The sequence below is a fragment of the Sparus aurata genome, chromosome 23, assembly GCF_900880675.1.
Source record: "Sparus aurata chromosome 23, fSpaAur1.1, whole genome shotgun sequence".
NCBI classification, from domain to species: Eukaryota; Metazoa; Chordata; class Actinopteri; order Spariformes; family Sparidae; genus Sparus; species Sparus aurata.
The window spans coordinates 29,974,902-30,044,520 of NC_044209.1; the positions used below are offsets into that span (position 1 = coordinate 29,974,902).

At 44.3% G+C, this 69,619-nt stretch overlaps 7 protein-coding genes across 12 annotated transcripts in view; 5 read left to right on the forward strand and 2 right to left on the reverse strand.

The window, feature by feature from the left end:
- Positions 1–15,862: 15,862 nt before the first annotated feature.
- Positions 15,863–19,025, forward strand: LOC115576167 (GTPase IMAP family member 9-like). Its single transcript, XM_030408643.1, has 2 exons — positions 15,863–15,984; positions 17,897–19,025. Exons 1-2 carry the CDS (start codon positions 15,912–15,914, stop codon positions 18,688–18,690), a joined length of 867 nt encoding a protein of 288 aa, XP_030264503.1. The 5' UTR covers positions 15,863–15,911; the 3' UTR covers positions 18,691–19,025.
- A 1,277-nt stretch (positions 19,026–20,302) lies between these two features.
- On the forward strand, positions 20,303–28,539 carry LOC115576091 (GTPase IMAP family member 4-like). 2 transcript variants are annotated; one of them, XR_003982769.1, is made up of 2 exons: positions 20,303–20,361; positions 28,336–28,539. XR_003982769.1 is itself a non-coding variant. In XM_030408596.1 (2 exons), exons 1-2 carry the CDS (start codon positions 20,334–20,336, stop codon positions 22,084–22,086), a joined length of 378 nt encoding a protein of 125 aa, XP_030264456.1. In that variant the 5' UTR covers positions 20,305–20,333; the 3' UTR covers positions 22,087–22,758. The 2 variants fall into 2 exon arrangements, 1 of the variants encoding a protein (XP_030264456.1); XM_030408596.1 differs by lacking the exon at positions 28,336–28,539 and adding an exon at positions 21,737–22,758 and having other exon boundaries at positions 20,305–20,361.
- Positions 28,540–28,594: 55 nt separating this feature from the next.
- LOC115575077 (uncharacterized) lies at positions 28,595–31,851 on the forward strand. Its single transcript, XM_030406877.1, has 2 exons — positions 28,595–28,669; positions 29,491–31,851. Exon 2 carries the CDS (start codon positions 29,493–29,495, stop codon positions 31,029–31,031), a length of 1,539 nt encoding a protein of 512 aa, XP_030262737.1. The 5' UTR covers positions 28,595–28,669; positions 29,491–29,492; the 3' UTR covers positions 31,032–31,851.
- Positions 31,852–35,994: 4,143 nt separating this feature from the next.
- On the reverse strand, positions 35,995–37,480 carry LOC115576019 (uncharacterized). Of its 3 annotated transcripts, XM_030408487.1 has the most exons (3): positions 37,290–37,480; positions 37,082–37,103; positions 35,995–36,920 (listed from the first exon to the last, which is right to left on the reverse strand). In XM_030408487.1, exons 2-3 carry the CDS (start codon positions 37,096–37,098, stop codon positions 36,029–36,031), a joined length of 909 nt encoding a protein of 302 aa, XP_030264347.1. In that variant the 5' UTR covers positions 37,099–37,103; positions 37,290–37,480; the 3' UTR covers positions 35,995–36,028. The 3 variants fall into 3 exon arrangements, with proteins under 3 accessions (XP_030264347.1, XP_030264345.1, XP_030264346.1); XM_030408485.1 differs by lacking the exon at positions 37,082–37,103; XM_030408486.1 differs by having other exon boundaries at positions 37,082–37,480.
- A 3,835-nt stretch (positions 37,481–41,315) lies between these two features.
- On the reverse strand, positions 41,316–59,724 carry LOC115576297 (serine/threonine-protein kinase WNK4-like). 3 transcript variants are annotated; one of them, XM_030408822.1, is made up of 25 exons: positions 59,466–59,724; positions 57,972–58,531; positions 54,004–54,176; positions 53,424–53,644; positions 53,121–53,278; positions 52,957–53,045; positions 52,437–52,656; positions 52,145–52,351; positions 50,905–51,103; positions 50,523–50,722; positions 49,655–49,728; positions 49,408–49,543; positions 49,202–49,318; positions 48,829–48,984; positions 48,535–48,589; positions 48,111–48,221; positions 46,627–47,180; positions 46,472–46,520; positions 46,381–46,397; positions 46,264–46,344; positions 45,975–46,023; positions 45,153–45,618; positions 42,557–42,762; positions 42,371–42,465; positions 41,316–42,217 (listed from the first exon to the last, which is right to left on the reverse strand). In XM_030408822.1, exons 2-25 carry the CDS (start codon positions 58,359–58,361, stop codon positions 42,185–42,187), a joined length of 4,056 nt encoding a protein of 1,351 aa, XP_030264682.1. In that variant the 5' UTR covers positions 58,362–58,531; positions 59,466–59,724; the 3' UTR covers positions 41,316–42,184. The 3 variants fall into 3 exon arrangements, with proteins under 3 accessions (XP_030264682.1, XP_030264681.1, XP_030264680.1); XM_030408821.1 differs by having other exon boundaries at positions 41,316–42,156; positions 46,264–46,397; XM_030408820.1 differs by having other exon boundaries at positions 46,264–46,397.
- Positions 59,725–61,549: 1,825 nt separating this feature from the next.
- On the forward strand, positions 61,550–64,214 carry LOC115574996 (leucine-rich repeat-containing protein 3-like). Its single transcript, XM_030406732.1, has 5 exons — positions 61,550–62,350; positions 62,804–62,929; positions 63,031–63,195; positions 63,277–63,355; positions 63,567–64,214. Exons 1-5 carry the CDS (start codon positions 62,099–62,101, stop codon positions 63,770–63,772), a joined length of 828 nt encoding a protein of 275 aa, XP_030262592.1. The 5' UTR covers positions 61,550–62,098; the 3' UTR covers positions 63,773–64,214.
- A 4,220-nt stretch (positions 64,215–68,434) lies between these two features.
- psmd3 (proteasome 26S subunit, non-ATPase 3) overlaps positions 68,435–69,619 on the forward strand; it is a 7,006-nt gene continuing 5,821 nt past the window's right edge. The window contains exons 1-2 of the mRNA XM_030408791.1: positions 68,435–68,555; positions 68,640–68,816. Of these exons, the coding sequence (XP_030264651.1) occupies positions 68,645–68,816 (172 nt within the window). The 5' untranslated portion in view covers positions 68,435–68,555; positions 68,640–68,644. The remainder of the gene's footprint in view (positions 68,556–68,639; positions 68,817–69,619) is intronic.

Consider the following 69,619-nt stretch of genomic DNA (forward strand, 5'->3'; position numbering starts at 1 on the left):
TTATATATAATGTGATACTGTTTATTTTTATATTTAGCATTGGACATGCAGAAATAGTGTCATATACTGTAGAAGCAGCTACTGGTTGGAAGTTGCACAGTAATGATTAGTTACTGGTATTTTTGAAGCATTCAAAATTTCTATAATTACTGCTAAACTTAGTCTCTCTGTGAAACTTTCTCACCATAAGGATATTAAGATGAGGTGCCCTGACAAAATTAGTTAATTAGCCCCATATACTCTGTTTAGATTTGGTCTCCTGGGTTTAGCTGTGATGTGTTTGTGAACTTTTTCATCATCAACCATGATTATTGACCTGATAATGGCAGAATGCCTACTTAACTCATAACATAACACATAAGACTCATAAAACGCTTTCACTACAAATAAACAGAAAGGTTGGCTGCCCTGTTTTTACACAAAGAACAACAAATAACCATCCACTTGTGCAGATTACAACAATGAAAATAATGCTTTCACTCAGTGGGAAGTTCACCAATTTTAGCAGTTAGAACTGATTCAGGTGATCTGCGTTTGGCCTCATTAGAAAGCATATACAAAAGGAGTAGTTTCTGATTCTTTTTCCTGGGCAACTATGGATCACAGAGCAGCAGGTGAAGTTGGTAGAGAGAGAAGAACAGCCAGGAGAGGAAGGAGAGGAAGACCAAGAGCTGTGGTATCTGATGAAAACGCAAAAGATCCTATATAAAATACTGATTTACCTGACAAAGTAATTCTAACTTGAAATATAAAATGTATTTGATGTAATGTTCTTTGTTGTTAGTATTTTGTCGTTCCGTTTATTAAGAGTGATTGTGTGTGTTTCCAAAGTGAGACAATGTGCTGGTGTTTTGTTGAATGAGCTTCTTTTGAGACAAGTATGAAGTGTTTTATTGGTGAGACACACTTTTGGGCATGAGATTAACTGTTGAGCTGAGCTGCATGATGGAAATGCAGACTGTGTTAAGAGTTTTGATCATGTCGCTAATAGACAGACCTGAAGCTGGACACTGAAGAGGTTCAGCAGGATCTTTGGTCAGCAGGATGGTTGGTCAGCAGCTGGTTGGTCAGCAGGATGGTTGGTCAGCAGCTGGTTGGTCAGCAGGATGGTTGGTCAGCAGCTGGTTGGTCAGCAGGATGGTTGGTCGGCAGCTGGTTGGTCAGCAGGATGGTTGGTCAGCAGGATGGTTGGTCAGCAGCTGGTTGGTCAGCAGGATGGTTGGTCAGCAGCTGGTTGGTCAGCAGGATGGTTGGTCAGCAGCTGGATGCTGGATGTGATCTCGGTCTGAAGACAGTCTGCAGGTTGTTGGAGTATCGGAGGACGCCTCTGAACTCTGAGCTCAACAGGACAGAACCTGTAGATTTATAGAAGCTGACTGGCCACACCTTCTCTCCAGGTAGTATTCTCATCCAGTCCTGGGCAGCTGGAGACAAAGAGGTTTGTCACGTATGAAGAAACGATAGAGAGACGAAGCTGATAACGTTATCCAGGTTATTAATGGAAACGACACGTGTTCATTTCACCTGTGAAGGTAATGAATAACTTCAGTCAACTGTGTGTGTGTGTGTGTGTGTGTGTGTGTGTGTGTCAGCTCTCTATGAACTGAATAAAGTTTCATCATCCAGTTGTCGTGTTTTGTTGTGAAGGCTTTGTGTTTGATAAATGACACTTTGTTCCAGTTTCTTTGTTTTGTTTGTGTTATTGATATTGTATCAGGAGATGGGTTGATGGTTTGAGTCCTGCAGACCAGACTGAGTGGATGTGATGGGTAGGATCGTATATTTATTCTTCTGGATTTCAACACTGTCTTTAGCAAAAGACTCAAGACTCATTTGTTCAGACTTCACCTCGACCCCGCAGAGCACGACTCCCTCCCAAGAAACAAAGTATGCACTTGTATGTTCGTATCATCAGCACTTCAATCACAGCACTTAAAGTTGATCTTTGACAAACAGCAGTTATGATCCTCAGATGACGGCTTGACAATTGTTTCTATATTTCTTTTTGCTTCAACGACGATGATGTCGTGTTTCTCTCTTGTGACAAATGTACTTATTGTAAGTTGCTTTCGACAAAAGCTAAAAGTCCTAAATGTGAATGTTAATGAACTGTATTTCTCACCAGGTGGGATCAATAAAGTCGAGGTCAGCTGTTGATTGATTGGCTGTTATGGTAACATGCACAGGGTCTATAGATATATCTCAGATATGAGTCAGCAGCTTCTTACTGACGACACACTGAAGTCTCCATCAGCTGTGTATCCAACAACTCAAACAGTTGGCTTATTGATCAAAGCAAAATGTTGGATGTGAACAGAGTTGGGGAGGGTTAGTCAGGTTTTCTTCTTGGTCCGTCACAGTTTCAGCTCCGACCTTCACTCATTAATGAGGTGACATGATGTCATGCATCTGTCCGGTGCTGTAGGGTTACTGCTCCTCTGTGTGAGTGATGGACACTGTGAGCCGTTAGAACAGAACAAAAAGATTTCAGAAACAAGAACTCTGTATTTGAATAACAGTCAGCTGCCTGTGCAGATAAATGGTGTTCTGTTTGCTTAAACACACACAGAGACTCTCCGGCCGCCTTCACATGTAAATCACAGGCTGTAATGTTGTTAATCTTTATGAGGTGAACAGATGAATCTGCAGCAGCTTCACAGGAACAAGAACATCTTTTGTTTTAAAGTCTTTATAGCTCAAATGAACTGAAATGACACGTAGACGCTGCTTCACTTGACTTCACCTCCAACATGTGGAGCTCTGCCTGCTGCACGACGACTTACTGCCCTGCTGTCATCAACTCATCCACAATCACACACCAGGAGACGGTCCAGCCTGAAGGCAAGTTTACAGTCTGTTCCTCTTCTACCAGACCCTCCGTCATCAGACCCTCAGTCTTCAGTCCTCAGACCTCAGTCCTCAGTCCTAAGTCCTCAGTCCTCAGACCCTCAGTCCTCAGACCTCAGTCCTCAGTCCTCAGACCTCAGTCCTCAGTCCTAAGTCCTCAGTCCTCAGACCCTCAGTCCTCAGTCCTCAGACCCTCAGTCCTCAGACCTCAGACCCTCAGTTCTCAGACCCTCAGACCCTCAGTACTCAGACCCACAGTCCTCCGATCTCAGTTGCTCAGTCCTCAGTCCTCAGACCCTCAGTCCTCAGTCCTCAGACCCTCTGTCCTCAGACCCTTAGTCCTCAGTCCTCAGACCTCAGACCCTCAGTCTTCAGACCCTCAGTCTTCAGACCCTCAGTCCTCAGTCCTCGGACCCCTCTGATCCACAGTCCTCAGTCCTCAGACCTCAGACCCTCAGTCCTCAGTCCTCAGACCCTCAGTCTTCAGACCCTCAGTCCTCAGTCCTCAGACCTCAGTCCTCAGACCTCAGTCCTCAGACCTCAGTCCTCAGACCCTCAGTCCTCCAATCTCAGTTGCTCAGTTCTCAGTCCTCAGACCCTCAGTCCTCATTACTCAGATCCCCAGTCCTCAGACCTCAGACCCTCAGTCCTCCAATCTCAGTTGTTCAGTCCTCAGTCCTCAGTCCTCAGACCTCAGTCCTCAGACCTCAGTCCTCAGACCCTCAGTCCTCCAATCTCAGTTGCTCAGTTCTCAGTCCTCAGACCCTCAGTCCTCAGTCCTCAGACCCTCAGTCCTCAGTCCTCAGACCTCAGACCCTCAGTTCTCAGACCCTCAGACCCTCAGTTCTCAGACCCTTAGACCCTCAGTCCTCAGACCCTCAGTCCTCCGATCTCAGTTGCTCAGTCCTCAGTCCTCAGACCCTCAGTCCTCAGTCCTCAGACCCTCTGATCCACAGTCCTCAGTCCTCAGACCCTCAGTCCTCAGACCCTCAGTCTTCAGACCCTCAGTCCTCAGTCCTCAGACCCTCAGTCCTCAGTCCTCAGACCCTCAGTCCTCCAATCTCAGTTGTTCAGTCCTCAGTCCTCAGTCCTCAGACCTCAGTCCTCAGACCTCAGTCCTCAGACCCTCAGTCCTCCAATCTCAGTTGCTCAGTTCTCAGTCCTCAGACCCTCAGTCCTCATTACTCAGATCCCCAGTCCTCAGACCTCAGACCCTCAGTCCTCCAATCTCAGTTGTTCAGTCCTCAGTCCTCAGTCCTCAGACCTCAGTCCTCAGACCTCAGTCCTCAGACCCTCAGTCCTCCAATCTCAGTTGCTCAGTTCTCAGTCCTCAGACCCTCAGTCCTCAGTCCTCAGACCCTCAGTCCTCAGTCCTCAGACCTCAGACCCTCAGTTCTCAGACCCTCAGACCCTCAGTTCTCAGACCCTTAGACCCTCAGTCCTCAGACCCTCAGTCCTCCGATCTCAGTTGCTCAGTCCTCAGTCCTCAGACCCTCAGTCCTCAGTCCTCAGACCCTCTGTCCTCAGACCCTCAGTCCTCCGATCTCAGTTGCTCAGTCCTCAGTCCTCAGACCCTCAGTCCTCAGTCCTCAGACCCTCAGTCCTCAGTCCTCAGACCCTCAGTCCTCCAATCTCAGTTGTTCAGTCCTCAGTCCTCAGTCCTCAGACCTCAGTCCTCAGTCCTCAGACCCTCAGTCCTCCAATCTCAGTTGCTCAGTTCTCAGTCCTCAGACCCTCAGTCCTCAGTCCTCAGACCCTCAGTCCTCAGTCCTCAGACCTCAGACCCTCAGTTCTCAGACCCTCAGACCCTCAGTTCTCAGACCCTCAGACCCTCAGTCCTCAGACCCTCAGTCCTCCGATCTCAGTTGCTCAGTCCTCAGTCCTCAGACCCTCAGTCCTCAGTCCTCAGACCCTCAGTCCTCAGTCCTCAGACCCTCAGTCTTCAGACCCTCAGTCCTCAGACCTCAGACCTCAGACCCTCAGTCTTCAGACCCTCAGTCTTCAGACCCTCAGTCCTCAGTCCTCAGACCCCTCTGATCCACAGTCCTCAGTCCTCAGACCTCACACCCTCAGTTCTCAGTCCTCAGACCCTCAGTCTTCAGACCCTCAGTCCTCAGTCCTCAGACCTCAGTCCTCAGACCCTCAGTCCACCAATCTCAGTTGCTCAGTTCTCAGTCCTCAGACCCTCAGTCCTCAGTCCTCAGACCCTCAGTCCTCAGTCCTCAGACCTCAGACCCTCAGTCTTCAGACCCTCAGTCTTCAGACCCTCAGTCTTCAGACCCTCAGTCCTCAGTCCTCAGACCCCTCTGATCCACAGTCCTCAGTCCTCAGACCCTCAGTCCTCAGACCCTCAGTCTTCAGACCCTCAGTCCTCAGTCCTCAGACCTCAGTCCTCAGACCCTCAGTCCTCCAATCTCAGTTGCTCAGTTCTCAGTCCTCAGACCCTCAGTCCTCAGTCCTCAGACCTCAGACCCTCAGCTCTCAGACCCTCAGACCCTCAGACCCTCAGTCCTCAGACCCTCAGTCCTCCGATCTTAGTTGCTCAGTCCTCAGTCCTCAGACCCTCAGTCCTCTGATCTCAGTTGCTCAGTCCTCAGTCCTCAGACCCTCAGTCCTCAGTCCTCAGACCCTCAGTCCTCAGTCCTCAGACCCTCAGTCTTCAGACCCTCAGTCCTCAGTCCTCAGACCTCAGACCCTCAGTCCTCAGACCCTCAGTCCTCAGTCCTCAGACCCTCAGTCCTCAGACCCTCAGTCCTCAGTCCTCAGACCCTCAGTCTTCAGACCCTCAGTCCTCAGTCCTCAGACCCTCAGTCTTCAGACCCTCAGTCCTCAGTCCTCAGACCTCAGACCCTCAGTCTTCAGACCCTCAGTCTTCAGACCCTCAGTCCACATTCCTCAGTCCTCAGTCCTCAGACCCTTTTCAGGATGGACAGACAGGAAGTAGCTGAACAGAGCAAAAAGATCCCAAACACCACAAACCTTCTTCCACCCACCTCATCTGATGACGTCAAATAAACACACTTAAACACTGTTCCAATGTATATATTCTATATATCTCTTATGTCTTTCAGTGCCTCTGCTGAATGCGAACTTTGCACATGCAAACATGCCTGTCACCTTTTATATCGTCTTTTAAGTATATTGTGTATATTTTATATTTTTTGTGTTTTTATATTTTGTGTGTCGGGAAACTTGCAAAGAGTTTTGCACCACATAACATGTCAGTTAATGAACACTTCTTCTGATCAGGCACTCTGATGACATGGAGGCCTAAGAGGTGGAAACATGAGAATCCTTCCATCTCTACGATCCATCGCTGACTTCAGCTCTGCAGGAGCTCTGATGTCGACTGGGAGACACAACCAACCTCTGACGGTAACACAGTGTTGGACTAACAGCCGGCAGATAAATGAGCCTGTTAGCTTAAACACACACAGACTGCATTCATGTTCAGAACATGCTGTCATGATTTCATCTCTTTATGAGCTGCAGGAGAATTAATCTACAGCTGCAGCTTCACCTGATGGAGGAGAACGTCTGATGTCACCTGATGGAGGTTCAGGTTCATTTACATCCACTGAGAGATCAGGAGCTCATTTACTACATTTACTACATTTACTACTACTACTACTTTAAATACTACAATTACCTTACAAGTACCATGTGACCTGTGTGTTGTCATCATCGCCTGCTGCCCTCCAATCCCATCAGCCTGGACAAGGTTTAAACCAATAAGCTGCTTCCTGTTTCTGTCTTGGTTGTGCTGAAATGAATACAGCTTGTGTTGAGTGTGTTTGTACATCAGACCCACATGGATCCGATGACGTTTACATCAAACATGAACTTTACAAAGTGATCAATGGACGGATTGATGGAGAAAAGAATGATTTGCATCAGTCCTGAACACAACAGTTCAGATGAGTCCAGCTCAGCGGCTCCAACAGAACCAACAGAACCGTCCTGCTGTTACATCACAGCATCACAGAGACATCTTCAACTGCAGTCACATTAAACTACACACTGCTACTGAAGTGAAGTAGCTGATGTTGACAGAGTGGATGTTGGAGGTAACAGTGAGCAGGTGAGTCCAGGTGAGTCTCTGCTGCTGCAATGACGTCATCAGTCCAGCAGAGGGCGCTCCAACATCACACATGACTCCAGCTCAGATTCTGCTGCAGGATGTTTCCTGAGGCTGACGGGAGTGAGCTCAGCCCGGCTGCCCTCTGTGGGATTACTGAGGGTGTAATAAAGGTCATGATGATGTTTTGCCCAGTTAGATAATCTTGACAGATGTGTGAATCTTTGTGAAGTGTGAATTAAATCTTTGGGAGCTCTGAAGCCATATGAGGAAAGTTATGACGATTGTCTGGATCCATGACTGACAGGGTTAATATTCAATGATTACCCCTCATAATTAATATGATACTTGATTCAAACTATATAATCGAAGAAAGTCTCTTTGCCTTTAATTGTTAATGGCAAAAAAGTAAAAATCCACAAGGACCACCCCCCTGTCTCTGATGACATGGTACAGTCCAGCCTGAGTGGTTGAAGTGAAAGAAAAGAAATGAAGAAATGAAAAGAAAAGAGAGGAGAGAAAAAAAAGGTGGTTTAGTCTGTGGTTGAAATTAACCTGTTGATGTCACCGACCCTCCCACAAGTGCCCCGCCCACCTGATAGGTTGACCCCGCCCCCTACCAATTGTCCCCGGCCATTTTACCAGTTGACTCCGCCCGTTATACAGTTATCTCCGACCTTCTTACCTGTTGTTCCCGTCCCCTGTGGCAGTTGTCTCCGCCCCTCCCCGCCCATCAACCCAGTGAACCGTCTCGACCAGGTGAGCAAGGTGAGTGTTGAAGTTAGCATCATTGTGGCTCCTGTGGAAGATTATATCTCTAAATCTTTTGCAGTCAAGCACTAATTATTTCCCACATATTGATCTGAATATTGATCATACTGATGATGACATGAAACAAAGCAGTCTGCAGTCTGTACCGGATGCTGACAGCGTCAAGCGTTGAGTGACTTGATCTGTATTGAAGTTACAGCTGACACTAAAGTAAAAACCTTCAGATGCTTTGATGCAGACTGAAGGTTAATGACATCTACAGAAATCGACTTTATTAACACAGTGAAATGCAAACTAATACACCAAATGAATTCAAATCTATCAGTAATCTTAATAAATAAACTTGATCAACACAATAAATATCAGATGTATTGGTGGCGGTACAGAACTGCAGCAATGTTCTGCAGTGTTGTTTATTTATATCAATAATTTTACATTACAAATGATTTTCAGATTACTAAAGATGGCCTGTAAAACAGTTCTTAAAAAGCGTATGAGTCTGGCATCAAATAGTGGATCCACTGTCTGCAGACAGTTGCAGGTGAGTCTGCACAGTGTTGTATGTGCACAGCAGTAAACATCGTGCTGTCAGTGTCGGACTACAAGAGACAAGACAGCAAATGTGGAGTCATGTAAAGCTCTGAATGGGTCGGTTGGGTACAGGAAGTGCTAACATGCTAACTGACTCACAGGCTTTAGGACTACAGGCTTCACCACTCTGCTGTACGAATGTAGGAGGAACTTAGTGACTACTACCAACAACAACTTGACATCAAATGCAGATTCCACAGATTTACCACAATAAACAAGCTTATTAAAGCAATAAGCTTTAATAAAAGCTGGTAATCAGTCCAAATAACCAGAATCCAAAAGAAAACAGGCGAACAGACTCGTAAGATGGCAAATGAACAGAATCCAGACAAACTATAAATACAAGGGGAAGACGAGGACGGAGGGTAAAGACACTCTGTGAAAGACAAGCCAAAACCCAGAAAAGACAGAAAACACACACAATGAAGCCAAGGTGACAGGACCATGACTAATCGTCTCTTTTACACTGTAAGGACGATGACGGTTCACTGTGTCATGCATGTTTTAGCACGAATGTTTTCAGCTGTAACGATGCCTACGCCTCCCAGAACGCCTCCGACTGCTCCGCCCGCTGCAACTCCTGCTGGAACTCCGACCGAACTCCCGACAAGATTTAAAAAGAGAATCGCTGTTACAACAGGCAGCTCTGCGCTGGCTGGAGCAGCTGTTGGAGGAATGGTGTCACACTTTGTTGGGGATTTTGTTTGGATTTGTATTAAGTGCTGAAGCTGGAGGAGTAGTTGGAGCTACAGTAGGAGGTGCAGGGATACTTGTAGTGGAACACGCTAAGCATCGATGTATAGTACAGGGAATTTACATAATTCACGTCATGTATCAAACAAGCAGATAACAAGTTAGTACCGAGCTGATATTCAGGATGATCAAATGAACAGTAGCATGTCAGAAAAATGGAAATGCATTGAAATTGCTGTAATCAAAACACTAAAGCCACTTTTAAGTTTCCTTAACAGAAGCCAGGATTGGTTGAACAGTAACTGCTGACACGCCTGCTGTCATGAGGCTGTTACAGAGAGCGCGGATCAGCGGACGGCCTTCTCTCAACGTAAGAGAGAAGGCCGAGTAACAAAAGACGCAACACAATTCCTGGTCCAAGCTCTGCTCGTCTTCTCCCATCTGGACTGCAGCTCCCTCTTGGCTGGACTCTCAGCTTCTGAGACTAAACCACTGCAGTGTATCCAGAACGCTGCATGCTTGTTTACAATCTACCCAAATTCTCCCACGTGACCTGCCTCCTCCGTCACCTCCACTGGCTTCCTGTTGCAGAACGAACTCCCGACCAACGTCAGGACAGCAGTCACTCTCTGTCTTCAGCAAAAGACAAGCATTAAAGCTCCTCCTCTGCTAAATGTCCTAAATGTATAAGGTGACTTCTTAAATTCCTTGTTCACAGTATAATGTATACAAAATCATACATCGTGTCTTCAAAAGTGATCCAAAGTCAACATCTAAAATTTACATTAAAAATGTATCAAATGCAAAATGGTGAGATAGAGTGAAGGAGGAACACGAGCGAGTTTCACACTGAACTAAATCAGGTTTCAGTGCTGAAACTGACAGTCGGCTGAAGTCGTCAGTGACTCACATCCACGTCGTGTTCACAATATATTTACAAAAGATTCATTTCTATGTATCTTCACATCAAAATACACTCAGTGGCAGTATAGAATAGAATAGAATTACTTTAATGATCCCAGACTGGGAAATTATTTAAACTCAGACAGTTTAAAATAGCATGGAAATATCTGATTATGCTAAGCTAAGTGATGTTATTTAGCTACTCATCTAGTCAAATGTAATGTTAGCTTAAAACTTTATAGTTTGAGCTTTTTTGTTTCTTTGAGTAAATGAAGTTTAAAATCTTCCAGATTGAATCATTATTACTCAGAACTAATCTCAGATATGTTGACTGACAGATAGTAGCATGCTAATGTTAGCATAGCTAAGGATTGCTTTAGGATTGCCCTCGCGCCACTAGGGGGCCCCCTCAAGTTGCAAGGTCAGCTGCAATACCTGAGGAATGACCCGAAGGAAAAGTTGTGAAATTGCGCCGAGCCGTAAGTTCAGGTCATTCACGGCATGGCGTCCAAACTAGCGTATTCATCTGGCGCAGAAAAAAGAAGAAAGAAGATGAAGAAAAACGCTCGCTGGATAAAGGTAAGGGTAAGGGTTTTATTTTTCGTTATGTGGGTTGGAGGGGCTACCTTAAATGCCGAATTATTTAGCTAGCTTAAGTGTTTGCTTTAGGAGAGGGCTAAAATAAAATGTATCTCACATGTGAATGTCATAACACTGATTGACTGAAGTAACATCCGTTTTGGTGAATCACAGCAGGTCCAGTTCGTTTGCATTCTATTTGTGTGTGTGTGTGTGTGTGTGTGTTAGGCTGATATCTGCAATGTCTGCTGGATCCTCATCCAGTGGAGCTGCTGCCCCGTCATAGACCTCCTCTGCTCTTCAATATTTGTCACATAACATTACTTTAGGATTGTTTTTATAATTAATTTATCAATGTTAGTGTTTCCTCAGTTTGTAGGTCTCTAATGTGAAGTGTGCTAAACAACCCTGATGCATATGAGGCCTACTGTGGATTATTATGGACTATTGTGGCAGTAGATTATTGCTCTGAGGGGATTATTGTTAACTCTACTGAGCTAGTTGCATCTTTCTTTTCCACATTATTGTGACAATATAATTTGAACACATTTGCCAACATTCCTACAGTTTAGTTATGTTTTTGATGTATTACTTTGTTTTATTCAAAATAATCATAATAACACAAATTAAAGTCAATTTAAAGTGAACTATACTATATAGGACCGTTAGTTCTGCCCACAGAATATATGTTAAGACCAAATCATCAGTTAAGCAAGTAGTTCACTTTGTAATACTCTGTGAAATATAAATTAAGATATTCCTTCAATATCACATGAAGCTCATCAGTCATTTATCTTTGTCTGATAACTCTTTGAAACTGCTTAAAAGTGACAACTTTGAAATTGGGTGCATGCTTTAAAGGGACACTGTGCTGTACATTACACGGTTTAAAATAAAAACAGATTATGAATTTCTCCATTAGTGTAACATAACTCAATTATATAGTATGCTTAGGATCTGTTTTGCTTGGTAACCTGAGGAGCTTCGTCTTTGCAGGAGCAATTCTGAAGTATTTTGGAGCCGCAGAACAGCACTGCTGCCTTCAGCACCAGAGATTGGCAAGCAGCTCTCATATGCTGGCAAGGAAGCAGAAATTTTAAAGAAGGGGCTTAGGGTAGATCTGCTTAAAACACAAGACTCAGATGATACTGATAATCATCACAAAGTGGTGTGATTGTGTTTTATAGTTCTGTATTGTTCCTTTAAAGTATTGTTTTTATTGTTGGCTTGTTTTCATTGTTGTATTTTTATTGTATGCTGGTTTATTGTGTTGGTCCTGAAGGGCTTGTGTTACATTTGAAAGGTTCCTTACTACCTACTACTAACAGTATTATTCTAGTTAGTTTTTTTGTTTTTATTGTTTGCATATTGATATGGATGCTGGCTCATTGTGATTTTCTTTTCTAAGTAATAGCCTATTTTATTTTCTCTACAACTTTAACTTTAGTTTTGGGTGTATGTATGTTATATGTTTAATGTCAGCTTAAAATAAAATAAAACTGAGGACACTCCATCAGTTTCATTTATTGACCTATCAAGGATCCCTACTGTTTACCTTGTATTATCATTTTCTATCAGTTCAACTTACTAGTGTTGGTCAACTTAAGATGTTTGCTTTTAATTTGAGAGAGGTTTTCATGACTCTAGCCTGTTTTCCTCTTAAAATGTAATAGCTTGTTGCATCTTTATGGATCAACCCAAAAGGGTTAGGAATCTATCCATCGTAGTTTGACAAAATAGGGGCCCCCAAACAGCATCTTGCATATTGCCCCCAAAAAGACAGAAATGGCCCTGATCAGTCTGATCATGAGGAAACATCAACACATCTGACAATCTGTTGCTCCAGACTGTCCTGTAGCTTTATGACCATTTAACCATCTTTAATAAAAGCACACAGCTTATCTGTGAGATAAAGCTGCAGCAACAGCTTCTATTGATTTATGGTTATTGTACAGTGGGAATAATCATCTCTGAGGACTTTATATCTATTAGTTATCAGAGGTTTGTGAACTTTATCTGATCAACTGTTCTGATGAAAGTCTGGGACATGAACTATGTTTTGTACAATAATATTGGAGTCTAGTCTAGTCTAATCACTTCTCTGACTTGATATGCTGATGTTGATGATCCAGATGAAATATTGTGTTGTGTTGTCACAAACACCGGCTGTGTAATGTGTCTTTCATTAAGTCTGATGTCAGAGTCACATCTTTTACCAACATTAAAGATAAATAACAAACCAGAACCGCCTCCAGTCTGTATCTCCCTCCTGACCGGACCTGTAGAACTAATCTACCATTGTTCTGAGACAGCGGTGAAGTTTGGAGCAGAACCATGATTTGTTTTCATTTGTCATAAATATCGTTAGTCGTTAGTTCTGTCACCTATGTGCATCACTGTGTCACAGGTTTGATGTTTCAGCTGTTCTGTTCTGTACTTTATGAAATGACGTTTACTGTTATTCTCAAACATTTAATACATCTTTACCGGCTGTCCTGTTGTGTTGTTGTGTTCGTTGAAGTTATTGGGCCATGAGTATGCTGTAACATAAAAAACATGTTTAGTTAATGATGACACAAAATACACAATATGTTCAGAGCAGGATTTTTATATGAGCTTTTACAAGTCTGGTCTCCAGAACACTGTCACCCCGAACCACAACCGCAGCTGTCGTCTCATCATGTTTTTATTATTTACTCGTTTTCAGGGCGGGACGCGGAAGTTCTGCTCATAAGTCATGAACTCGGTGCAGCAGGTTCTCTTCCTGATGCTCTCAGACACACCTGCTGTCAGTCAATCAGTGTCTGTGACATCACAGTTAGACTTGAGCATGAGCGCCCCCTGGTGTCTGTGTGCGCTCTGTGCAACTGAGAGGCCAGAGGGACAAACACTCAGTTTCATCTGTAAAATACATGTTCGAGCTTCTCGTGTGAATAAATGAGAATGTGAATATTTTGTGTCACTAATCATTCTCTCAGATGGAAGCAACAACTGTCACCTCACAGTTCTTAAACTTCCATCAGTTTCATGACATCAAGATGATTGTAATGTAACTGAGGCATCTTCCAGCACACTGACTCATACTTCCTCTCCGTCTTCATGCTGAATAACTCAAACCCTCCCTCACCTCGTGATCTGATCCATCCTTCTCCTAACTGACTCCTTTCTCAGTCCTGGTGTTGACTTGTTACCGTACACACTCGGTCAGTGTTGAGATAATCACGTCTGCTGCCTGTCGTCAGGACAGAACAATGGCCTCTCAGGCGTTCTCCTTCCACATGACGCTGATTCAGTGAGAAGCTGCTCTCAGAACAACAGGCTTCGTTGTGTTTTCAGTGTGTCAGCAGTTTTTCTAAATGCAGTTTATGTGTCGTCACAGTGGAGAAGATGTTTTCTTCATGTGTTTGCATGTGTTTTCCTCAGCTGCACTGTGTTGAGCTCTCAGGGCCACCGTAGACTCCTGATGTCATAACAAACCTACATTTCTCTTTAGACTAATTGGTGTAAGAAAGATAACACTGGTGTTCAGAAGGAAATAATGAATGCTGACATCCTACTAGATCCTCGGGAGATTTCAAGACAACAACATGTCTTACTGACACTTTTACTGGTTGTCAGACAAAAGATGTGAAACTGTCTGAAAGTTCCTAAAGGCTCAGTGCATAGAACTCAACAACACTCTCCAGAACCTGGATCAGCTGTATCCAAAGCATGACCAGGCAGAGCCAAAGTGAGCTTCATCACAGAGACAGAACTTTATGAATAAACAACACAAGACTCCAATCAGCAGTCGTCCCATCAGAAGAAGCCGTCTTGTAGAGTCTCAGAGGACGAGCAGCCGTTTCTAAACCATTTCTCAGAAGGAAACCAGGACAAACACCTGAGGTGGGCTCAGAAATACCAGAAACAGTGGATGATGATGATGAAGTCTCCCCTGTAGGATGCTTCCAGGAAACCTCAGATGGAAGACGCCCTGGAAGCCTCCTGATCATCTCAGTTGACTCCTTTTGATGTAAAGAGCAGCAGCCACACTAATGCTAATGCTAATGCTAATGCTAACGCTAACACCTAAAGGATTCCCTCAGGAACACGTTGGTCAGCCTTCTCCAAGCCTGAACCACACATGTGGACTGGGTGAAAAACCCTGCAGTGATAAAGAGCTTGTTCCTGTTGTTCCTGTTGTAAACATGGTGTGTGTTATATATATTCTTGGCACAGCAGTCCACTAAATAAACACGACTCTCGTTCAGATCATGTTGGCTGTACCTCCCAATCACTCCCCTCCAGGTTTCCCAATCAATGCGTTCAAGTCTCCCAATCGAACTATCAAGTCTGTAGAAATAATCCTTTTGACGACGCCACCCAGAAACTCTATGAAGGTCCGGCAGTCTCATGTTTGATGCACATGCATGTCCAGCTCAACTCAGCTTCTAAACTCAGTCTGAGAGTCACAATTTCACTGTAAAAGTGTCTCGACACCAACTCCCCAAAAAGCTTTCCAACACAGATGGGGCTGCAGGAAATACCGACAAACCGCTGCATCTTGAGTCGGGATGAGCGAGCACACCATGATATGTGTCAGTTCAAACACTAAATCATCTGGATCCGTACACAAACTCAGAATCGACGAGACTTACACCAGAAACAGGCGGAACTCACCAGAAGGTATTCATTCATTTAGCCTGATAGTTGATATGGGTTGATCTCAAGGATCTAAAAGTATTTACAGAACAGATGAAGACCTGCAGTCACTCTGCCAGCAACCACCAGCTGTCTCCTGGTACCACCAACATAAATCCCTGTGCTGGTTTAAAATGTCAGCAGCCTCTGAAGCTTGAAACAACATTAACTTCCTCACTTTAGCAAACTGGCTATAAAACTGTGAATAAATATGATACTAACCAGAAATTTGAGTCTTTAGTTAGTCTGAGCAGTTAATTAAGAAAATAATAAGCAGGACACGGAGGCGTAAAGTTCGTCCACTCAGCAGCAACTAACTTTGTTCATTTTTTCTCCAACAAGTCACAAACAACTTCTGCAGACTTGCTCCACCTCTGAGCGGCCACACATGCTGTGCTCTAATGCTACGACGGTCAGCGGGTTCCCGTTCTAACCCCGATGTGTTTCTATCCTGTTAACAATATGACTGTTTGTCTGGCTGCAGTCCATGTACAAGTCATCAAACACCACATGTGAATCGTTAACAGCAACATATAAAATACTTAATACCCTGTAAAACAACCCACATATGTAAATGAACAGATGTAAAACAGGTTGTAAACTAGATATGATGCACTTCTGTTCAACCCCTGATTTGCTGCTTGCAGCTTCACTCTGGTTCCTGTGATTGGTCGGCTCTCTGTGCCTTTTTACTCTCAAACTGACTTGGTAGCAGCAGACATGGACTCAAGGGAAGGGAACCCCTGACTTTATAATATATAAAGATGAAATGACAAACTATCCAAGAAAACATCAGACCAGCTGCTTCCACCAGACGAGGATGGACAGCAAACATCTTCCTGGTTAGTAACTGTTTTATTATGATTTGTTATTATGACTGTCACATATCTTTAACATTAATGACAGACGAAAGACACTCACACTCAATTGTCATGTCGAAGTCTCGACTTTTAAATATTTCACTCACCCGTTCAGCCTCCTGCAAGTTTGAACTTGTTTGTCTTCATGTCAAATCTCACATGTTGCAGCATTTTATTATTTTTTTATTCATTATTTTAATATAATGGATTTATATTTGGGTAATGTTGTACGTGATTCATTTTAAACAGATGTAACTGCTACATATTTGTTTGACTCATAAATATATATGATTTGAAAATTATGTATTTTTTTATTGTGATTTAACTTTTCAGACATTGAACAAAATCAGCTTCAGCTTCTGATCAGTCCAAAGACACAAACTGACCCTTTTCATCATTTATCAACTGAACTTATTGATTTTTAAAATGTTCATTTCATACAGTGACAACATGAATGTTAAATTGTTAAAATAGTTCATTAGAAGTTTGCGTTAAACACTTTGGTATGTGAGACCAAAATGTTGCTACATATCTGTTTCTCTGTGATGTTTATGAGATCAGAGGTACTTATTATTGTTATTTTTTATAATGTCATTTTAAAGATGTTAATTGTTGAGTGGAGGTAGTTTGATCAACTTCAATTAAACTCTTACAATCATATAGAAAGCTTAATAATGAGGAGAAGCAGCTTGTGTGATATAACGTCTCATTATTATTATTATGTAATATAATGTTTATTATCAGTTGTAATATCACTTTGTCATACTTCTAACTTCTACTTCAGTCCATTTGTAGTTTACCTCGTCTTACTGTTTTTATATAAGGCTCTGGTTTCTGAAATAACTCCTTCAATACTTTATATTTAATACATTTCACTATTATTTAATACTCTATTGTCTTTATTCTCATGAAAACTGGACCCGGTGTGTGACCCTGACCCGGAACCCACCGTTTTTTGGAACAATCTCTGGTTTAGTCTGTTCTTCAGTGTGAATCGGTACAATCAGCGTTCACTTTGCTGTATTTGCTGCTATTTATATAAAATATCTTTTAATAGATAAATATCTTTGAGCCAATGTGTCAACTTCTCTTGAAAATAGGACCTCTAACCTCGTCTGAACCGGCTAATTCACCAACATGTCTATAAACATGAAAGTTCAGATTCTCCTGACTCTATTCACGCAGATGATCTCAAGATAAAACCACACAAGCAAAGAAACAATCACCTAACAAACAAGCCAAGGAACAAGCTAACAAAGTGTTTCAGCAGAGAATAAAACTCCAACAAAAACTGAAAAAATGTCGACTAGATCAATTTCATAAACTAACACATTTAGTCCAGAACAGAGAATTCATCATTGAATGAAGAGAGAGGAAAAAAAAAGAAGTTTTCTTACTTTTATCTGTAAGAAAAAAACCAAAACAATAAAACTCAGGTCACAGCAGACACTATATCTCTACATCATTTGATTGGCAGCTGATTAAAGCAGATATGAGCTCATAAACCCGCACCAGAGCCTACAACAGCCAATGAGTGATGGTGTAGACCAGTAACCCGCTCTCTCTTCTTCCTCCTCTCTCCTGAGCCAATCACACGCCAGCCTGCCAATGATTGACGCATCATGTAGCCAATGAGATTTCAATTCCAGTTTTTAAAGCCCTAAGCCTTATTATTCAGTGTCAATAAGGAAATAAAGGAATAATGAGATTAATGCTCCCATCACCGTCAGGCAGGAGGGTTCTGAGTCCATCTTCAGAGACCCTGTTATTAAACTAGAACTTGGACCATGTCAGACCATGTTAGTTTCAAGTTTAATACATTACGTATTTTAAATAACTTGGCCACCTTGTGATGTCATAGTTATGATCATGTCTGTTGATTTTAATATTTCAGAGAAGGATCATGTGAGGATTGTGCTCCTTGGAAAGACCGGAGTTGGGAAGAGTTCAGCTGGAAACATCATCCTCTGGCGCAAAGCGTTTCACACTGATGTGTCTCCATCTGTGACAACAAAGTGCCAGAAGGCCATCACAGAGTTTAACGGACAAACTCTTGCAATCGTTGAAACTCCCGGTCTGTTTAACACAGCCAAAGGTCTCAGAGAGGTGAGGACAGAGATTACAGATTGCATCACATGGATCTCTCCTGGTCCTCATGTGTTCCTGCTGGTTCTGAGGCTCGGTACCTTTTCAAGACAAGATAAAAAATGTCTGGAAACCTTCCAGAAAGTCTTCAAAGATGCAAAATGTTACATGATTGTCTTGTTCACCTACGGAGATCAGTGTGAGCAAGGATGTGACGCTTTTATCAAACGGCATAAAGATCTGAAAAGGTTCATGGAGGAGTCCTGTGAGGCACACCATGTCTTTAACAACAGAGCCGAGGATGAGTGTCAGGTTAACGGCCTGCTGCAGAAGATCAACCACACGGTCCAGAACAACGGAGGAAGCTGCTACAGCAACAAGCTGATCAGAGAGATTGAGCCTGTCTTTCAAGAAGTCATGCAGCGTCCTGAGGTGAAATCAGCAAGTGATCCAGAACATGCAGCAACAGAGTACCTGGAGGGCTGGATCTGTAAGGGTCTAGATACTGTGGTGAAAAAAGTTCCAGGTCTGGGAGACTTCCTGAAAAAAGTGGAAGAGGTTGCTTATAAATGCATGCCACCTGAAGCTTTCCAATCACAGTGATCGATCATCTGAACCACACTTCAAAATAAGCGACAGAGAAAATCACAGAGGCAAAAGAGAATAAACACAGACACAAGTCCTTTTGGCAAAGAAACCCACATTATCTCACCAGCAGCAGTTCACCAATACTCCGCCAATACTCCACCAGTTCTCAACCAATACTCCAACAATACTCCAACAATTCTCCACTGATACTCAACTTATTCTCAACCAATACTCCAACAATACTCCAACAATTCTCCACTGATACTCCGCCAATACTCCACCAATTATCCACCAATTCTCAACCAATTCTCCACCAATACTTCACTAATTCTCCATCAATTCCCCACAAATACTCCACTAATTCTCAACCATTTCTCCATCAATACTCCACCAATTCTCCACCAATTCTCCAACAATTCTCCAACAATACTCCACCAATTCTCCACCAATACTCCACCAATTCTCCACTAATTCTCCACAATTCTAAACCAATTCTCCATCAATACTCCACCAATTCTCCAACAATACTCCACCAATTCTCCACCAATACTCCACCAATTCTCCACCAATATTCCACCAATTCTCCACCAATACTCCAACAATACTCCACCAATTCTCCATCAATACGCCACCAATACTCCACCAATTCTCCACTAATAGTCCACCAATTCTCCACCAATACTCCAACAATACTCCACTAATTCTCAGTCAATTCTCCTCCAATTCTTCATCAATACGCCACCAATACTCCACCAATTCTCCACCAATACTCCACCAATTCTCCACTAATAGTCCACCAATTCTCCACCAATACTCCACCAATTCTCCACCAATACTCCACCAATTCTCCACTAATACTCCACCAATACTCCACCAATTCTCCACCAATACTCCACCAATTCTCCACTGATACCCTGGAAAGTGACAACGTTATGATTGACATAATGACATAATCGCCTTTTAAACCTTTTTGTTACATTTTAAAAGCAGAATTTTCGAGTTCTCAGTCTGCTGCTTTTTCCTGTGTATCCAACACTGTTGTGGAAAACAAACTGTTGAGCAAATATATGTTCCCAACAGAACCTGAGCAGTGGATGTGGAATATAGTTGCCAAAGACTCTGTTTGAATGTGTGTGAATTAAAGCTCTCTTTAATGAAATGTAATAAAGACGAAAATTCTGCAGAAACTCAACTCAAAATCTGAACGTGTCTGTTTGTGTGACTGGTTTGTTTGTTTAAGTGTCATTTATGATTTTGTGTTTCAATAAAATCATAAAATCAACACAATGAATGAAAAGTCCTTCACAGAGGGAGAATATACTTCCGAGCCGGACTGTGTTCCTGTTGGTGTGGTACTGAAAGGTCCAGTCACTAACAGTGATGCTGCAGGCTGCAGGTCCACGTGTGACTGATGACTCTCTCCAGCTCAACACTTCTCAACAACTGTGGAACTGTGAACAAGTCTTTGTGCTCAGCCTCCTGATTTGTTGCCTGCAGTCCTTCTTTATCTCTGGTCTGTGAGTGGTCAGAGATTGGTTAGAAACAGATGATGGGTATTTCAGGGGAGGGAACAAGAAGCTATAATATATAAACTGCTGTGTCAGAAGAAGACATCCAGTGACGGGAGATCACAGACCTGCTGCCTCTACAAGAACAAGATGAGCGGTGAAGAGTCGCAACGCTCTTGTAAGTTCCCGAGACATTTTATTGACCATGAAGCAGTTCACTGTTATACCTGTGATGCCTGAAGTTTGTCAGAAAGTATTCAAATCTATTTATATCTATTTGCAATGTGTTCAGTTTATTATACAACTGTTTGATTACTTTGTTCATATTGTGATGTAAGTTAGCTCTAAATAAATGATTAGTATTTGATGACAGTAACTAACAGTGTTTGCAGCCTCGCATGTTTGTGTTGATGATCCACTCTGTGTTCTGACGGCTGACAAAAATACTAAAACATAAAAACGCAGCAAAAACCTTGTTCAGCCAAGTCAGAGTTTATATGTATGTTTAACATGTTTATAACACGACAAACAGATCAATATAAAGCAAAGAATCAAAACATGAAAGAGACAGACAGTAACACTGTGCGATGTGTTCACTGTTCCTGGTCTCTGTTCAGACTCTTCAGACTGTTTTCTTCGATGGCGTAAATGAAAAGTTTGGTTTTGATTTTTCTTTGGATTCTTGCTGTTTTAAAGATGGTAAAACACAACCTATGTTGTAGGAACTGTGTGTCCAAGATTAAAACAAAACCAGCTGTAAAAAAACAAAGTTCAGACTCATTTGATCTTTTCTTTGTTGTTCTCTTGCAGAGAGAATCGATGAGACTCTTGTTGCTTGGTAACAAAGAAAAGGTACATTTGTGTGTCGTCTGCATAATTATGATAGCTGATCAAATTATTTAGTATAATCTGTCCTAATGGAAGCTTGTTAGAGCCCTGCTGACCTCCCCACTTCATGTTGGTGCACTCAGATTTTTTTTTGATTGATTTATTTATTTATGGATCGAAAACACAATAAAACGGTAATCCAAAAGGATGACATGCAAAAGTGTACAACTTATTTCCAGCATGGTCCTTGGTGTTACACATAAAACAACTAAAACAAGAGGCAGACAACACAGAAAACAAAGAAATAAGAAACGCAAAAGAGAGTTGAAAACTATCTAAAATATCTTATTCCATAAAATCTGCTTAACCTGTCTTTTAAAAATTCCGCTAGATGATGCAAGTTGAGTAGCAGTAGGTAAGCCATTCCATACCATGATCCCAGTACCCACAACAAAGCCTAGTGATGGCCAATATCCAGGCACAATGAAACCGTTTGTTCCTTTTGAAGAGTCCCAGTTCGTTCCATATGTTGTCTACAATTGTTTGGTTGATAGATCAACCAAACAAACAAAAAAACAAACAAAGGTACCCACAGTCTGCAAAATCAGTCCTTTGTCACAGAAAGTTCACTGTGATGCTGGTACATTTTTAACTGCAGAACTGAGTATCAGCGAAGGTCCGATTCTTTCCTCCACCACTAACGTCTGTGTGATATTGTCCAACAGACTCCTCACAGCTGAGGATCGTACTCGTCGGGAAGGTTGGAACTGGGAAGACTTCAGTCATGAACACCTTCCTGAGGAGCTGCGAGGAAAATGAGAAACCTGATTCTAGCGGGACAGAACCGTGTCAAGTCCAGATCGCAGGACAATCTGTGGTCCTTGTCAACACTCCTGGTCTGTGCAGCGCAGAACAAACAGATGAGGAGGTGATGAAGGAGATCAAGCGATGTGTCTCCCTCGCTGCTCCTAAAACCTCATGTGTTCCTGTTCGTCCTCAGCTGTCTGGACAGATTCACAGAAGAAGAACAGGACGTGGTGAAGATGATCAAGGCGACATTTGGAGAACATGTTAAAGATTACACTATGGTTTTGTTCACGTGTGGAGACGAACTGAAGAAAAAGGGAAAAGCTATTGAAGACTTCATTAACAACAGCAGTGCTCTCAGAGGCTTTGTTGATGAATGTGAAGGAAGATACCACGTTGTTGATAACAGAGACCAGGATGCATCTCAAGTCACAGAGCTGCTGCAGAAGATCAGCGTCATGGTTCAGAAAAACGGAAGAAAGTGCTACTCTGCTGAAATCAGTCATGAGGCTGAGAAAGAAGGGAAAACATTGGGGGTCAGGAAGAGAATCGCTCTCAGTGTGAATGGCTCAGCTCTGGTGGGAGCAGCTCTCGGAGGAGTTGTGTCGCACTTTGTCGGGAGCTCGGTCGGAGTTCTAGCTGGAGTTGCAGCGGGCGGAGCAGTCGGAGGCGTTCTGGGAGGCGTAGGCATCGTTACAGCTGAAAACATTCGTGCTAAAACATGCATGACACAGTGAACCGTCATCGTCCTTATGATGTAAAAGAGACGTTTAGTCATGGTCCTGTCACCTCGGCTTCATTGTGTGTGTTTTCTGTCTTTTCTGGGTTTTGGCTTGTCTTTCACAGAGTGTCTTTCCCCTCCTTCCTCGTCTTCCCCTTGTATTTATAGTTTGTCTGGATTCTGTTCATTTGCCATCTTACAAGTCTGTTCCGACCCATTCAGAGCTTTACATGTCTCCTGTAGTCCGACACTGACAGCATGATGTTTACTGCTGTGCACATACAACACTGTGCAGACTCACCTGCAACTGTCTGCAGACAGTGGATCCACTATATGATGCCAGACTCATACGCTCTTTAAGAACTGTTTTACAGGCCATCTTTAGTGATCTAAAAATCATTTGTAATGTAAAATTATTGATATAAATAAACAACACTGCAGAACATTGCTGCAGTTCAGTATCGCCACCAATACATCTGATATTTTATTGTGTTGATCAAGTTTATTTGTTAAGATAACTGATAGAATTGGATTCATTTGGTGTATTAGTTTGCATATCACTGTGTTGATAAAGTTGATTTCTGTAGATGTCATTAACCTTCAGTCTGCATCAAAGCATCTGAAGGTTTTTACTTTAGTGTCAGCTGTAACTTTGATACAGACCAAGTCACTCAACGCTTCACGCTGTTAGCATCCGGTACAGACTGCAGACTGCTTTGTTTCATGTCATCATCAGTATGATCAATATTCAGTTCAATATGTGGGAAATAATTAGTGTTTGACTGCAAAAGATATAGAGATATTATCTTCCACAGGAGCCACAGTGTTGCTCACCTGGCTGAGACGGTTCACTGGGTTGATGGGCGGGGACAACGTGTTTAAAGTAGTAGTAGAAGTAAATGTAGTAGATGTAGTAAATGAGCTCCTGATCTCTCAGGGGATGTAAATGAACCTGAACCTCCATCAGGTGACATCAGACGTTCTCCTCCATTAGGTGAAGCTGCAGCTGTAGATTAATTCTCCTGCAGCTCATAAAGAGATGAAGTCATGACAGCATGTACTGAACATGAAGGCAGTCTGTGTGTGTTTAAGCTAACAGGCTCATTTATCTGCTGGCTGTTAGTCCAACAGTGTGTAACCGTCAGAGGTTGGTTGTGTCTCCCAGTCGACATCAGAGCTGCTGCAGAGCTGAAGTCAGCGATGGATCGTAGAGATGGAAGGATTCTCATGTTTCCACCTCTTAGGCCTCCATGTCATCAGAGTGCCTGATCAGAAGAAGTGCTCATTAACTGACATGTTATTTGGTGCAAAACTCTTTATTATAGAAAACACAAGAGCTCAAAGACCATGACTGCAGCACTATCCACCAATGAGAGGACAGAGCTGGTGTCTGAACCTTTAAACAGGTGGCTGCTGTGCTGCTGGCAGGTGCTCAGACTGTAGAGAGTATACTTGCGCCCTGAAGACTCACATACACACACACACACACACACAAGTGTGTTTATTTGACGTTTTCAGATGAGGTAGGTGGAAGAAGGTTTGTGGTGTTTGGGATCTTTTTGTTCTGTTCTGCTACTTCCTGTCTGTCCGTTCCTGAAAAGGGTCTGAGGACTGAGGACTGAGGGTCTGAGGACTGAGGACTGTGGGTCTGAGGTCTGAGGACTGAGGACTGTGGGTCTGAGGTCTAAGGACTGAGGACTGAGGACTGAGGGTCTGAGAACTGAGGGTCTGAGGACTGAGGACTGTGGGTCTGAGGTCTGAGGACTGAGGACTGAGGGTCTGAGGACTGAGGAATCAGGGTCTGAGGACTGAGGACTGAGGGTCTGAGGACTGAGGAATCAGGGTCTGAGGACTGAGGACTGTGGGTCTGAGGACTGAGTGTATGAGGACTGAGGAATCAGGGTCTGAGGACTGAGGACTGTGGGTCTGAGGACTGAGGGTCTGAGGACTGAGGGTCTGAGGACTGAGGGTCTGAGGACTGAGGAATCAGGGTCTGAGGACTGAGGACTGTGGGTCTGAGGACTGAGGGTCTGAGGACTGAGGGTCTGAGGACTGAGGAATCAGGGTCTGAGGACTGAGGACTGTGGGTCTGAGGTCTGAGGACTGAGGACTGTGGGTCTGAGGATTGAGGACTGTGGGTCTCAGGTCTGAGGACTGAGGGTCTGAGGTCTGAGGACTGAGGGTCTGAGGACTGAGGAATCAGGGTCTGAGGACTGAGGACTGAGGACTGAGGAATCAGGGTCTGAGGACTGAGGACTGTGGGTCTGAGGACTGAGGGTCTGAGGACTGAGGGTCTGAGGACTGAGGAATCAGGGTCTGAGGACTGAGGACTGTGGGTCTGAGGTCTGAGGACTGAGGACTGTGGGTCTGAGGATTGAGGACTGTGGGTCTCAGGTCTGAGGACTGAGGGTCTGAGGTCTGAGGACTGAGGGTCTGAGGACTGAGGAATCAGGGTCTGAGGACTGAGGACTGAGGACTGACGGTCTGAGGACTGAGGGTCTGAGGACAGAGGAATCAGGGTCTGAGGTCTGAGGACTGAGGGTCTGAGGACTGAGGACTGTGGGTCTGAGGACTGAGGGTCTGAGGACTGAGGAATCAGGGTCTGAGGACTGAGGACTGTGGGTCTGAAGACTGAGGGTCTGAGGACTGAGGAATCAGGGTCTGAGGACTGAGGACTGTGGATCTGAGGACTGAGGAATCAGGGTCTGGGGACTGAGGACTGTGGGTCTGAGGACTGAGGGTCTGAGGACTGAGGAATCAGGGTCTGAGGACTGAGGACTGTGGGTCTGAGGACTGAGGAATCAGGGTCTGAGGACTGAGGACTGTGGGTCTGAGGACTGAGGGTCTGAGGACTGAGGAATCAGGGTCTGAGGACTGAGGACTGTGGGTCTGAAGACTGAGGGTCTGAGGACTGAGGAATCAGGGTCTGAGGACTGAGGACTGTGGATCTGAGGACTGAGGAATCAGGGTCTGGGGACTGAGGACTGTGGGTCTGAGGACTGAGGGTCTGAGGACTGAGGAATCAGGGTCTGAGGACTGAGGACTGTGGGTCTGAGGTCTGAGGACTGAGGACTGAGGACTGTGGGTCTGAGGTCTGAAGACTGAGGACTGAGGGTCTGAGGATTGAGGACTGTGGGTCTGAGGTCTGAGGACTGAGAATCTGAGGACTGAGGAACCAGGGTCTGAGGACTGAGGACTGAGGGTCTGAAGACTGAGGGTATGAGGACTGAGGAATCAGGGTCTGAGGACTGAGGACTGAGGGTCTGAGGACTGAGGGTCTGAGGTCTGAGGACTGAGGACTGAGGGTCTGAGGACTAAGGAATCAGGGTCTGATTGACTGAGGTCTGGGGACTGAGGACTGAGGGTCTGGGGACTGACGTCTGAGGACTGAGGAATGAGGGTCTGAGGACTGAGGTCTGACGACTGTGGACTGAGGACTGAGGACTGAGGACTGAGGGACTGAGTTCTGAGGACTGAGGGTCTGGGGACTGAGGACTTGGGGTCTGATGACTGGGGGTCTGAGGACTGAGGACTGTGGACTGAGGACTTGGGGTCTGATGACTGGGGGTCTGAGGACTGAGGACTGTGGACTGAGGACTGGGGACTGAGGACTGAGGACGGAGGGACTGAGTTCTGCGGACTGAGGGTCTGGAGACTGAGGACTGGGGGTCTGAGGACTGGGGGTCTGAGGACAGAGGACTGTGGACTGGGGGTCTGAGGACTGAGGACTGTGGACTGAGGACTGAGGGACTGAGGACTGAGGACTGAGGGTCTGAGGTCTGAGGACTGAGGACTGAGGGACTGAGGTCTGAGGACTGAGGACTGAAGGACTGAGGTCTGAGGACTGAGGACTGAGGACTGAAGGACTGAGGTCTGAGGACTGAGGACTGAGGGTCTGAGGACTGAGGGTCTGGGGACTGAGGGTCTGAGGACTGAGGGTCTGGGGACTGAGGGTCTGATGTCTGAGGACTGAGGACTGTGGGTCTGAGGACTGAGTACTGAGAACTGAGGACTGAGTGTCTGGGGACTGAGGACTTGGGGTCTGATGACTGGGGGTCTGAGGACTGAGGACTGTGGACTGAGGACTGGGGACTGAGGACTGAGGACGGAGGGACTGAGTTCTGCGGACTGAGGGTCTGGAGACTGAGGACTGGGGGTCTGGGGACTGGGGGTCTGAGGACAGAGGACTGTGGACTGGGGGTCTGAGGACTGAAGGACTGAGGACTGAGGGTCTGGGGACTGAGGGTCTGAGGACTGAGGGTCTGGGGACTGAAGGTCTGATGTCTGAGGACTGAGGACTGTGGGTCTGAGGACTGAGGACTGAGAACTGAGGACTGAGGGTCTGAGGACAAAATACGACAAAACATGATGAAACACGACGAGACACAACAAAACAACTGAGAGTCTGATGACGGAGGGTCTGGTAGAGGAGGAAAGGACTGTAAACTTGCCATCAGGCTGGACCGTCTCCTGGTGTGATGAGTTGATGATAGCAGGGCAGTAAGTCGTTGTGCAGCAGGCAGAGCTCCACATGTTGGAGATGAAGTCAAGTGAAGCAGCATCTACGTGTTATTTCAGTTTATTTGAGCCTTAAAGACAAAAGATGTTCTTGTTCCTGTGAAGCTGCTGCAGATTCATCTGTTCACCTCATAAAGATAAACAACATTACAGCCTGTGATTTACATGTGAAGGCGGCCGGAGAGTCTCTGTGTGTGTTTAAGCAAACAGAAGGTCATTTATCTGCACAGGCAGCTGACTGTTATTCAAATACAGAGTTCTTGTTTCAAAAATATTTTTGTTCTGTTCTAACGGCTCACAGTGTCCATCACTCACACAGAGGAGCAGTAACCTTACAGATGCATGACATCATGTCACCTCATCAATAAGTGAAGGTCGGAGCTGTTTGAGTTGTTGGACACACAGCTGATGGAAACTTCAGTGTGTCGTCAATAAGAAGGTGCTTACTCATATCTGAGATATATCTATAGACCCTGTGCATGTTACCATAACAACCAATCAACCAATCAACAGCTGACCTCGACTTTATTGATCTCACCTGGTGCAAAATACATTTCATTTACATTCACATTCATCAGGGGCTTTTGTCCAAAGCAACTTACAATAAGTACATTTGTCACAAGTGCATGCTCTGCGGGGTCAAGGTGAAGTCTGAACAGATGAGTCTTGAGTCTTTTGCTGAAGATAATGTTGAAATCCATAAGATAAAACATACAATCCTACACATCACATCCACGCAGTCTGGTCTGCAGGACTCAAACCATCAACCCATCTCCTGATACAATATCAATAACACAAACAAAACAAAAGAAAGTGTCACTTATCAAACACAAAGCCTTCACAACGAAACACAACGACTTGATCATTAAACTTTATCCAGTTCATAGAGAGCTGACAAACCCCCCCCCCACACACACCCCCACACACACACACACACACACACACACACACACACCCACACACACCCACACCCCACACACACACCACCACACACACACACACACACACACACACACACACCCCACACACACCCACACCCACACACACCCACACCCACACACACACACACACACACCCACCCACACCCACACCCACACACACCCACACCCACACCCACCCACACCCACACACACACACACACACACACAGTTGACTGAAGTTATTCATTACCTTCACAGGTGAAATGAACACGTGTCGTTTCCATTAATAACCTGGATAACGTTATCAGCCTCGTCTCTCTATCGTTTCTTCATACGTGACAAACCTCTTTGTCTCCAGCTGCCCAGGACTGGATGAGAATCCCACCTGGAGAGAAGGTGTGGCCAGTCAGCTTCTATAAATCTACAGGTTCTGTCCTGTTAAGCTCAGAGTTCAGAGGCTTCCTCTGATGCTCCAACAACCTGCAGACTGTCTTCAGACCGAGATCACATCCAGCATCCAGCTGCTGACCAACCAGCTGCTGACCAACCATCCTGCTGACCAACCATCCTGCTGACCAACCAGCTGCTGACCAACCATCCTGCTGACCAACCATCCTGCTGACCAACCATCCTGCTGACCAACCAGCTGCTGAGCAACCATCCTGCTGACCCTCTTCAGTGTCCATCTTCAGGTCTGTCTGTTGAGGGTTGTATTCATTCTAAACCTGAGAGGATCAGTGTGCACTAATTATGGTCTCCTTTTCCACTGTGGAACTATTAATGGTTCTTCATACTGTCACTACTACAACTAGTACTGCTTCTACTTCTGTTGGTGGTATTATTATGATTACTAACTCATTTGTCAGCTTTGAAACCTGGTCGTGGCGCGCTGCACAGTAAAACAGGATAAATGTGAACATCAGGTCAGTATTCATGATAAAACTGGCTCCTACCATCCCAACTCACCTCCCACTTCATGTCATGTTTAAACTTCTATATTTAATTCAAATGACATGTTCCATTCATGGGATGTTGCAGAATCCTCCAGCTGTACTGCAAATACCTTTGTAGTTATGAATTCTTGAAGTTTGATCCTCTGAGCTAAATGTGAGCTAAATGTTATCTTGTGAGTTGTTAACTGTTGGTTTGACATCTTGTTTTTCACTGGATTGTGTTGAAATGTGTTGTGAACCTCACAGAGACACTGAGGATCGTTTACAACATGTGTGCTTTTAAATACTGGATGCTGAATGTCTACAGTCGTCACATTAATACGATTATTTCAAATATTAACTTCTCCACTAGATTATTCTGTTATCTTCAGCACATTTCTGACCTGCTCTGTTATGAAGCATCCAGACCTCTCAGCTGGTCTGGGATCAGGTCAACACTGCAGCTTCTTCTACTAGTCTTCATACTTGTATGCTGACAAAATAAATCATCTCTGAATAAATGTGTTGAGCAGAAATAATAAAGGAGTTATTAATGTGTTTGTCATGTTGTGTGTTGGCAGTCATGGCGTCTCCTGGCCTGCTGCTCCTCCTGTTGGTGTCGTCCTCCCTCCTGCTCTCCAACGTCTCCGCGGATATCGAGAACATGATTCGATCTACAGGCCAAGTGGCTCGAAAGACCATTTCTATGTTCAATGACCTTGGTGTGCCTTTGTTGGCACTGATACCAGTTGATGGGAAGCTGATAAATCTTTGTACCAAGTTAGGACTCGGGGTCTTACTGAGATTGACTGGGAAAGATGAGAAATCAGTAGCAGATCTTCTCAAGTCGGAATTTAAAAGTCTTAATTCTAAGATCAATGAATATCATGCAGAGCAGAAATGGCAGATCTGGGCAGCTGGTGGCTTCCACAAACCAGAGCTGGAAATAAAAGTAGCCTGGGAGCAGTTTGAAATACTTATCAGCAGTTTGCCCGGTAAAAATGAGGACGATGTAAAGAACCTTAAAGATGAATTTATTAAGAAATACATCAAATCTGGCATAGATGAATTGCACACATACCTGAAGGCTGAAGAACCATCCCTCATAAACAACCTTGGAAAGGGGCTGGTTGAAGAGTTTAAATGTCATGAAAAAGATATTCTAGGATATATTGTATTGATTAATTCACTTATCTACAAGGGCAATCTGATGAACCATTTCAGCTACCAACACGAGAAAACTCAGACTCAGCAAAAGATTGATCACTCAGCTGAAATTGCATACAAGAGTTCATCAGTATTGTTCGAACTTCACAAGTCCTGCATTTTCAACAGTTATAAGTATATTGAAAAGGAGGTGAAAGACCTCATTAATGACCAAAAACGCAGAAAACTGGCACATGAAGTCAGGTCATTCTTGGCGGAGACATATGACAGGTATGACTGGATGGTTGTTGCATATAAAACCACGAACTCTGACCATACCGAATTAAGATCACTGAACAAACACACCTTGACAGGGTTTCATGAAGCGGTAACATCAGGGGCTGTAAGTGTGTCCTTCGTCAGACAGGTGAAGGGGACTCACACAATGGCAGATAAAGTTGGACGAGCCATTGAAAGATGCATCAGTAAGACGTATGACTGTCATAAGGTAGCAGAGAAACTCAAGGACTGTAAAGAAAAAGTGGACGGAATTGAATTGTCCAAGACTTACACAGCAGTGCACGCCTTCGTGGACAAAGCCCACCATAGTTACGAGGCAGAAATAGTTCCAGAGCATCCAATCAGCCGTGACGACACAACAGTTCCTTATCTTTATAAAGGAGTGTGTAAAAAATATAAACTCAGCATTCCACTGATAAAATATGGTGGCAAATTTGTGGTTTTGATTAAAAGTGATGAAGAGATAAAGATACAAGATCCCTGCAAAGACATGAAATGTAGTGGTGACAATAGAGAAGGCGATAGAGGCAATTGTGTTCCTATACCAGAAACCTTCAGAGCGATGTGTGAGTGTAAGCGTCCATACTACGGCGAACACTGTGAGCTCAGCATAGACGACTACAAGAAGGAGTTACAGAAAGACTTGGAGGACCGGTCAGAAAGTGCTACAGGGTAACAGCAGGATTATAACCGCTGCATCATAGTCGACCTGCAGGAGTCTGCTGGTGTCGACTAATTTCATGAAATGAGTTTCTTGTCTTTAACAGACGCTCCAGCACTTTGTCTGCCTGTTAGACATCTTACTGAAGCTGATGTAACACAGGAAGTTTAATCCACACCAAAATATCAGAGTAAATACTGACAGCTAGTTGTTTCTATCTGCCTCCAGTTGTTGCATGAAGCTAAGCTAACTAGCTGCTGGCACTAGCCTCATAGTAACTTCACTCACATGACAGCAGTGACAATCTTCCAGGATGTGTTTAGCCTAGCTTAGCATAAAGACTGGACACTGGGGGAAACTGCTAGCCTACATCTTTTTGCCAACATGCAGATATAAGTAGCTGCAGCTGATCAAAACAGTCTGAACCAGTAAAACAAAGTCAGCCTGAACTCAACAATTCTCCCGTCTAACAAACAAGAGTTCATTTCATGAAATTGACGACTTTTCTGATAATTGTGATGTCATCGTGAGCTGTAACGCAAACTGCCTTGTAAAGAGAGCCTTTGTCCGCAGACAGACAGACAGACAGACAGTATATTTATAGAGACGCACTGACTGACCTGCTGATTCTAGTCTGTGACTGAGTGAAACAGAAATGTGTCGATCAAACGGGTGAAAACATCAAACTGACAGCGACATTTAATCTGTGTGACCTGTGTGACATCATCATCACCTGCTGCCTGCCAATGAAATCAAACTGGACAAAGTTTGAACCAATGAGAAGCCTCCTGCTTCCTGCTTCTGCTGAACTGAATAAAGCGTGTGTTGAAGCATCTTTGGTCTGAGTCTGATTTAATGGTTTCTATTTATCTTTATTATTTTCTACATTGTGGATCGATACTGAAGATGTCCAAACTATGAAGAAACACAAGATGAATTATGTTGTAAACAAAAAAGTGTTGAACAAACCAGAATATGATTTATATTTATATTCTTTAGTAGCCACCTTTTGATTTGATGAAAGCTCTGAATAATAATCAGCACCACACATGTAAAACCAGCCGTCAGCTTTACTGCGTCTCACAGAGACGACAGGTGGAACCAAAAATCCACAATTTGGACTCGTCAAACCAAAGTTCAGATTTCCACTGGACTAAAGTCCATTCAGTGTGTTTCTGGGCCCGAACACGTCTCTTCTTCTTCTTCCTCAGTCGTGACTTCTTTGCAGCAATTCGGCCATGAAGGTCTGATTATCAGAATCAGAATAAGAATCAGAATACTTTATTCATCTCCGGGGGAAATTGTTTTGTTCCAGATGCTCTGTGCAAAGTAGAAATAGAAATACAGCATGAATGGAAAGAAGAGATAAAGATACAGATATAAAAGAAATAGTAAAGTAGACAATCTCAAGTGTTCAATGACCACTCCATGTATGTACAAATATACAGTGCAATATATATTATGGGATTATGATGATTGACACAGTCTCCTCTGAACAGCTGGTGATGAGATGTGTCTGCTTCTTGAACTGGGTGAAGCGTTAACGTGGGCTCTGATGTGGAGACTGATGAACTCGTCCTCTGCAGAGGTGACTCCTGTCTTAAAGTAATGATGGACTGTCGTTGGTCTTTACTAGCTGAGTGGTTCTGGTCATAATACGGATCAGAACAGTCGTCCAACAGGGCGGTTCACTGTGTACCATCCCTCCTCTGCACAACACAACTGATGGACTCAAACACATTAAGAAGGCAAGAAACTCCACAAATGAACTCTCGACAAGACGCAGCTGCTCACTGAAAACCCTTCCAGTCATGAATCTGACAGAGAGAATGTCAGAAGTGTCGTCAGATCAAAAGGTGTGACTGAAGAATATAAAATATAAAACACATTCTGGTTCAACACTTTTTTGTTTACTGCTTAATTCCACTCGGTCCCTTCAGTTTGGATGTCTGAAGTGAAGCAGCTGATGGTGACAGAGTGGATGTTGGAGGTAACAGTGAGCAGGTGAGTCCAGGTGAGTCTCTGCTGCTGCAGTGACGTCATCAGCCCAGCAGAGGGCGCTCCAACATCACACATGACTCCAGCTCAGATTCTGCTGCAGGATGTTTCCTGAGGCTGACTGGAGTGAGCTCAGCCCGGCTGCAGAAAATAATCTGGAACAAACACGTTTATGATTCTTCCAGGTTTTATAAATGAACATAATGAGAAACTCTCGTCACACACTGACTGCAGCTCTAATCCTGAGACAGCACTTCATCAGAGATCAGAGTGTGTTGGACTCATTAAGAGTGAACAGCTGACACAGTGTGAGCCACACAACTCTGTCAGAGCTGGAGGCTAAAGAGCACTGCGGGAGGAATCGAACCACCAACCTCCTGAACAAGAACCCAGCTGCTGCAGCACCGAGCCACAGCTGACACATGGACTCCTTCATGAGTCTGTCAGCAGCTAGAGACTCTGCTGCAGTACCTGCAGCGCCACCAGAGGGCGCACCACGTTACATGAGGTCATTAATGAGACGTCACAGCTGTGAACCAGAGAGTCTGTGAAGGTTCTGATCCAACAACTCTACAGCTCAGTGTGGGCGTCAAACTCACAACCTGTGAGCAGTGTGTCAGGATGTGTTCATGCACCAACACAACACATGCTGACACTGGACCCACACACTGAACCCACACAGTGAGTCCACAGGAAGTGTGTGTGTGTGTGTGTGTGTGTGTGTGTGTGTGTGTGTGGGTTAGAGATCACAGTGTCTCGTCCTCTTTGTCTCTCTGCTTGTTGCCTGTATTCAGCCTGCAGACGGTCCAGAGGTTTGAGACTCCGTCCAGAGATGTTGGAGACATGGGTTCGATCCCCAGCTGGGGCGTCAACAGGTAGGAGACAGCTGTGTGTGTGATTGTGTGTCTGTGTTCAAAACAAAAACCAAACCGATCATGTCCATCAAACTTCGTCCGTTGCGTTCGTCGCTCGCTCGCTCGTGGAATTTGCGCCGTCGGCTGGTTGATCCAGATCCTGGACCGGGTCCTAACCCTCCTGGAGGAAACACTGAGCAGGTGAGTCTGGTTGAGCTAGCTAGCTTGATGAAAGCTAGCTAGCGAGACTGGTTTCATACTTTGCTTTATTTAGTAAACAAACAGACTTAATTGAGTTGAAAATAATCTTTTAAACTGACAAACATCACAATACAAACAGGATCAATACTTCATCATCTCTCTTCATTCTACCACACAAAGATTTGACCAATAAGGTCCATGAGAGGGACAGGAGGGGGCGGGGCTTCAGCTCTCTTAGGAATGACCTTGACCAGGTAAAAACACCCTCACAGACTGAGGCAATGACAGAACACAGGATACAGACAAACATTATTATACACGAGTTCACTGTACATATCTTTTAAATCTCTGAATGTGTGTGAACATTTAAACTGTCCCAGATGATCCAGTGTAGCATCACTGGAGATATCAGATATGTGACGGTGGCCTGATGGTGTCAGATCAAGTTGTTCTTCATGTGAGAAAGTTTAAATTTTTAAGAAGGACTGGTGATATTAACTGACCTGATGTTTGGTGGCAGAGTTTTATATTGAGGAGGAGATAAAGTTTGGAGCTGTCATTACAGTACAGACGGTTTATTCAGACATAATCTCTGCGTAGAAAGCTAAACTCTGTGAAACAGCCTGTGAGGGAGCGAGCTGGCAGGGAGGAGGAGTCAAAGGTGGAGAAAAAGATTTTATTCAACCAGAAATCAAATTACAACATGTGCATCAAAAGAATGAATAAAAACTGAAGAATATGAGGAACACATGGTACATTAACAAATAACGTTCAGGTAAAACAACGAGACGTTCATTGTGTCAGTTTAAATTAGTTGTTCTGGATCAATGACACTAAAGCTGACTCTGATCTGAAGCTGTGTTGAACACAGCTAGCTGTTAGCTTCTTCAGCTGCTTCAGTATTAGAATTTCCAAACCTCTGCAGACGAGAAACAATCTGTTGATTCTGATTAACATCATATTTTTTTTTACTTTTGTTTTCTCTTCCCACAAGCTGCAAGCTGTGTCACTCTCTCATTCTCTATAGCTTCCTCCTCCTCCTCCTCCTCCTCTTTCTCTTCCTCCTCTCTTTCTTTCAGGCTTTAAAGTTGTTGTTTTTTCTCAACATGTGAAGTGTTTCCTCGCTCTGATCGAGGGTCTGAGGATGTCGTTCACTGTACAGATTTTAAAGCCCATTGAAGCGATGTGACTGTGATTTTGAGCTGTATAAATCAAACTGATTTGATTTGAAAAGGAGACAAAGGAGCAGACAGCTGATGCAGTCTGCATGACGTCCAGTCTGTGGAGTGAAGACAGCCAACACCTCATCTCTCTGATACCAAATGATTCCAACAATCAACTAAAAGTTCCAAAAACTTCATGTGCTACAATATATACCATAAAGAAATAAACTAAATATCTCAACTCACAGTCAGAATGGCCACTTCCTGTATTTAAGAGCTCTGTAGGGACAAGATGTCCCAGCAGCATCAACCTGAGATACCTCCACAGAAATTATGACATTTTAAGATTCAAGTGAGTTTGTAAAAAGAGCTGTGTACAGAAGTTAACAAAATGTTTGTGCTACAAATAGAAACTAATAAAAGCCAAAATTACTGAATAAACATGATATCTGAAACAAAGCTCAGCATTGATCTGTTAGCGGATGTGCATCAACAGTATGTTCGGTTAACTGTCTGGTTGCAGAAATCAAAACAAGCTGGACTTGTTCCCTGAGTGTCTGCTGCTAACACGGGTTAAATACAGAGAATGAACGTGGACGGTATCAGCCCAGAATAGACCTCATTAACTTTGGGTGCTGATCCAGCCAAAGGGATGGATCCAGGGATTTCTTTCCCTCTTTCTTTACGATTTTGAGATCAGGTGATGGGGTCACTTAACTAAAACTGAACTGAAAATCTGGGTTTTGAACATCTCTTCTTTTTATTTTCAGTTTTGACCCTGAAACACAGAAGATCTCTAACCAAACAGAGCTTTAAAGACTCTGTACGGGTACACACTGTCTCTGTTGAGCCACATTCTCTTTGAAGGTGTCATCACTGTTTTGTCTTTAGCACAGGCGTACTGCGCCTTCAGGTCATCCTCAGAAAGTAGTGCTCCTTCACGTCTGCCCAGACAGGCAGCGAGATGGACGGTGGCTTTATAACTGGAGAAATGCAGCACCAGTGACAGAGCCAAGGTGATGACTGAGAACGGGACTCTTAGTGACTGACCGATCGCTCCGGGGAGGCTGAACGTGATGACGATGCGGTTTTTCTCAGGTCGACCATACTTATCATTGAGATACTCAACGCGTTTCCAAACTCCGTCCTCGGGTTTCCTCAGAGTGCTGACGATGATGTTTGGGATCTTCTGCCCTCCAGCCTCCCTCATGGAGTTCCAGCTGTTGGGCAGCTTGTCAGGCTGATGTTTGCTGTCTGGAATGTGACAGCCTTCCTTTCCGCAGGAGAAGACTCTGTCCTCAGGCTGTATTCTTCCTGTAGCAACACCGTACACTACATCAGCAGACATGGTGCAGTTCCAGGGAGAATACAGGAGCACATCTCTGATGGAGGGCAGCGGCAGGAGGCAGCGAGCTGGAAACATCGGCGCTTTGATCTCTCCGTGTGCCACAAAGATGATGTCGATGTCCTTGCAGTCCGTCTTTGTCTTTTCCTTATCGAACTCCTCTTGCAGGAAATGAAACAGGTCAAAGATGGCCTCCGACTCTGAATTCTCTTGCAGCCATTGCTTACCTCCTTCGTCCTGACACTGATTTACTACAAACTGTACTAATTTTTTTTTTTCCTCAGGGCTCCTGTTTCTGCTTTCAATGATGTGCTTAACTTCTAACATCTCCCAAAAAATGTGTCTGCAGGAGGAAAAGGGAAAAAGAGGCATCTAAGTCATTTTGTTAACAAATTCAAAATATTTTTTACCAGGAGCACTTGGGATGCAAAATGCATTTTTGTGTGTGTGTCGTGCAGATTTATTTTTGCCTGGTATTTCACCTCAGGTTTGGAAGAGACTCACCTGTAGCTAAGAGTCATGGGAACTGGAATGAGTAATAAAAAGTATTTATAGGAATTGTTTTGTCCTTGTGAAAACGATGAGGTGTGTTTACGTTTCAGATTCTCATTTATCTCAGAATGTCGAAAATCTCTGGAACGTGTTTGAGTGATTAAAGAGGCTGATGGGATCTTTTAGTCTGTCATTAGTTGATGTGTATTTTCAGACTCACTGTATCATTCCAAGTTCATGCTTCATGTTTTCAAAGGCAGTCAACCACATGGCTTTAGCCATCTCTGTCAGACTCTTAGTGGAGGTGGTCTCACAATTGTTCAGATTTACACAGTTGTAAATCAGCTCAGGAAGTGAAAACACAAGTCCAAGTGCTCCTCCTGCGACCTGAAAATACAAATATCAACACTTATTTTAGTCCCTTTAGCTCCACAATAGCTGTAAAGCAAAGAGCAGTACATTTTTGCAGGCAAGCAAACTGTAAAAGAAGGAAGGGTCATGATGTCCCGTAGTGGTGGTGAATGTGCAAACCACTCCTTCATCTGTCCACTTACAGATTCTCAGGTTCTCAGACTGGGTGAAGGAGGCTCATGCAGCTTTGGTGTGTCGTTATTCAGATGTTTGTTTATTTGATGTGTTTTCAAGGTACATTTAATTTGTTTTCTATGTTAATTCAATTTCTCTTTAGCTGCACGTTGTGTGAATGCTATGCTAGTCCAGGGGTCAGCGACCTTTACTATCAAAAGAGCCTTTTTTGTCCCTCGCTTAAAACAAACTGTCTGGAGCCGTAAAACATATTTGTGTGTTATAATGAAGGTAACACAGCCAAGAAAGCCGATCAGAAAGAACATTCATTTGTATTTTAAATGATGTAACTCTGCAGGGAGCTACTTATGCTTACAGTAAAAGGTACTTCAACTTTGCATTTCCATTTCAATGATGCCATGTTTTGGTGTATTTATGAAACAAAATAACTAACCTACAATAAATAGAAATAGAGCAGCAATACAGAACTATATATGCAGACATACTCAAGTCCTCCCTGTTTGTGAAAATGTTATCGTTGATAATAAATGAACCACATAGCAGCAGCCTAGATTTAAAAACAGTTAAAGTAAATTGAAAAAATAAAGAAATAAAAGGGAGAACAGGACTATATGACAGAGAAGGAGCAGGTTTTTAAGGCAGGCAAGCTCAGATTTTGGACTGTTCAGCTATAGAAAAGAATAGAATAGAATAGAATTATTTTATTGTCATTGTAAGCTCAGCTTACAATGAAATCACATATGTGTCTCAGTCAGTGCAATACAATAAGACATTACATAAAAATGCTATGCTTTGATCCTGCTAAAATATTGTTTAAAAGTCAGAATGCTTTTGAGAAAAAGTAAAGTAAAAAAGAAAGAGTCATATTTCTTACCTGCCTCGAAATGTCACAGATTACTTGTTGAGAAAATATTAAGGTCTGACTGTCAGCTTCACCTTTTACTTTCATCATAAGGAGGTGGGACGAACATACTCCCTCTGTTTTTCTATTGGCTGATTCAGAGTCAGGCGCTACACAAGTTAAAACACTTGAAAACTGAAAGTGAAACACAATCCAAAATATATAGTGGTTTTCCCCGGGAATTACGTTTGGTCACAGTACAGTGACTTCAGTAACAAACATCACCAAACACAATGGGCTAATCTCTGACAGCACATTCACTGACTGACATTAAATATGAGCCTTCAGTGTTTCAAATGCTTCATTTTAAACCTCCAGCTCAGAGGCAACTGTGAGGGAAACATTTCTAAATGTGTCAGGAAGAAGACTGAAGTCTGTCTCACAGATCTGTAGCAGACAATAGGCAACAAATAACTATATTTGGTAAGTATGTATTAATAGATTAAACACTCACTTCTGGATATCATAATTAATCAGTATATATATTAGACCTCAGGACAACACTCTTCAAGTAGCACAAAATGTATTTAATAAGTCTCAGTCTCAAGGTTGATACTATAGTTGAGTTGATAGTTGTTGACTGGCTGACCCTAAAAGCTTATTAGTCAAGCTTGTATAACCAGGTTCTTTATGGATAAAAGGTTTATTCAAAGTGCAATCTGTAAAATCAGAACAGAATTTTAGTTTAAAATATTTAAAACTGAGCTAACATGATGAACAGAGTGAAGAAACAACAGTGTTGTTGTCGCATGTCTCTGTTCTAATGAAGTTAGCATGCTAGCAGCTAGCATGCTAACAGCCCTCTGTATCTCAGAGGTGACAGCCTGACAGCCTGCAGCTTCAGTTCACTACTGAGTCAAAAAATCATTAACATAAACTCATAAATGTGAAGAAAGGAAATATTTTGACTCCTATTTTCATTATAAACAGAAAAATCCAACAATCTACTGTCTGAACTCAAGTTTCTGTCCTGACTAAGAATCAATCAGAGGCTGTTTTGGGAATTAGCTGCCAACCCTAACAAAATAAATGAGAACCCATTAATTGGAAGCTATGATTTTTTCTTTAAGCATATTCAACTATTAAGTATAATTTACCAACATTTGATTGATTTTGCTAACTGTTTAATAAACTAGGCAAGTCTCCAACTTGTCCAGAACGCTGCTGCCCGATTTTTAAACAGGCGACGTCCAGGCGTGAACACATTACCCCTGTGCCGTCGTCACCTCACTGGCTCCCGGTTTGTTTTAGAACTGATTTTAAACTCCTATTGTTAACTCTTAACGGCCTGGCTCCCTCCTACCCGTCAGAGATTCTAACTGTCCGTGATCGTGGCAGGGCCCTCCGTTCTTCCGGCCAGCTCCTGTTAGAGGTCCCAAGGTCAAGATTTAAACAGTGGGGCGATCGTTCTTTTGCTGTCACAGCTCCCAGGCTGTGGAACAGACTGCCCCCCTGACATCCGCACCAATAACGACCTCAGCCTTCTTTTTTAAAAAAACGAAGCTGAAGACACACTTTTTTTTGGATTGGCATTTAACTAACTGCTCTTAGGTGTGCTTATTTTTTCCTGTTTTTTTACTTTATGCACTTTTAGAGGGCCTTTAAGCACCCTGCAGCACTGTAGCACTTTCTTGTGTTTTTATGTATTGTTTTTATGTATTATTTTATTGCTTTGATGTAAAGCACTTTGGGTACAGTCTGGCTATTGTAAAGGGCTATACAAATAAAATTTGATTGATTGATTGATTGATTGATATACCTCATTTTTCTGTATGTGGCCCTCAGTGAAAAAAGTTCTATATCCCTGCTCAACACTGTCAAGAACTCCAAAATCCTTCAATCATTACTAGCTGTTATAGTAAATTTGGTTGTAGTTATTAAGTTAATTATTAATCAGAGTCATAAACAGTTTAGTGCCTTTTCATGAGATCGATTTAGTAGATTTGCTACTAAGGTGATCCAATGTAAATTCATGTTATTTATCATGATTAATAATTATCCCTGATAATCATTAATTATTATTGATAGCCAAATTTAACCTAAATCTCCCTTTTAATGTTACATAAACAGGGTACCCCATGTGAGGCACGATCTAATGGTAATGGTGCCCCATGTGAGGCGCGATCCTGTATTAATGGTGCCCTGTGTGAAGCAAGGCCCAACAAGTTTTTGAGCTACCTTCAATTTCTGGCTCTACAATTACAAACCTCCACTGCTAACTACACACACATATACTAAACAAAACACAGAAACAATAAATGCTGTATGAATAAATACGAACAAACACAATGAGTAGACATATGGACACAATTCATAACTACAAAATGCACAAAGAAATAAACTAGATGCATTCATTGATAAGCATGTGGAAGCAGAATGTAAATTAATGAACCTGCTCAGGATGAGAACTCAGGATATAAACTGAGAAATTGAGAATGAACATCACATTAGTTTCCTTCTCGTGACCCAGAGGTGAGCGACAGTTTGGCAGAAGGCCATCAGTTCTCAGTGTAGGATGGTCGTCATCAGAGTGGATCACACCACAGACAACAGAAACATCTTGTAGGATAAATTCTTGTCATACAATTCATCTGTGAGTTCCTGTAAACCACCTGTGTTATTTCCACTGATCAGGCAAGTCACGTAACACAGAGCTCACCTGGACACTCCTTCTGATGCCATCCAAAGATTATAAAGTTATAAAGTAGGGGGGTTTTTCAGACACCTCTTTGTTGACATGTGTGTTGAAATGTGTATCACTGAATCTGAAACAGAAAGTCACCACTCAGGATTCTCAGAAGCTTTTAAATATCATTTTAATATTTGACAGAGAAGCTGCAGCCGAGTCTCTCGATCAATAATGTTTAAATAAGGCACACTGTGATTCCAGATACATTCAGGTAACACAGATAATAAACAGCTGTATCACAGACCGTCTTGACAACCGACGGGCTGCAGGGCCGACGGGCTGCAGGGCCGACGGGCTGCAGGGCCGACGGGCTGCAGGGCCGACGGGCTGCAGGGCCGACCCACAACAACTGACTGCAGAGTGAAACAGCTGTGAGTTAATGTAACTGAAGCTAAAACACATCCTGAAGACTCAAACACATTTAAAGCTGCTCACAGTGATATTACACTGTTACAAACATTCAATTAATGTTAGAATGACTGTAAATCGGAGGCATTAAAGTGAAACGTACCAGATGAGGTTTAAAAATGCAGTAAAAGACCAAATCAAGCTGCGTTCACATGTTGAATATGAAACACAGCGAACAGATTCCTCGTCTGTAAAAAGCCTCCTGTGTAAAAACTTATCATCTGAAGGACGATCTGACGAGTTAAAGCTGCAGAACGACGAGAGAAAAGCATGAGAACGTTCAAAGGCACGTGTTTTTCAGATGTTTCACATGTATTTTTTCAAAATGGCTGAAATATCAAAATGGTTCAATACTTCTCTGAAGGTCATTAAAATGTTTGAATCTCAGTTCAAAATATAAAACAAAAAAACCACAAAAAACAAACAAGAACAGATCTAAACTCTTCGGTCTGAGTTCACAGATTTTTATGTCTCTGCTGGTTTGATAATAAAGTGCCGTGTGTTCAGGATCTGCCGTCCTCTTCATCAGCAGCTTCTCTCTCACTGGAGGGTCGAAGACAACACAAGTGTTTTAATGTAGAAACACAGAATCAGTCGACTCTCTCTGAGAAACACAAACACAGTAGAGAAAACTGTAAAAAGAGTCTGAATCATAAAATCATCTTCAACACTGAAACACTTGAATGTCATTTAAAATCAGAGTGAGCTGGTTCAAGTCAAACAGCAGGTGTAGAGTCAGGTGACATCGTGAGCTCACCTTGCAGCTGTGTTCGGGGGCGAAGGTCACACCTTTCCCTGCTCGGTCCTGAGACCCACTGCTGCTGCCGCTCACCGAGCACTTCCTCATGATACCTGAAGCACAAACACAGTCACAGGTGACGTCAACTGTTACTATAAACTGTCTGGTTGTGTTCGTCCAACAGGCTGCGGCGCCTCCTCCCACCTGCAGGGGGCAGCACGTCCAGTCTCTGCAGGCTGTTTTTGCGAGATGGAGGGTAGTTTCCGGTCTTGGAGAGGCGGCGTTGGCGTTGGTTCAACATGGCAGCTGGAGAGACGATACCAGGGGGCGGGACTTTACCCATCATCAGGTACAAGTCCTCAATCTCTCGCTTCTGACTGGCCTGCAGGTCGTGCACCTCCGCCAGGTGTCTGCGGTGAGAAAAGAGAGGGTGAAAAATAATTCATGTGAAGTCTCGTGTTCTCAGATCAGGATGTGATCTGTTCTCAGATCAGGATGTGATCTGTTCTCAGATCAGTTTGTGATCTGTCCTCAGATCAGTTTGTGATCTGTCCTCAGATCAGTTTGTGATCTGTCCTCAGATCAGGATGTGATCTGTTCTCAGATCAGTTTGTGATCTGTTCTCAGATCAGGATGTGATCTGTTCTCAGATCAGTTTGTGACCTGTTCTCAGATCAGGATGTGATCTGTTCTCAGATCAGGATGTGATCTGTTCTCAGATCAGGATGTGATCTGTTCTCAGATCAGTTTGTGATCTGTCCTCAGATCAGTTTGTGATCTGTCCTCAGATCAGTTTGTGATCTGTTCTCAGATCAGTTTGTGATCTGTCCTCAGATCAGTTTGTGATCTGTTCTCAGATCAGGATGTGACCTGTTCTCTCCTGCAGACTTGTTATTCTTATTTCAGTGAGTGCTGCTTTAAACACTTAGTTCAAAGGAAATTACATGAAAGTTATTATCAGTTATTAAATAAGTTTCTTATGGACATAATTCAGTTACATGAATTAGTCACATATGAAGGTTGACTCTATTGGCAGCTGTCGGCTGCTCAGCCGTCTTCATGAAGAAGAATCTACTTGTTCAACATTAATATATTTTAATGAGCAGAGTGAATATTGTTGTTCATGAGTTAAATGTTTAATCTGCAGTACTAATATAGATTAGAAACGTTCTTGGTTGTCTGAGTTGAGTGTGACGAGTCGTAGTGCCTCATTATCAGTTGTTCTTGTTAATCCTGTTTAACAAACGAGGAGCTGAACTGCAGGTGGCAGCAGAGAGCGAGGAGTCTCATCACCACGAGGAGGACGGCACACCTCTTCTTTACCTGTCGTCTGAGCTGAGTGTGTTTGTTTCCCTGTGTCCTGTCTAGGGCTGCACGATATATCGTTTGAGCATCGCCATCGCGATGTACGTGTGTGCAATAGTCACATCGCAGAGCCTCCGATGTAGGACGCAAATGAACTCATCTAATTTCAAGGGTACCTGACACACACTGTGCATGCAGACTCTGCAGACTCTGCACGCACAGCGCTCCACCAATCACATTAGTTCTTAATCAGTGTGCCGAAGCAGACCAGCCCCTGCACATGGAGTGAGTCGCTGGTAATGACATTGAAAAATGAGCAACAAACAAGAGAAAATCGCGAAAAGGAAGACTTTGTGCCAAAAAGAAAAGCAACGTCAGTTATCTGGAATTATTTTGGCTACAAGAAGGATGATATTGACCCAACACGTGTTCTGTTTCGACAGTGCCTTGCATCCGTTGCCACAACGAGAGGTAACACAACTAATTTGTTTGACCATTTACGTCGGTACCACACAGCAGAGTCCTGCACAGGTCTTACTTTGAAAACCCGCCCTTACACGCCATACTTAAAACTGCATCCGACCCGTTTTCCTACAGTAGCACATATTACATTTTGCACCCGAGCCGACCCGCTATAAATTGTTACCGACGCCCGACCCGCACCTGAAGGAAAATTAGACGGATGTAATTTTTATAAATGAAACTAAGCCAGTGTGGGGAATGGAAGTTCTGGGAGGGCGCAAGCACGCATGAACGAGCTCATATGAAATATAAATGCTTGAAATGCAGCATAACACAAAGTGCTATTCAGGTCATCTGATGAAAATTCCTGTATTTTTTCATATCGCAATATATATCGCAGGGTTAAAAAAAATCGCAATGTCAGTTTTTTCCAATATCGTGCAGCCCTAGTCCTGTCCAACACACAGCATTAGACCCAGCTTGGACTGGACTCGACCGGACCGGACCGGACCGGACTGGACTCAGACTGACTGATTTATAGTTTTATATTTGTAATATAGTTTTATATTTTATATTTTCAGTTTGACACCAACAATGTTTTCAGTCCTTGTCCAATATCAAGTCCCCACAGTGAATGCTGGCAGCTAACGTTTCTGTAAATGCTGAAACCTTACAATCCTTCCTGTCAGTTTAAATTGTTTAATGTTCAGATGCTCTGCTGAGAAATGATTTGACTTAAATACCTAATTCTGTTGCCACTAACACAGCTGGACAATGTCCAGTGGTGTCAGACTGACAGATGTTAACTGGTCCCTCCCACCTCTAACTGGACACGGAGCCGAGCTACACCTGGTGACATGTGTAACCCTGAAGGACCGACTTTCTCTAGTTCAGACTAAATTCTAATGTGAACACCTGATCGGGTCAGAGACGTCGTCAGATGCTGATCGGTCAGTTAAAGTTCGCTGTGTGACGCATCATTCAACAAAATTAGCATTTTTCTGTTATCAATCAATCAACCACCTTCAATCACCTTTCACGCAGCTGCTCTAGCTCCACCCACATCTCCTCGTTCTCGCTCTCTGATTCGTCAGAGCTGATGCAGGACGCAGAGCGGCTCCATGATTGGCCGGGGCTGCCGGTCGTCCCCTCCCACAGGCTGACGCTCAGCCTCCGGCTGCTCCTCCTCTTCTTCTCCTCCTCTTCCTCCTCTTCCCTCCTCCTCCTCTCCTCTTCCTCCTGTCCTCCAGGGTTGTCACGGTAACCCAGAAGTTGTCCAGTTGGGGATACGGTCACTGAGCTGATGCTGCTCTCTGATTCGCTCTGGTCCTCTGTGCTGCTCTCTGAGCTCTCTGATTGGTCTTGTCTGGATGGAGGCGGAGAGTGGGCGGTGGGTGTGGCCTGGCTCAGGGGGCGTGGCTCCTGATTAGGGACAGCAGGTGTGTCTTTAGATGGCGTCACCTTGAAACGGCCGACAGTGAAGATAGAAGTTTTCTTCACTGAAAGAGGAATAGAAGTATTTATTAGCTTAGCATTAGCTAACACAGGAACCACCTAGCTAATGTTTAGCCTGCAGCCAGACATTAGCTAACACTGGCCTGAAAACTAGTCATTAGCTAACACATTAAAGCAGCTAACATTAGCCTAGATGAAGTGAACACTTAAGCCTTCACCATGGAGATATCGATCTGGCCACCGGAAGTTAGCAACAGTTAGCGCTCACTTTAGCAACAGCGACAGAGTGAAGTTCAGTGTTTTGTTTCTGACAGATGCAGGAGGCTCGTACAGATACAAAGACATTCAGAAGCACTGAAGTGAACTAGTGGACTAAGACTGACAGACAGGTGGGTCTTACCTTCCTGTATGGGGGAAAGTCTGGGTGATGGGGAGACGGTGGAGGACACCTGGACGAGAGGAAGAACATCATCATCATCAGAGAGACAGATTAGAACACCTGCTGATCTTTATTACTGCTGCTTGGATCTTTTCCTGACGTCCTCACGATGAAATTAATAAAATCAACTTCAGTTTAAAGTCACAGCAGCAAATAAACAGAAACATAAAACGAAACAAAAACTTTAAATGTTTCAATGAAAAGAGTAAAAATGTAAAGAAATAACAGGTTTTCTAGGTTTGTTTCTCACTCTGTTGTGAGGAGTGGAGTTGGAGGTGGACGGGTCAGAGAGCGCTCCTCTATGACTGGGAGCAGTGGTCAGACTGGGAGCACTGGACAGACTGGGAGCACTGGACAGACTGGGAGCTGAGATGGTCTCTGAGCCTGTGAACAACATCAGTGATCAGTAAGTAGGTACAGTGTGGTGTGATGTCACTGTGATGTCAGCAGAGACTCACCATGAGGGGGCGGCGCTGAGCCGACCTTCAGCTGAGCGGAGCTGTGAGGCTGAAATCAACGAATGAAGAAATAGTCTTTTATTAATTAACTTTTCCAGCCAGACGTTAACCAGATGTTAGCTCACACAGGAACAGGTGTTGTAACAGACGCTCACCTGTCCCTGAGGTGTGTCTGGAGTCCTGCTGGGCTGCCACCCCTGCTGGATCTCGGGGACTGTGCCTGTCTGAGGGGTGGGGGGGCGGTAGGGGGAGAAGGGAGGGGAGAAGGAGGCTTGATTTGGAGGATAGAGCTTTGACCTCAGGGCGGGAGACATGGGGGGAGAGAGGGAAGCCTGGGGGGAGGGGAACGGGGGAGACAAGGCCTGGGGATGAAAGCCCTGGTTGGGGGTCCCTGTCGGGGGCATGAGAGAGTGGGCCACACTCATGGCCAGAGAGAGAACGTTGGCAAGTGAGAAGAGAGGCTGGTCAGGGGGAGGCCAGTGAGGAGGGGGAGGAGGAGGAGGAGGTAGGGGAGGGGCTGAGGCAGGGGAGGAGGGCGTGAGGAGGGAGGGGTTGCTGTGGATTCGGGGGAGGCCAGTGGAGGCAGTCTGGGTGGCGTAAGGGGCAGAGTAGGGGGAGTAGGGTGGAGATGGGAGGTGATACTGAGGAGGACGAGCAGAGTCTGGGTGGGAGTAATGGAGCGGGTATGAGGGAGGCTGATGGGAGGAAGCTGGAGAGAGACGGGAGGAGGGGTGAGATTACCAACAGGAAGAATCTCTCTCCAGTTGTGACATAAATTTAGTAACTTGGCTGTAAAATGACCAAATCAATGATGTTAAATCGATCGATATGCAGACGATTCTTTCTTTTATACCAAAGATTAACTTTTTAACAGACAGGACCCACACATCATTAGCATAGCTTAGCACAAAGACTGTAAGCAGTGGGACACTGCTAGCTTAGCATCATCAAAAGAAAGGTTTGCTTTTTAATCATTATTGTTCCAAAACATGTAACTAATGTAACTAAGTACATTTACTTAAGCACTGCAGTTAAGTACAATTCTGAGGTACTTCACTAGAATATTTCCATAATCTGCTACTTTATCCTTCCGTTCCACATTTGGAGGTTAATATTGTACTTTTACTTCACTGCATTTATTAAATTTTCTTCAGTTACTAGTTACTTTACAGATTACATGTGGCATGATTTTAAATTACCTTATATTTTTTTAAATCAGATAAAAATCAGCAATCCAGATAATCAACAACTGTGAATACCAGACACTCGACCATGTGTACATATAAATAAATGAGTAATTTAACTTTTCCTTGGAGGTTTGTTGTATCATAACAGCAGCAAAATATAGAAAGGAATGAATACTCTGTTATACCTTACTTTTCATCTTCGTGCTAAGCTAGGCTAAACACACCCTGAATCTCCACAGAGATAAAACAGATGTACCTGGACCTGAAACTGAAATACCTGGACCTAAATATTAAAGTGTTGGTAAAATTAAAAGAGAGTTGAATAAGAACAGCAGCGGCCTGAGGACGCTTCCCTGAGGGACGCCACGATTTACTGCAGAGGGAACTTTGCCTGAACATTGAAAATGACCTCAGAGTTGGACAGGACACCATGTTGATACATGCTCACGTACCTGAGGAGGTGTGAAATGACTGTGACCTCAGGGATCTGACGGAGGGCGTGGCCTCAGGATCGATGTGGAAGTCTACACCCTTCATGGGGGAGGAGTCAGTGTCTGCAATGTCTGATTGGAAGAAACAGAAATTAATCAATGAGTCCAGCTGAGGAGTTTAAAGATTAAGGCTCCGTCAACAGTAACAACCGATTTGCTAAGAGGAAAAGTTTTTATTTGTGTTTTAATGAAGTTCTGCGTTCACACGACAAATGATCCTCAGACACGACTGAAGACGCTGTAGGACGCAGGCGGCGTAACAACCAAACACCAAAGAACGAGACTGAAGCCTGCAGCCATCATGTACTGAAGACAGTCAGCAGCACATACACAGCCGGCTGTCACTTATTTTTTTAATATTGAAGGATCCTCCGTTTTTTCTCACCAGGAAGTGAAGACGAGGACAGAGTCCTGGAGAGGCTGTGGACTGGCAGGTTCCCCTGAAAACAGAAATACATGAAAATAATAGAAGAAATCTTCAGTCTGTTGAAAATGAAATGACTTGACACTCGACATATAAAACTGCATCAATCATTTAAAGAATGTATTTTTATTCTAGAAGTCTTCTTCTTCTCTGGTGTCAGTTTTCTAAAAGTGGTTCATTAACAAAACAAGACATTTGAAGACAAACTGGAAGAAACATTTTTGTCTCTTCTGATGTTTGTCTTCACAAACACACCGTAGCCTCAGGTGGCGTGGAGGCGGTCAGGTGAGATAACCTGTCCGTGTTGGCTGGCTGCTGCTGTTGCATCATAGACTCCGCCCTCTCGATGATGTCATACATGCGGAGGATGAATCCCCCTCGCTCTGACGGCAGGATGAAGTCTCTGTGGATCTGAACACAGTTCAGACATGTGAGTTAATATGAAGTTAATTCTTTAGAGCTGAACAGCGACCGTTCGTCAGCGTATCAGCATGGATCCCATCTACAACACTGATCCAGAAACAGATGATATATTGAAGGGAAGAATCCTGTCGTCATGTGAATGAAGACAACCGCAATCACAACAGAACTGAACCGGTCCGCTCACTGATTGGCTGCTGGAGCTCACCATCACTGAGGCGATGTCCTCTGGATTGTCTCCATCAAGGTCAAACTTAAAGGTCACCATTTTACTGTTGTGAGTCTGCAGCTGACACTCCACCACCCGGTCCCCCAGGTCTGACACCTGAACGCACCACACACACACACACACAGTCACACACACAGTTATACATCAAATATCAACATATTGCTGACAGAGACTCAGGTGTTCACCCCTGTGATCTTCAGACGAGCCTTCGCTCGCCTCCTGAGCTGCTTCGTTGGTGTCCGTTTAGTTACTTCCTTGTTGCCCTTGTCTGATTGGCCGTCAGTGCCGTCACTCAAACCTGAGGTCACATCAGAGGCGTAACTGCAAACAGAGAAACACACATGGACAGTTTTATAAGGTGAGGACATTTTGGTCATATTGATGATGAACATCCTCAAAAGTCTTGAACAAACATATATTTCTGTGCGTTACCTGTCGACAGGTGACGAGAAGCCGCAGACGGATCCAGGAGACGGTCGCTCTGCGTTGTGAGACACAGCGATGCTCTGAAGACGACACAAACAGATCAGTTCTACCTGATTCAACCATTGGGAGGTTGCTGGTTTGGTACTCCTGGTCTGCATGTCAAAGGGCGAGATACTGAAGCCCAAACTGCTCCTGATGTGCCGGTTGCTTTGGACAAAACATCTGCTGAAAGCCCTAAATGTGAGTGAAGTCTCTACTACTGTAGCCCCGCCCCTGTCTCTACCTGCCGCTGCCTCTTCTATAGCCCCGCCCCTGTCTCTACCTGCCGCTGCCTCTTCTATAGCCCCGCCCCTGTCTCTACCTGCCGCTGCCTCTTCTATAGCCCCGCCCCTGTCTCTACCTGCCGCTGCCTCTTCTATAGCCCCGCCCCTGTCTCTACCTGCCGCTGCCTCTTCTATAGCCCCGCCCCTGTCTCTACCTGCCGCTGCCTCTTCTATAGCCCCGCCCCTGTCTCTACCTGCCGCAGCCTCTTCTATAGCCCCGCCCCTGTCTCTACCTGCCGCTGCCTCTTCTATAGCCCCGCCCCTGTCTCTACCTGCCGCAGCCTCTTCTATAGCCCCGCCCCTGTCTCTACCTGCCGCTGCCTCTTCTATAGCCCCGCCCCTGTCTCTACCTGCCGCAGCCTCTTCTATAGCCCCGCCCCTGTCTCTACCTGCCGCTGCCTCTTCTATAGCCCCGCCCCTGTCTCTACCTGCCGCTGCCTCTTCTATAGCCCCGCCCCTGTCCCTACCTGCCGCTGCCTCTTCTATAGCCCCGCCCCTGTATCTACTATAGCCACACCCCTACCCATAATATAGCCACGCCCCCTGCTCACCTTGGGGAAACGCAGCACGGGGAGGGGCGGACCTCTGGAGGGAGTGCGGACCGGAGGGCGAGGAGCAGCCTCGGGTCGAGGGGTTTCCTGAGCCACCTGAGCAGAGCCAGGGATAGAGGAGAAGGGGGCGGGGTTTGTAATGGGAGGGGGTGGGGCTTCAATCTCTGGGAGACCTGAGGAGTTGTCAATCTCACAGTCCGCTGCCATGGCAACCAGAGGAGACAGAAACACAAAAACACATAATTTTCATAAATGTTTTTAAAAGTTAACTTCAAATTAAACACTAATACTAAATGATATGATTAAACAACAATACAATAAATATAAATCATTACCAACACAAATAGATAATAAATATATAAATATAAAGAATGATCCTCACATGCAGCCGAGGAGTGGGAGGTGGGTTTGGACGTCTTGTCGTCCTCCTCGTCTCCGTCTCCTTCCGTCCTGCTGGAGACGCTGCTGATCCCAGAATCCACCGGGCTGCTGCTCGATGACAGCGTCGATGATGTCATTGTTACTGGGGGCGGGGTTTGCATCCAGGCGGGGGCGGGTACTGAAGCAGCAGCTGAGTCCAGCTGTGAGCAGAGATAATGTTCATCTGAATGAAAACTTTAAAATCCCAATAAATAATCAAATTAAATATCTTTAATATTGTAAATGATCAGGCGATCGGTGACATAATCAATTAAATGTCAGGATCATAAGATGAGACGACAACATCAAGTCGACTCAGACGGAAACATGAGTCATGTTTCTGATTCTTCACAGAAACACGTGACAACAGATTCTGAGTGAAGAGGTGAAAAAACCTTTAAATGTTTTCAAATGATTATTATTACTATTATTATTAGTGAAAAAATGCAGTGAGATTATTTTAACTTCAACTTGTTGATACATTTCTGAAAATAATTTGAAACACTGGCAGATTTTTTAACCCAAAGAAAATAAGATGTAAACAAATAAGATGGACTCCATGATCTTCACTCTGGCGCCCCCTGAGGACAAACTGAGAGTAGATAAATGATCAGGGTGTAATGAACCCTGCAGCCTGTAGGGGGCAGCAGTCAGGACCACATGCTGACTGGTTCTGTGTATCTATTGGACCAAAACATTTCTAATATCCCTCCATGACGATTCCTTTAAACGAGACTATGATGCCCAAAACATAAAACTTTATTCAAACGTTCCTCACTGAGACGTCTCAGCAGTCAGAAAGTCATCTGGTTGGAATAAAGCAGCAAAAATCATTTTATTCTAATCTATTTATCTTCTGTAACTTTGTAACACGTGTTTGTAAACAGATATGTATATATATACATATATATATGTATATATATATATATGTATATATATATATACATATATATATATATACATATATATGTATATATATATGTATATATATATATATATATATATATATATATATATATATATATATATATATATATGTATATATATACATATATTGTTTGTTTACACAGCAGCTGTTCATATATATATGTTCATGTATATATATATACAGCTGTTGTGTAAACAAACAAACGTATCTGACTATGAGTAAAGCTGCCAGCAGGAGGCGCTGTGTGTCACCATGGAAACAGCCTCAAACACACCTGATTGCCCCCCTTCCCAGCAGCAGATGTGCCTGTGGCAGCTGATGGCTTCTGATTGGCTGTTTCCGGTGGTTGGGCGGCGGGGTCGGGCTCCTCCTCCAGCAGGCGACGGCGTTTGTCCCGCTGGCGCTTTATGGCCGTCACTCTGTGCCTGATCGCTTTGGCCACCAGCTTATAGTCCGCCTCACACAGGAAGCCCAGCACCACCTGGGAGACAGAGAGGGAGAGACAGGTGAGCCTGCCAGGTGATGATGTCACCACCATGATGTCATGAGTGCAGTGGTGCAGGTACCATCTCCTGGGCCACCTCCTCGGGGACGTCTTTGTAGAGTTCGAAGAGGAACTCGATGGCGTTGTTGTCTTTGTATTTCCCGTGTAGCTTCTTGTTGTGGTCCATCCGGAGCCAGAGCTTCAGCGCCGCCTTCGAGCCGTCGTCGTCCTCCGCCAGGTCCACGTTCACCCCGAGCTGCTCCTGGAAGAACCGGTGGTCCAGCAGGTCCTGAACCGTGAACCTGCAGGAGGAGACGGGGAAATATGGACATGTGTTGCAGTTATATGTTGTCTGTTATTATTATTTATTTTTTAAGTAAATCTTTATGTTTAATCTGTCAGACTTCATTTAACGGGTGAAGAAGAAGCGCCACTGAAAACAACAGCAAGATATAATCTGACCTGAGTTCTGCTGACCCTGTGAATTTATCTAATCTGAAACTATTGAGTCTAAACAGTGAAATTTGTCAGAAAAGTATCCACTACCCTGAGCTAATGTAGCTAATGCTAACTGCAGTGCTGTGCTGTGATTGGTCAGTTACCTCTCGCTGCTGCTGGTCCGTATGCAGCCTTCGATGATCTCCTTCAGCTCCGGGACTTTGACTTTGGAGAAGCTGTTGGGTTTGATCCCCTGACAAACAAACAGGAAGTCAAATTTCGGAACAGAGAGAGGAAGTGGATGGAGTTCAGGGGGGCGGAGTCTTACGCTTGTGACTTTGCGGTAGATCTGGGCGGCGTTCTGACACTCGGAGTACGGATACTCAGACGTCGCCATCTCCAGGATGCACATGCCGAAGGCGTAGACGTCCACGGCCTCGTCGTACTTCTCCTCGTACATCTCTGGAGCCATGAACTCTGGGGTCCCTGAATGCATCACGAGTTAACAGTTGCGTCTAACACTGACTCAGCAGGTTTTTGGATTTGATGAAAAGTATAAAAGTTCCAAATTAATTAGTTTGTCATGAACACTTTTGACCCTGCTGGCTCTCCGTGCTCGCTGGGTTCTTACCGATGACGCTCTTGGCGAACGAGGCCTTCTTGAGCGTGGCGAGGCCCAGGTCTCCGATCTTGACGGAGGCGGTGGGTCCGGTGATGAAGACGTTGTCACACTTGAGGTCTCTGTGCAGGATGGGGGGGCAGCGTGAGTGCAGGAACTGAAGACCCTTCAAGATCTGAAAGCTCCAACGCTGCAGCAGCTTCAGCTTCATCTGACGGAACCTGCGCAGGTACCTGAAGAACACACAGGTCTGTTCACACCTGGTAACAACATCCAGCCTGAGGGATCTACACAGGTGTGATCTACCCTCACACGCAGTGAAGACACAGAGCTGATCCCAACATCACCAGACTCCATTAACAAAGGTAGTGATTTAAAGATTGTAAACTTTATTACATTGTGAAACTCTGATTCTAAATCATTGTTTCCTTTTCAGCATTAGATTTACACTCAATTTATGAAAGAATAAACATTTTATTGAACAGTAACTAATATAGGCTACTTTGTACCTTTCAAAAATGTAACTGAAGACAAATATAAATATTACAGATGGTCTCTGAGGACCAGGTCCTGTCTGACCCTGCTGACTCACGTCTTGAGGGTCCCGGACGTCATGAGCTCCGTCACCAGGATGGTGCACTTGTGGCCCCTCAGCGTCGACTTCCAGGAGTCGAAGAATCGGACGATGTTTGGATGCTGCAGAGCTTTCAGCATCTCCACCTCCTCGTTGAACCTGTGACGCTCCGCCTTGTTCAGGCGGTGAGTCTGAGGGTCAAAGGTCAACGATGGACCAGTTAGTTATTGAACACATGGAACAGCTGAGAGACGACTGCAGCAAGACCGACAGACAGAGAGAGAGAGACAGACAGACAGAGAGAGAGAGACAGACAGAGTAATCTGTAATCCTGTACGCTTTGGCAATATTGTGAACCACAGTCATGCCAATAAAGCTTGTTGAAATTGAAATTGACAGACAGACAGACAGTGAGAGAGAGAGAGAGAGCGATGTAGATTTGTAGATTTCAAGAAAGCGTTCGACTCTATTTGGCATCATGGTCTGTTTCTGAAATTACTAGAAAAAGGTATTGGAGGAAAAATCTACGATATTATTAAGACAATGTATATAAATAATAAATGTGCTGTCAAAATTGGAACTAGGGAAACAGACTTCTTCCCCCAAAGTAGAGGAGTGAAGCAGGGCTGCAGTCTGAGCCCCACCCTGTTTAACATCTACATCGACCAACTGGCCAAATCCCTGGAAGAGTCAGAGATCCCTGGTCTCACCCTCTCTGACACAGAAGTCAAATGTTTACTGTTTGCAGATGACCTAATACTGCTCGCTCCATCAAAGGAGGCTCTACAAAAGCAACTAGATCACCTGCAAAAGTTCTGTCAGACCCGGGCCCTGACCGTTAACCTGGAGAAGACAAAAGTCATGGTCTTCCAGAAACGACGCAAGAGTCAGAAACATCCCCACAGGTTCCACCTGGACTCTACAGACATAGAACACACACACAGCTACACATATCTAGGACTAAATATCACATCAACGGGTAATTTCAATCTGGCCATTAAGGATCTCAGAGAAAAAGGCAGAAGAGCTTTCTGGACTATAAAAAAGTCTTCAAACATAGACATCCCTGTCAAAATCTGGATCAAAATATTTCAATGGATAATTGAACCAGTTGTATTGTATGGTAGTGAAGTGTGGGGCCCTCTCATGAACCAAGACTTCCAAAAATGGGACAAACACCCAATGGAAAGCTTGCACACTGAGATCTGCAAAAGCATCCTCAGAGTCCACAGGAACACCCCCAATAATGGATGCAGAGCTGAACTGGGCCTGTTCCCCTTTTAATTCTGATCCAAAACAGAGCAATAAAGTTCTACCAACCCCTCAGAGCCAGCGAGCCCAGCTCCTACCACTACAAAGCCCTACGATGCCAAGAGGAGAGCAAAGAAGGGAGTCCCCTCAGCCAGCTGGTCCACAGGCTGAGCTCCAACAGCACCGGGCACCAAGACCGCCCTCACACCATCCAGCCCCACCAAATTATAGCAAGAAAAAGACAATTACATCAACTATTGGACATCCGCAACCAAAACCCAAAGCAAACTCCAATGCTATTTGGCCCTAAACAGACAATACTCCATGGCAGATTATCTGAGCTCTGTAACTGACCCGAGACTGAGGAAAACCTGGACTATGTACAGACTCAGAGACCACAGCCGGGCCTTAGAGAGCGGCAGACACAGACAGACCCGGCTGTCCAGAGAGGACCGGCTGTGTCGGTTCTGTCCACACAGACAGACCCGGCTGTCCAGAGAGGACCGGCTGTGTCGGTTACTGTCCACACAGACAGACCCGGCTGTCCAGAGTGGACCGGCTGTGTCGGTTCCGTCCACACAGACAGACCCGGCTGTCCAGAGAGGACCGGCTGTGTCGGTTCCGTCCACACAGACAGACCCGGCTGTCCAGAGTGGACCGGCTGTGTCGGTTCCGTCCACACAGACAGACCCGGCTGTCCAGAGTGGACCGGCTGTGTCGGTTCCGTCCACACAGACAGACCCGGCTGTCCAGAGATGGACCGGCTGTGTCGGTTCCGTCCACACAGACAGACCCGGCTGTCCAGAGAGGACCGGCTGTGTCGGTTCCGTCCACACAGACAGACCCGGCTGTCCAGAGTGGACCGGCTGTGTCGGTTCCGTCCACACAGACAGACCCGGCTGTCCAGAGTGGACCGGCTGTGTCGGTTCCGTCCACACAGACAGACCCGGCTGTCCAGAGAGGACCGGCTGTGTCGGTTCCGTCCACACAGACAGACCCGGCTGTCCAGAGAGGACCGGCTGTGTCGGTTCTGTCCACACAGACATCAGAACCCAGATATACACTAAAATCACAGGTACAACCCCAGACTTCCCCAAACTATCAGACCAAGAAAAACTACAACATTTACTGGGAGAAAAAACTGGCACTGCTGTAGATGCAGCGAGATCTGTGAATGCTGCCACAGGAGAAGAGACGAGCTGCACAACAACACCTGACATGATTTCCTCCACATGAACCAGCTGATCCTGACTGGGTTCTTACCTGCACACTGATATTCTGTTTACTATTGTTGTTATTATTGCTATTATTGTTATTGTTATTATCATCATCATTATTATTGTTATCATTATTATTGTTAACAGTTTTTCTGTAATCCTGTACGCTTTGGCAATATTGTGAACCACAGTCATGCCAATAAAGCTTGTTGAAATTGGAGAGAGAGAGAGACAGAGAGAGAGAGAGAGACAGCCAGCTGATGAAGATCTGCTGACATGAAAACACAACTGTGTCAAATTACTGCAGCGCATAATGGGAAATCAGCAGACACACAAACTCTCACACACACACACACACACACTCACACACACACACACTCACACACACTCACTGAAATTTCTTTCAAGAAATATATGAGAACCACAAACACACAACAGGAAGTCCAGATGGAGCTGACCTTTGACCCCATTCACCGTGTGTGTGTGTGTGTGTGTGTGTGTGTGTGTGTGTGTGATAAAGTGTTATGCTGACTCAGCAGTTTGTTGTTCCGTACACACACTATCTGATCGGACAGACGGCTGCTGGTTGATGTTGATTACAGCACACACACACACACACACACACACACACACACACACACACACACACTGGTGGCCCTGCCCCAGTAGAAGTTTCCCAGAGTTCACTGGGGCAGGACTGGTTGATGAGGACTGTCTCGACTCAGTCAGCTGTCTGACTGGTCAGATGGAACACACAGACTCGCAGCTGACGTGTCACTCAACACAGATTCATGTTTGATCGTCATGACAACACAGATGATGTCAGAGACTAAAACCACATCAGCACGACAGGTGAGACGACAGGTGAGACACACCTGCACCAAACTAAGAATCAAAGAAACGTTCTCACACTGATGCAGGTCAGTGTATGTGTGTGTGTGTTTAATATTGACAGAGTCATAAGGTTATCTCCTGTCACTCCACTTCATCCTTCTGAGCCAATCAGAGCTCAGCGTCACGTCCAATAAAACAATAAAGTGAGAGTGAGCGCAGAGTTTGTTGTTCTTCTTCATGTGTTCCAATGTTCTGCCTGTGAATAAAACTCAAAACAACTTCTGATTGTTTCATCAAAGAATCTGCTGGATTCCACAATAAAGCTATAAAATCATAAAATGGTTGAGATGTTTTATTATTTATCATGTTACATGTTGTGAAAGGTTCTGAGTGCACTTCCTGTGGTCCACGTTCCTCCGTCGCTCTTTAATCTGCTCAGTCACCAGGACAACAGAGCGTTACCGTGACGACCAGGCTGACTTTAATTAAAAGGTTATTAAGATCACGCCGTGTCAGTCGGCTCGTATCAACACTGATTCAGGGAGGTCTCAATCTCAACCAGACCTACAATCTGAGGAGTGAATCCAGACGACAAGTTCAACAAGTCCAGGTGTGAGGTGCACTTTGTGTGTGTGTTTGTGTGTGTGTGTGTGTGTGTGTGTGTGTGTGTGTGTCGTTGTGTACCTGCAGCTCACACCAGGCCACCTCCACCGTGGTCTCGGTGTCGAGGCCTCTGTAAACCGTCTTGAAGGATCCTCGTCCGATCTCGATGTTGAACTTGAGGAATCGTCCGTCGGGCGACGAGGCCACCGCCTGAGTCTCCTCCTCTTCGCGCTCCTCCTCCATCTGTTGCCACGGTAACGCCACCCTGCCAGAGTCCGAGAGAGCGCCCGTCGTCTCCTCCCCCGAGTCTGAGCTTGCGTCCCGATTGGCCGGTGGACTTGCAGCAGCCACTGATTGGACGGCCTCTGAGGTTGACATGGTAACAGGAGGGAGAGGAGGAGGACCAGACTCCTCCTCTTCTTCTTCTTCAGGTCTTTTGTTGATGTGGTTGTCAGGGGGGCGGGGCAACATCCTGCTCAGGCTCTCCTCCTCTTCCTCGGTCGGACCAGCACAACCCTCACAGTGATGTCAGAGGAGTAGGAGGAGCTACCGGAGGACAGTATTTTAACTATGATCAATTCATTGCTTCATGCGTGTTCACGTCTTCATCCTGGTCCTGAGAGCCGGCCGAGACTTCCAACCTAGTAACAAACAACTGGTGTGAGAAGGTCTGAGCAGCTCTGTTGATCTGGACCGAGGCTCGGGTTCGATCTGGGCCGAGGCTCGGGTTCGATCTGGGCCGAGGCTCGGGTTCGATCTGGACCGAGGCTCGGGTTGGATCTGGACCGAGGCTCGGGTTGGATCTGGACCGAGGCTCGGGTTGGATCTGGACCGAGGCTCAGTAGGATCTACAGGCTATTAAAATCTAAAATATCATCACATGAACCTGGAAACACTTGAGAGTCAGAACACAACCTGATCTGGGATCAGATTTACACTCTTTGTTCAGCTGAAGTCTTCATGGGAGCTGCTGAGCTAACACTGTTAGCTAGGCTGCACATCCAGGCTGTAGATCTGGTCTGAGATCAGTTAGTGATGTGTTCTCTCCTGCAGACTGAGATCACAGCAGACGAGCTGATGGAGACTTCTGATGTTTAAATCAAGTCTCAGCTGCTTCAGTTGTTCAGCAGAATGCTGCAACTCTGTTTGACTGTGAAGCTCCAGAACTGTTCTGTGGACTACGACATGTTGGGTGAACTGCTCCTTTAATAAGTGACCTTTGTTTTCATGTAGATTCATTCAGTGTTTATTACTGTTCTTATTGTCATTATCTTGTGTATGTTTAAACTTAGCTGCAGTTTGTTTGTGTCTCTTCTTCTCCTGGTGTATTTAGATCATCTGCTGCTGATTGTTCTGCACTCTGTTCTGTTCTGTGTCAATAACAACGTGTTAATAATTAAAGTTTATTATTATTATCTTTATTAAATCATTAATGAATTATATCACTTATATCTGTCTTTTATAACTGCTTTACTCAACTCAACACAACAGGTTTGTACTGCTGACATTATATCTTATATCATTATACTGTGTGTGTGTGTGTGTGTGTGTGTGTGTGTGTGTGTGTGTACTCACTGTGTGTTGAGCAGCAGGTCACTTCACGAGACCAGAACAGAGACCAGTCCCCCCGCAGAGGATTCTTCTAGTCCAGGTTCCTGCAGGGTCCGCTGGAGTCCGGTTCTCTGAGAATCTCCACAGAGTGAGACCTCCCTGCTTCACTTCTGAAGGTTAAAGAACCCACAAAGAAGAGAATAAACGTCTTCTTCTTCTGCTGCTGCTGCTTCATGCTGTGTGTCTCCTCGGGACGCACGCGCACACTTCACCGTATCCGCGCACGAGCTCTATCAGCAGCGAGCAGACGAGCTGCAGCAGGCCCCGCCCACCAGCGTGACACCTGTCACCTGGCCCTGCTCTCTGATTGGTGGAGACCAGACGTCATCAGGTGAACATGAAGACATAAAGATGTAAATATAATATTAATGTAACAGGAAGGTCAGTTCAGATCAATCACAACAACTTTATCTTCAATACTGACAATAATTCATTCTGTTTCATATTTATTGTTTTCTTTATTCATTTTGTTTTTTATTTTTTCATGTTTAATTGCTTCGTTTATTTTATATTTTATCTGATTTATGAAACTTTCTCAGGTTTCTTATTTCTGAAACTTGTTGACATCAGAACGAGCTTCTGGTTTTATATTTGTCTAATTTTATGATTCTTTTAGTTTCTGTTGTTTAAAGATTAATTTATGTTTTATGGGTTTTATTTTGTTTTGTGTGATTACTGGAGACTGTAAATGTTAATGTGAGTGTAAAGAATCAACGGATCAACTTATTTCTGATAGTACTTATTATAATATTTGTTAATGTTGTTATCATTATTATTATTATCATAATTATTATTGTTGTTATAATAATAATAATACTTATTATTATTATTGTTATAATAATAATAATAATAATAATTATTATCCTTATTATTATTATTATTATTATCATCGTCATCATTAATATTATTATCATTATTATCATTATTATTGTTATTGTTGTTGTCATTATTATTATTATTATTATTGTTTTTATTATTATTATAATTATACATCAGTTATTTCACAACATACTTGTGTTCATTACATCTATTCTTATTTAATCTTTCATGGACTGATTGACGTCATGATTAATGACGTCACATGTTATTGATGAGTGTTGTGAGTTCAGCCTCTGACCAGCAGAGGTCGCTGCTCATCACTTCATGTTCTCTTCAAACTGACTCTGATTTCACATCCAATATATTGATCAATACTGATTTAAGAACAGTCAGTGTAATTATTGATTCATCAGGAATCCAATAAATTCTTTAAACCTTAAAACATGGAGACAAATAATGTGTAGATTATTTTAACCTCATTATGTTGATTGGTTGATTAATTGATTGATCGGTTGACTGATAGATTGATTGGTGACGGTGTTTGAGGAGGCTCGTCTGCTCTGCTGACAGCTTCTTCTTCTTCTTCTTCTTCTTCTTCTTCTTCTTCTTCTTCTCTGGTTGTTTGTGTCTGTGTGAGTTGTTTACCTGTTTGTTTACTCACTGGCCTGAAGCGATTGATTATCAGCAGTTATTAATGATGCTGCTGCAGCTGTTAGTCGGATCTAAAATGAGCAGAAATCTTAATGAAGTTTTGAACTGGGCAGGAGTTTTAGAGAGATTTGTTGGTGTAAATTAATAAATAATTCGATCAATATCAGACAGTAAAGACGGACACACTGGTGAACAGGAGGTGCAGCTGATGTTGCAGAAGTTATGAACTGGTTATAAAAACAGCAGACTGATCAGTTATTGATCTGATCACTTGGTCTTTATTCATTACTGTTGGTTATGATCATGAGTGTTGTTGAGTTTCTGTGGTGGCAAACAGACTTTACATTTTTTATTCAAAGAATTCAAATGTATTTAATAATTTTGATAACAATGAAATTCTTTGTTTGTTACTGGAGTGCAAACTAAAAGTACTCGATTACAAGTAAAGTACTGGATATTAAAGCCGTGTGTTGCTGCCGCAGGTGGAGGCGACGTCATGTGATCACACTTCATGTTGAATGAGACGATCAAAATGTGAATCAGCAGCTGATGAAAAACTAAAACACAAGAAAGTCAAAGATCGAGTGTGAAGGAGGAAATCATGACTTCTGTCTGCAGAACAATTGAAATCTTCCTCCTCCTGCACCTGTTCCTTTAATCCCTGAGGATTATCCTCCTCTTCATCTTCATCACAGATTATTTCTGCTCTGTATTAATCCATCCTCTGACCCGTCTCCTCTCCGGTTCTAATCCCTCCTCGTCTCGTTTCCTTCTCAGCTCTGTTGGTTTTAGCTTTGCATCCTCTGATTCATTTCAAAAAATATTACAGATTAATGATCTGTGATAAAACATTAATAAATTCATTTTATTTGTTGAGTCCTGTTTCTTTATGGATGAAGATCTGAAGTGGACCGGAACCAGCAGCTGTGATGGACCAGAACCAGCAGCGGCACCACTAACATCCAGATGTTGACCTGAAACTGCATCTGTCCTCTGCTGAACTTTCACCCCCGTCTCAACTCTCAAACAGGCTCCTCCCCCTCAGCCTCACTCACTCCTCAGATTCAAAATGGCCGCCGGCAGCTGAACCTGCGACGTGAGCAGAACTTGACGAGTCGCACGGGCAGATGTTCCAACGATGTCCCACACCGAGTCCACCAATGCCTTCTTCTTCTGCAGTGGACCCGGAACGGCAGATGATCCGTCTTCTTCTTCTTCTTCTTCTTCTGATCTCTCCGTGGCCCAACCTGGTGATGACATCATCACCATTTCCCGTGGCCCTCTGGAGCCATGGCGACAGAGTCCCCGCCAACATCTGCCAGCATCAGACGGCAGACAGACGACTGACGGTTCACTGCAGCGGACTGAGACTGACACAGGTGTGTGTGTGTGTGTGTGTTGTGTGAGTGTGTGTGTGTGTGTGTGTGTGTGTGTGCTCTGGTCTGGGTTGAAGCAGCTGGTTCTGTCTCCACAAAGACTCATTGAACGCATCGTTTGATTTCACTCTTACACATGTTGAAACACTCAGCTGTCTCATGTAGAAATGTCGGGATGTTTTTCTGCCGTTGACTCGTACAGTCTGAACGTGTGATCGATGTGCAGAAACTTTATCTGCTAACATTTAGTCCTGGAGAGCGGGCAGGTACACTTCTGCAGACCGGAGCATGTCGGGCTGTGTGACGTCATTAACACATGGACTGTATTGTGTAATGACTCTGGCAGCCAGGTGGAGGGTGACTCTGCAGGCCTCCTCTGTTGCCAGGATCTGTGCCATGTAATGCATTAAACTGATATTCAGCTTCTTTAACCTGCTCTGGTGTTTCTGTCCTCAGGTTCCCGCCGGCCTCCCTCACCACACCGTGTGTCTGCTGCTGGATAAAAACCTGCTCGTCTCCCTGCCGGCCGACTCGTTCTCTGATCTGTTCCTGCTCGATGAGCTCGACCTGTCGCACAACCAGGTGCTGAAACACTCGTGTCACTTTATCTAAAGCAGACGTGGACGTGAGGAGCTGAGGAAGGAAATGTTGGGACTTCATTTGTGCTTCCTGTTTCCTCTCAGCTCTCCTCTCTGGAAGCAGATTGTTTCAGAGGTTTGGCGTCCTCGCTTCGCTTCCTGGACCTGTCGTCCAATCAGCTATCTACGTTGGACCCGGCGGCGCTTGGCGGGCTGCGAGCTCACACCAACCTGACACACAACCCCTGGCACTGTGACTGCAGGATGCAGGTGAGCCGAGCTGCACAGCTGACAAAGTGGTTTTTAAATCAGAAGGTTTATTTGATTGTCTGACTTCCTGTCTGTGCTCAGCTGTTGGCGCCTCAGTTGAATCTCGACCCGTCATCTCTGGCTGAAGTCGTCTGTCAGACCTCCGACCTCCCGAGCCTCGGTACGTTTACATTCATCAGCCAATCGGTGTGGAGTGTTTGTGTTGTAATGTACCGTCACCGTAAGTCCTTCATGTTGATGTCATGTTCCCACCTCGTTCATTAACGAGTCAATATGAATGTGTGAGCAGCAGCGAATCATCTGAAGAGTCTGAAGTGAAAGTGAACACATGACGGTGAGTGTGACGCTCTCAGGTTGTGTTTGTGCTGCAGGAGCGGTGGGGATGCCTCTGGTCCTGCTGGTGGAGGACTGGGATCTGTGTCTGTCTGTGAGGAGAACCACTGATGTCACCATGCTGGTCACCATGCTCCTCTGGTTCTTCATCCTCATCTGCTACCTGGTCTACTACGTCCGCCAGAACCACGAGGACGCACGAAAATACTTGGACTACTTCAAAACTCAAAACCGCCAGGTGTAGAGGATGGAGCGCCACCTGAGAGTAATCCTGGAAGAACTGCTGTTAGTGAGCTGATGATGTCTCCTCAAGGCCTGTTGAGACCTTCTCTGGACCTCTAGACCTTCACTGGACCTCTAGACCTTCACTGGACCTCTAGACCATCACTGGACCTCTAAACCATCACTGGACCTCTAAACCTTCACTGGACCTCTAGTACTTCACTGGACCTCTAGACCTTCACTGGACTTCTAAACCTTCACTGGACCTCTAGACCTTTATTAGATCTCTACACCATCACTGGACCTCTAGACCTTCACTGGGACCTCTAAACCTTCACTGGACCTCTAGACCATCACTGGACCTCTAGACCTTCACTGGACCTCTAGACCTTCACTGGACCTCTAGTACTTCACTGGACCTCTAGACCTTCACTGGACCTCTAGTACTTCACTGGACCTCTAAACCTTCACTGGACCTCTAGTACTTCACTGGACCTCTAAACCTTCACTGGACCTCTAGACCTTCACTGGACCTCTAAACCATCACTGCACCTCTAGACCTTCACTGGACCTCTAAACCTTTATTAGATCTCTACACCATCTTGTCCTTATGGGGCAGAGCCGAGGTGCTCAAGATGAACATTCTACCAAGATTAATCTTTTTGATTTCTTCCATTCCTCTACATATATCTAAACCTTGGTTTGATAATATAAATAAACTGTTCTCCAATTTCTTGTGGAAAGGAAAGAAGCCCAGAATGAATAGCTCCAAATTATCATTGCCAAGAGATAAGGGGGGCTTGGGAATCCCAGATGTGTATATGTATTATTTAGCATTTAATGTGCGATTCCCTTTGATGTGGGGATATCAACATAATAGAATCCAAGGTAGTTGGGAGTGGTTGGAAGAAGCCATTGTAAGGGACAAGAACAAATTAATTTCGTTGTCATCACTGTGGTACCATCCTGCTTTAGCAAAAATAGACAATTGTATTATCAGCCTGTCATGTGATATTATTAAAAAGGTTCATAAAAAATTGGGAATAACAAAGATTGCCTTAGCATCATGTCCACTATGGCACAATGCAGCATTTAAAGCAGCAGGGAATCCATTGTCAGACCCTGTATGGCAGCATCACAACATTAATGTTATCTCACAAATTGTAGAAAATGGGTTGATTTTGACTTTTGAGGAGCTCAGACAAAGGTATAGTTTAAATGCCAATGCTTTCTTAAAATATGCACAATTAGCATCAATACTGTCAAAATTCCCAAGAGAATATTTGGAGTACAATGTTGAAATAGATATTAAATTGAGAGGTTTAGCATCACACAGAGGCACAGTCTCGGGTCTATATAAATTGTTAATATGCTCCTCCTCAAATCCTAATACCCACACTCAGTTAAAGTGGGAACAGGATTTAGGGGTCTCATTAAATTCAACAGAGTGGGAAAGAATATGGAGGGACCCTGCAGCAATGTCCAAATCGGTCAGATTTAGAGTCATACAAATGAAAATCCATCATAGAGCATATATCACACCAGCAAGAATGAAAAAAATAGACCCCAGCTCCTCTGACCTCTGTTGGCATGGGTGTGGTCAAGTAGGAACTCTGATCCACATGCTGTGGCACTGTCCTGCAGTTAAATCCTTCTGGGAGGATGTGGTCCACTCAGTGTCACTTATGCTGAAGATAGAACTTTCTCCTTGTCCTCTCATTTGTTTGTTGGGATATAGGGCTGCACAACTCAGGTCAAAAAGAGATAGGAAAATAGCAGGCCTAGGCTTTTTGGTTGCTAAAAGAATGATATTGATGAATTGGAAGACACGTAAGACAAATTGTTTTTCAAGAGAAACATGGTTACTTGAATTTTTTGATCTTCTTGGAATGGAGCGAATGGCCGATATGATGAACGATTCCGCGTATAATTTTGGAATAAATTGGGACCAAGTTCTGGGAAGTATTCTAGTTCCAAATTTGAGATGATGGAGGACTCTTGCTGTGCAGCCCTGTAAGTCACATTGTGACCCTGTTTCCATGTAAATTAACTTGAAAATGATTAAGAAATTAACATGATTATGAAATGAACAATCGAATTGCAATGGTACAGTACTGCCACCCCCCCCCCCCCCCCCCCCCCCCCCCATCTGTGTTTTTAATTTGACTTTGTGTATATGTATGTGCTTGTATATGTAGCATGTCTTTGTCATATCTTTTTGTTTGATTTATTTTATTGTGGTTGTTTGTGGTTGTATTGTTTATTTTGTGCTAAAAAAAAAATAAATGAAAAAAAAAAAAAAAAAAGATCTCTACACCATCACTGGACCTCTAAACCTTCACTGGACCTCTAAACCTTTATTAGATCTCTACACCATCACTGGACCTCTAAACCTTTATTAGATCTCTACACCATCACTGGACCTCTAGTACTTCACTGGACCTCTAGACCTTCACTGGACCTCTAGAACTTCACTGCACCTCTAGACCTTCACTGGACCTCTAGACCTTCACTGGACATCTAAACCTTCACTGGACCTCTAGACCTTCACTGGACCTCTAGACCTTCACTGGACCTCTAAACCTTCACTGGACCTCTAAACCTTCACTGGACCTCTAGACCTTCACTGGACCTCTAAACCTTCACTGGACCTCTAGACCTTCACTGGACCTCTAAACCTTCACTGGACCTCTAGACCTTCACTGGACCTCTAGACCTTCACTGGGACCTCTAAACCTTCACTGGACCTCTAAACCTTCACTGGACCTCTAGACCTTCACTGGACCTCTAGAACTTCACTGCACCTCTAGACCTTCACTGGACCTCTAGACCTTCACTGCACCTCTAGACCTTCACTGGACCTCTAGACCTTCACTGGACATCTAAACCTTTACTGGACCTCTAGACCTTCACTGGACCTCTAGACCTTCACTGGACCTCTAAACCTTCACTGGACCTCTAGACCTTCACTGGACCTCTAAACCTTCACTGGACCTCTAGACCTTCACTGGACCTCTAAACCTTCACTGGACCTCTAAACCATCACTGGACCTCTAGACCTTCACTGGACCTCTAGACCTTCACTGGACCTCTAAACCATCACTGGACCTCTAGACCTTCACTGGACCTCTAGACCTTCACTGGACCTCTAGACCTTCTCTGGACCTCTAAACCTTCACTGGACCTCTAAACCTTCACTGGACCTCTAGACCTTCACTGGACCTCTAAACCTTCACTGGACCTCTAAACCTTCACTGGACCTCTAGACCTTCACTGGACCTCTAGACCTTCACTGGACCTCTAAACCTTCACTGGACCTCTAGACCTTCACTGGACCTCTAAACCTTCACTGGACCTCTAAACCTTCACTGGACCTCTAGACCTTCACTGGACCTCTAGACCTTCACTGGACCTCTAAACCTTCACTGGACCTCTAGACCTTCACTGGACCTCTAAACCTTCACTGGACCTCTAAACCTTCACTGGACCTCTAAACCTTCACTGGACCTCTAGACCTTCACTGGACCTCTAAACCTTCACTGGACCTCTAAACCTTCACTGGACCTCTAGACCTTCACTGGACCTCTAGACCTTCACTGGACCTCTAAACCTTCACTGGACCTCTAGACCTTCACTGGACCTCTAAACCTTCACTGGACCTCTAAACCTTCTCTGGACCTCTAAACCTTCACTGGACCTCTAGACCTTCACTGGACCTCTAGACCTTCACTGGACCTCTAGACCTTCACTGGACCTCGATCCTTCCTCAAGGACTCCTGAAACCTCCTCAAAGACACATTTAAATGTAGTTCTTATGTCAGTTTCATTTTTTCTCTTTACAAACTTTTATTAAATCTTTTTTTCAATCCGTTACCGTCTTGTGTTTTTTCTGTACAGTTATTCGTGCCTGTCTTCCTGTGAGACTCTGGCGCCCTCGTGTGGCCATCAGGATGTATGTGTGTGTGTGTGTGTGTGTGTGTGTGTGTGTGTGTGTGTGTCTTTTCTATGAATTAATCAAGACTTTTAGTTTCCTTTAATTTAATAAATGGATTGAAGTTTTAGTTGTTTTCTGTCCGTCAGGCGTCATGTTGGATTTAATGTGTTTATGAATATTTAGCACAAATGTCTTCTTAAAACAGAAAGAAATAAAGAATACATATTTCATCTGCTTGTTTATTTATTTGTTTGTTTGTTTTTTGTTTATCAGTAAAATGATTTCTAGAATTTAAACAAAAGAAATCAACTCTTCTTTACAGGTGGATTAATTGATTTTTTAGATATTGAAAATAAATGTAATTTTGCAGTGATGAACCATAAACTTTAACACGTGTTTTCCAGCCCATACATTCAGTAACTTTTGGATTTATATAACATATATTAAATATTTATTTATAGTGTTTCAAAATGTCATTATAGTCTGAACATGATAAAATTAACATTGTTCTACATGGTTATATTTCACAGTGATGACAAATAACAAAAGTAACAGACAGTTTCACAGGATCATTGTGAGAACATATTGAGAATATCAAAATCATAAACTCTAAAAAAGTAATAAACTGTTAAATATGATGCACGTTTTAAAGAAAAAGTACATACATTTATTTTTTAGTAACAATGTTATTGTTTTATTGTTGTTAATTCAGCTGTTCTTGTCTGCGCTGTTGGAACACAGTTGGACTGACTCGATCCATCTGTTATCGATTAGCTGCTCTGCGGTCTCTGCGATCATCTGACACTGTCTCAACCTTCCCACAATCCTTTGCGCTTCATAATAGTTGCCAGTCATTGTAGCGGAGAGTAAGGTGAGTGAGTGTGCAGATAAACTCAGCTCTCATCCGTCTCACGGAGGGTTTATTGGTTCTGATTCTGAGCTCTTTGTCTCCCAGACATCATGAAGGAGACAGCGGCCAAGCGGCGGGACAAGGCGGGCGGCCGGGACCGGGACTCTAAAGCCGAGAAGCCGAAGGACCCGGGCCCGGAGCCGCAGGACGTGGAGATGCCGGAGGAGGAGGCGGCTAACGCGGCTAAACAGCCCAAAGAGCTGGACAGCCTGACTCTGGACGGTAAGACTGAGGGTTTATATTCCCGTTAGAACCTCCGGGAGAGAACGGCACCGGAGCCGGTCCGGTGTCGGTCCGGTTCATTGAAGACGGCGTTAGTCAGCGGCGGTTAGCCTGTTAGCTGCGAAGAAGCTAACTGCTAAAGAAGCGTTAATTTAAAGAGAGAAGAAGAGTGAGCTGGTCTCACTGTTCACTCCGCTGATCAGAGGAAGGACTCGGAAATGTTCTTCTGATCAATATTATAATGTTAGAAAGTCAACATCTGTCACTCTGCTGTTGTTGTTGTTGTTGTTGACCTGCTCGGTCTTATAACGTGTCGTAAACAGACCGGAGACCACATCAGACCACTTCAGACCACTTCAGACCACATCAGACCACTTCAGACCATCAGACCAGGTCTAGACCAGACTCTATGTAGACCTGGACTAAGATAAGTAGTTAGACACTAAAACTGGTTAGAACATGAAGATTTATTCTCTTAGTGAAATTAAACTTCAGTCCGCCCTGAGCGCCTCAGACCTGGTCTACAGAAACCCTCCCTGTATTTAGACCTGTCAGACCTGGACCAGATTAAAGACTGGATTAGAGACTCCACAGACTGTTAGAAACCTGGTTTAGGATTATTAAAGTGTTGTACAGACCTGTGTTAACCCTCACCTGGACCGGGTTCACCTGGTGACTGATGATTATTAATAATCTATGAAATATTCAAATCAGTGACGGTCGACGATCAGAGTGACGTCATCAGATGTGGATCCACAGTTCACTGCAACCTGAGTCGACATGTAAATCTGCATATTGAGAAG

Excerpts from the sequence above, each read along its gene's own strand:
- LOC115576297 (XM_030408820.1), bottom strand. The coding sequence starts at position 58,361 with ATGTTGCCCCGCCCCCCTGACAACCACATCAACAAAAGACCTGAAGAA. Across the intron at positions 50,723-50,904 it reads CTCCCACTCCTCGGCTGCAT|CGGACTGTGAGATTGACAAC; the intron begins GTGAGGATCATT and ends TTGCCATGGCAG. Across the intron at positions 42,466-42,556 it reads GGACGTGCTGCCCCCTGCAG|GTATCATGAGGAAGTGCTCG; the intron begins GTGGGAGGAGGC and ends TTTGTGCTTCAG.
- LOC115575077 (XM_030406877.1), top strand. The coding sequence starts at position 29,493 with ATGGCGTCTCCTGGCCTGCTGCTCCTCCTGTTGGTGTCGTCCTCCCTC.
- LOC115576167 (XM_030408643.1), top strand. The coding sequence starts at position 15,912 with ATGACAAACTATCCAAGAAAACATCAGACCAGCTGCTTCCACCAGACG. Across the intron at positions 15,985-17,896 it reads GGACAGCAAACATCTTCCTG|AGAAGGATCATGTGAGGATT; the intron begins GTTAGTAACTGT and ends TTAATATTTCAG.
- LOC115576091 (XM_030408596.1), top strand. The coding sequence starts at position 20,334 with ATGAGCGGTGAAGAGTCGCAACGCTCTT. Across the intron at positions 20,362-21,736 it reads TGAAGAGTCGCAACGCTCTT|ACTCCTCACAGCTGAGGATC; the intron begins GTAAGTTCCCGA and ends ATTGTCCAACAG.
- LOC115574996 (XM_030406732.1), top strand. The coding sequence starts at position 62,099 with ATGTTCCAACGATGTCCCACACCGAGTCCACCAATGCCTTCTTCTTCT. Across the intron at positions 62,351-62,803 it reads GCGGACTGAGACTGACACAG|GTTCCCGCCGGCCTCCCTCA; the intron begins GTGTGTGTGTGT and ends TTCTGTCCTCAG. Across the intron at positions 63,196-63,276 it reads ACTGTGACTGCAGGATGCAG|CTGTTGGCGCCTCAGTTGAA; the intron begins GTGAGCCGAGCT and ends GTCTGTGCTCAG.
- LOC115576019 (XM_030408485.1), bottom strand. The coding sequence starts at position 37,351 with ATGGCTAAAGCCATGTGGTTGACTGCCTTTGAAAACATGAAGCATGAA. Across the intron at positions 36,921-37,289 it reads CATGAACTTGGAATGATACA|ACACATTTTTTGGGAGATGT; the intron begins GTGAGTCTGAAA and ends TTCCTCCTGCAG.